This window comes from Cryptomeria japonica, chromosome 5, assembly GCF_030272615.1.
Source record: "Cryptomeria japonica chromosome 5, Sugi_1.0, whole genome shotgun sequence".
NCBI classification, from domain to species: Eukaryota; Viridiplantae; Streptophyta; class Pinopsida; order Cupressales; family Cupressaceae; genus Cryptomeria; species Cryptomeria japonica.
Genome location: NC_081409.1, coordinates 833,070,709 through 833,142,797, shown reverse-complemented (window position 1 = coordinate 833,142,797; position 72,089 = coordinate 833,070,709). Strand labels below are relative to the sequence as shown.

At 35.2% G+C, this 72,089-nt stretch overlaps 2 protein-coding genes across 2 annotated transcripts; both read left to right on the top strand.

Annotated features, from left to right (window-relative positions):
* The first annotated feature begins 26,376 nt into the window (after window positions 1-26,376).
* LOC131075493 (L-type lectin-domain containing receptor kinase IX.1-like) lies at window positions 26,377-64,008 on the top strand. Its single transcript, XM_059221064.1, has 4 exons — window positions 26,377-27,012; window positions 27,080-27,200; window positions 46,881-46,974; window positions 63,867-64,008. Exons 1-4 carry the CDS (start codon window positions 26,377-26,379, stop codon window positions 64,006-64,008), a joined length of 993 nt encoding a protein of 330 aa, XP_059077047.1.
* A 5,086-nt stretch (window positions 64,009-69,094) lies between these two features.
* LOC131075492 (L-type lectin-domain containing receptor kinase IX.1-like) lies at window positions 69,095-70,441 on the top strand. Its single transcript, XM_058012335.2, has one exon. It carries the CDS (start codon window positions 69,095-69,097, stop codon window positions 70,439-70,441), a length of 1,347 nt encoding a protein of 448 aa, XP_057868318.2.
* The last annotated feature ends 1,648 nt before the right edge of the window (window positions 70,442-72,089 follow it).

The following is a 72,089-nucleotide window of genomic DNA, read 5'->3' as shown; positions in this document are numbered from 1 at the left end:
GGTTCTTTCAAAGAGTCTACGCCGAGGAAGATCCCCTCTGAGAAACCTTTCTCTGAATCGGTCCTCAAATCTAATGGCACCCCATTTAGATTTGTGGAAGGCAGGGGTTTTACCTTTGAAGGCTATAATTTTAATATCAACTCTAATCATCTCACCACAGACTTATGTACTCACAGCTCCCCTGTTAAGATATCTCTCCCACCTCTTCCTCCATTGCAAACTATTAATCCACCTATAGTTGACTCATTACTTTGGGATCGAGACCTGGAAGAAGGTGAAATCAGTGAGGTGCTCCCTTAGAAAGAGCAGGCCAGATTGACTAATTTGCCATCATCTAGCTCTCTTATCCCACCAGAGAGGCTTATTCCTTCGAGGTCTTCCCCTTTAATGGAACTCACCTCCTCCTCTGAGCAATCAGAGAGGGATAGGCCTCCCCTGAATAGAGGAATGGCACCCATGCAGGGTCAACCAATCTCTCAAGTCTCAATATTGGAGACCTTTGAGGTGTCAGAGGTCCATCCTACATCTTTGATGGTTGTTTTAGATTCAATTGTAGAATCTAAGAGTGATCGAGTTGCTAGGGAAGTTAACATCATTGCCAAATTTGTAGGGGAAGAAGTAGTCAACGACCTTATGGATCAATTGGTTGATGAAATTTGTGATGATGAGGAACTAGAAAGACAAAGGGATCTCTATGTCAAAAATCTAATGGATGTTGCCAGAGTCGACTTAGAAATAGATGAACTTTTTATAGCATTAGACAACTTAGAAAATGATAACCCAAACACTCTAGGCATTCTAAGCTCTAAAAGAAGTAAAGATTCTCCTGACTGTGCTAAAATCAGTAAGAAAAGAGGTAGGAGATCCCTTGCTGAACTAAGATCAAAGTATGGAGAAACAAGGGGTTAGTCTAAAATATCTAATCTTTTTAATGCAAGGGAGGGGAAGTTCCTCCCCACAAAGCCATGAAAATCATAACATGGAATGTTAGGGGTCTTAATGCCCCTAAAATATAGCGCATCTTAAAGTGCCACATCTCTAATTCTAAACCAGATATAATGTTAATCCAAGAAACCAAAATGAACTCCTCTGAGATAGCCCTTTTTGAGAAAAAACTAGGCGTTAGACAGCTAAAGCACTCCCCTTCTATAGGGGCCTCAAGGGGCTTAGCCATCATTTGGGACTCTAGATTTATCTCATCTATACCTTTAGAGATTAAGAAAAATTGGATGGGAGGAGAAGTAGTAAGTTATAAAAATAACCTAAGATTCAAATTGATTAACGTTTACGGTCCTATCCAAAATAGGGATAAGGCTAGGGTGTGGGTGGAGCTGGATTCTTTCCTCAGAAGTTTCCCAAATGATGTATGCATCACTGGGGGAGATTTCAATGCTATCACTAAGGTAGCTGACAAAAGAGGAGGTAGCAACAAACTTCCTCCAACGGCTATAGATTTTAATCATTGGATCAATCGGAAATCCTTGTTGGAAATCCAAATGGCAGATAATGCCTTCACCTGGAACAACAGAAGGCTTGGTTTTTGTAACATTGCTGAGAAACTAGATAGGTTCTTTATCCATGGAGGGCTCTCGGAGCTTAACTTTACCCTGAATGCAGAACCCCTCCCTTTAGCAAGATCTGACCATTTCCCACTCCAACTAATCTTATTATTTGACCACTCCCCTAAAAAATGTCACTTCAAATTTGAGAGCGTGTGGTTTAGAGATGATAACTTTTTAAACTTAATTGAGAACTAGTGGAGTAGCTTTGTTTTCTCTGGTTCGAAGATGTTTATTATCACAAGCAAGTTAAAGCTTATCAAAGGGAAGCTCTTAGAATGGAACATGACTAATTTTGGAAATATTTTTGATAAAAAACTCCTAATAGAAAATGATCTTAAGAATGTTAACATTGAGGTTCTTGAGAAGGGGATGGATGAACATCTCTTCCTCAAAGAAAAGGCTCTACTCTCTGAATATGAAAAGACACTCTCAAATGAAGAGATCTTTTGGAAACAAAAATCGAGGGAGACTTGGTTGAGTGATGGGGACCGAAATACTAAGTTTTTCCACAATAGTACTAAGCAGAGGCGATGGGTCAATCGAATTTCTAAAATTAAGAATTGCCAGGGTTCCATCCTGTCTGAACCGAATGATGTTGCCTCCGAGGCAACAAGGTTTTTTGATAAAATCTTAAACAATATTGAAGGCTCCAACCTCAGTGGGCAACTCAATATTATAAAGAATCTTCCAAAACTCATTAACGATGACCACAACAAAATTTTGTCAAAGAAATTCTCTATGGAGGAGGTTGAATTTTTCCTTATGAAGATGAATCTTGACAAGGCCCCGAGCCCGGATGGCTTCCCCACTAGCTTTTTCCAAAAATGTTGGGGTTTTATGGGGACATAGATCATGGATGCCTTAGAAGGTATTAAGAACTTTGGTATTATTCTCAAAGAAATCAACAATACCTTCTTAGCTCTCATCCCCAAAAAAGAGAATACTGGAAGCTTTAATGACTTCATACCAATAGACCTTTGCAACACTTTGTACAAACTCTTAACCAAAACCCTAGCAGCTAGACTCTAGAATCTTCTCCCCATTATCATTAGTGAAGAACAAACCATCTTCATAGCAGATAGATCAATCTATGATGGGGTTATTATAGCCCAAGAGGCCATTCATTCGGTCCAGCTCAATAGGGCCCCAAGTATGCTAGTCAAATTAGACATAAGCAAAGCTTACGACAAAGTTGATTGACGCTTCCTATACAAATGCTTGGAGACCTTTGGATTTTCCAAATCCTGAATCAACCTAATCTTTGAATGTATATCCACCCCCAAATTCTCGGTCTTGGTTAATGGTTCCCCGAAAGGTTTCTTCAGCGGCTCAAGAGGGCTCAGGCAAGGAGATCCTATGTCCCCCTTCCTCTTCATCATCATGGCTGAAGCCCTAGGTAGATCCATCTCTAAGGCCAAAGAGGAAGGTGGGATCCAAGGAATCCCCATTACCAGCGACCTCCCTCCCTTTACCCACCAGCAATTTGTCGACAACACAATGCTTTTTGGGCAGGGAAGTGTAAGGGAAGCGAGAGCCTTCAAAGGCATCCTTAATTCCTAGATGCTAGCCTCGGGTCAAGAGGTGAATCTGGCCAAGTCTGCAGTTTTCATGTTCAACATAGACCCCTCCTTAGGAAAAGTGATCATCAATGTCCTGGAGATTAGTGAAGGAACTCTTCCTTGCAAATACCTAGGCATTCCCCTTGACAAGGGTAGAAGACCCTCAAAATTATGGGACAACTTGGTGGATTAAATCAAGTCTAGGATTAACACTTGGAAAGGAAAATGGCTCTCATTTGCAGGTAGAGAAACCTTGGTTAGATCGGTCTTGTCAGCTATGCCCATTTACCAGCTCTCTTGTCAACATTTATCTTCTTCTAAACTTGCAAAGCTCAACAAGCATCTCAGGACTTTCTTTTGGCAAGGTGCTAATGACAATCGTAAAATATCACTCATATCCTAGGACAAGATATGCAAACCTAAAGAAGAAGGAGGAGTTGGCATTAAAAACCTTTGTGATCAGGGCAAAGCCCTGGGTGCCAAGTTGGTCTGGAGGATGTTTAGAACCCCCCACCTCAAATGGGCTCACTTGCTGCACCACAAATACCTTAATGGAGGGAATCCTATTCAAATCTTCAGAGAAGCCAACCCTCCCAGAGGGTCCTGCCTTTGGAATTTTATGTTAGATTGCAAGAGGATTATCTCTGACAGACTTACTTGGAACATGGGGTCCGGGGATAAAGCTCTTTTCTGGTCGGATTCATGGGGTGGATATAAGGCTATAGATAATATCCATGACTTTGGTGCTACTCATATCCTTCTTGAATCTCATAGAGCTCCCCTGTTAAACAACTATATCTCTCCCTCAGAGGATGGGGTTGGTTGGTAGTGGATCAAGAAGGAAGATGAGGATATCTCGGTAAGGGATAAACAAAAACTAATGGAAATTCTTAAATCAAGGAACATTGCCTTAGGTTAGAATGAAGACAAGCTCATCTGGGATGGCTCCCTAAGAGGAGAATACAACTCCAAGGATGGGTACTCTCTCATCTCCAAATCATTTTTAAGACCTATGTCTGAGCTTCCCTTGAAACTTTGCTAGGATAAATACTGTCTGCCTAAGGTAGGTATCTTCTCCTGGCTTACAGTTTAGAACAAGCTCCTAACTGTGGACAAATTTAGAAGAATGGGGTATGAGGGCCCAAGTAGATGTCCTCTTTGCAAGGTAGACGAGGAAGACACCAATCATATCCTCCTTAACTACCCCTTTGCTCACAAATGTTGGATTTGGTTCACCAACAAACTTGAATGGTCTGCAGCCTTCTCCCACACCATCTTTGGAATGCTCAAGGCATGGCCTCTCCTTAGGTGTGGCTGTCTCTTTGAAGGTTTATGGACAACTCTTCCTTCTTCCATTATGTGGGAACTATGGAAGGAGAGCAATAGATGTCTCTTTAAGAATGAAAAACTAGAGGTTCCCAGAATCATTAACAAGATAGAGTCAGCTATCACTGAGCTCATGAAAAACTGATTGTCATTAGGCACATTGAAGAATGCCTCTGTCACTTATTGGGATGAAAAAATGATAAAACGTTGGGAAGGCTTATCCTTGCCTCCCTTTGTAGGAAATGGTCCTATTGCAAGTCTTCAATCAAGGGATGCATGCAGATGGAAGCCCCCAAGAGAAGGTTGGGTGAAGCTAAACTTTGATGGGGCATCCCATGGCAACCCAGGGCAAGCAGGGATAGGTTGTGTTGTTCATAATTGGGAAGGCAAGGAACTAGCAACCCTTGCCTCTCTGGGTGGCATCAACACCAACAATTGGGCGGAACTTATGTCCTTGGTGGAGGGTCTGCATTTATGTAGGAAACTTGGAGTTAAGAACTTGGAAATTGAAGGAGATTTGGCTATAATTGTCAATGCTCTGAGGAAAGGTAGTATTCCTAATTGGAGACTAAATACTTTGTTGTCAAAAGCTCTTGACTTATGCAGAGATTTTGATATGTTCACAGTCAATCATATTTATAGGGAGGGCAATAAAAGAGCGAATGAGTTGGCCAACTTGGGAGCCGATGTCATCAATCTCCTGTCGGTGCCACCTTAAGGCAACCCCCTCTTTTGTTTTCATGTCCTAAGTGGTCATTAGCATGTTTCTCCTTTCATCCCCTTATGTTTCTCTTGCCCAGACTCTGTTTTAACCCCCTTATTTATTCCTCTTCCTGCTCCCTGTATCTTCGTATAGATACTCAGACAAACAGTTGGTTTGAATATGCCCATATATCAGTTCTCCCAGACTTTAACTCAGGTAGTTAGGCTCAATCATGGTCAGATTGAGCCTAACTATGGTTGTTTCCTCACCGATACCTATCTGATATCCATTGGGTTTTTATGTCAAAGAAACCTCGGGCCTCGATGACCTCCTTTATTTTTCCACCAAAACACTTCTTCCATCGAAATCATCATGCCCTGTCGATGAATGGATCTATTGTCTCACCAAAGCCTTTCTTTATCCTCCCTTATCATCTTCCATTGATAAAGTCACATCAGTGAAACCATGCGTATCAGAGGCATGTCTTTTAGTTTCCTCAAAACCTATTTCCTCATCGATATCTTTTATCAATGTAGCTTCCTTTTGTCTGATTGACATTATTCTTTCAATGAGAACATTCCTTTCGATGAGTTATGTTGCATCGATGGTATTATCTCCTCGAAGACCTTTTCCCGTCGATGAAAACCATCTCCGCTTTCCTCGATATCTTTTGTCGATGGAATTACTGTCTTCGATGAGTCTTTTCTGAAGTTCATCGGTGCTTCCTTTCTTCAATGGCCCTTCTATATCAATGAGACATTGTTGGGTCTCATCGATATTATTTGAACCCGGATATCTTAATAGGATGCTTGGTTGTTTCCTCACCGATACCTATCTGATATCCATTAGGTTTTTATGTCGAAGAAACCTCGGGCTTTGGTGACCTCCTTTATTTTTCTACCAAAACACTTCTTCCATCGAAATCATCATGCCCTATTGGTGAATGGATTTATTGTCTCACTGAAGCCTTTCTTTATCCTCCCTTATCATCTTCCACCAATAAAGTCGCATTGGTGAAATCATGCGTATCAGAGGCATGCCTTTTAGCTTCATCGAAACCTATTTCCTCATCAATATCTTTTATCGATGTAGCTTCCTTTTGTCTAATCGACATTATTCTTTCGATGAGAAAATTCCTTTTGGTGAGTTATGTTGCACCGATGGTATTATCTCCTCGAAGACCTTTTCCTGTTGATGAAAACCATCTCTTCTTTCCTCAATATCTTTTGTTGATGGAATTACTGTCTTCTGTCACTATGGCTGTTTCCTCATCGATACCTATCTAATATCCATTGGGTTTTTATGTCGAAGAAACCTCAGGCTTCGATGACCTCCTTTATTTTTCCACCGAAACACTTCCTCCATCGAAATCATCATGCCCTATCGGTGAATGGATCTATTATCTCACCGAATCCTTTCTTTATCCTCCCTTATCATCTTCCACCGATAAAGTCGCATCAATGAAACCATGCGTATCGGTGGCATGCCTTTTAGCTTCCTCAAAACCTATTTCCTCATCAATATCTTTTATCGATGTAGCTTCCTTTTGTTTGATCGACATTATTCTTTCGATGAGAACATTCCTTTCGGTGAGTTATGTTGCACCGATGGTATTATCTCCTCGAAGACCTTTTCCCATCTATGAAAACCATCTCCGCTTTCCTTGATATCTTTTGTCGTTGGAATTTCTGTATTCGGTCACTATGGTTGTTCCCTCACCGATACCTATCTGATATCCATTGGGTTTTTATGTCGAAGAAACCTCGAGCTTCGGTGACCTCCTTTATTTTCCCACCAAAACACTTCTTCCATTGAAATCATCATGCCCTATTGCTGAATGGATCTATTGTCTCACCGAAGCCTTTCTTTATCCTCCCTTATAATCTTCCACCGATAAAGTCGCATCAGTGAAACCATGCATATCAGAGGCATGCCTTTTAGCTTCCTCAAAACCTATTTCCTCATCGATATCTTTTATCGATGTAGCTTCCTTTTGTCTGATCGACATTATTCTTTCGACAAGAACATTCCTTTCGGTGAGTTATGTTGCACCGATGGTATTATCTCCTTGAAGACCTTTTCCCGTCGATGAAAACCATCTCTGCTTTCCTCGATATCTTTTGTTGATGGAATTACTATCTTCGATGAGTCTTTTCTGAAGTTCATCGATGCTTCCTTTATTCGATGGCCCTTCTATATCGATGAGACATCATTGGGTCTCATCGATATTATTTGAACCCAGATATCTTAATAGGATGCTTGGCTATTTCCTCACCGATACCTATCTGATATCCATTGGGTTTTTATGTTGAAGAAACCTCAGGCTTCGGTGACCTCCTTTATTTTTCCACCAAAACACTTCTTCCATCAAAATCATCATGCCCCATCGGTGAATGGATCTATTGTCTCACCGAAGCCTTTCTTTATCCTCCCTTATCATCATCTACCGATAAAGTCACATCAGTGAAACCATGCGTATTGGAGGCATGCCCTTTAGCTTCCTCGAAACCTATTTCCTCATCGATGTAGCTTTCTTTTGTTTGATCGACATTATTCTTTCGATGAGATCATTCCTTTTGGTGAGTCCTTTTTATGTTGCACTGATGGTATTATCTCCTCGAAGACCTTTTCCCGTCGATGAAAACCATCTTTGCTTTCCTCGATATCTTTTGTCGATGGAATTACTATCTTCGATGAGTCTTTTCTGAAGTTCATTGGCGCTTCCTTTCTTCGATGGCCCTTCTATATCGATGAGACATCATTGGGTCTCATCGATATTATCTGAACCTGGATATCTTAATAGGATGCTATTACACCCACTTGTTGACCTGTGGGCTACCACGGTATTAATGAAAATGATGATTTATTTTAACAATAGGGGGCTTTTATAATTTAACTCCATAGATAATCATTCAAATTTGATGCTAAATAGGTGGCATCACTTATCTTCCTTTAAACTCCTAAATTTAGCTTTTTTAGTCTTGCCGCTCTGCTAGGATAAGCTTTAAGACTAGAAGGAGGCAATACCTTACATTAATGAGAATAGGTATATAAATGTGCTGGCATATCTCGCTCCAATATATATATGTGATCATGGATATATAGGTATTATTATTTATGTAGATATTGCCTTCTTTTAGGACTAACACTTACCTAGCTATCCTCATCTCTATTTTACCTTTTCGGTCCCCTATATTCTTGATGTTTTGTCTCTTGTTTTTTTCTTAAGAAGCTTCTAGGCTTTAATGTCTCTAGGTTGCTTTAACTTAGCTTCATAATTTTGTTAAGCTGTGTATATGTTGTGTGTCATCCTCTTCCCTGTGTATGATCAGCCCCAACCACCTTCAGGCTCTCTAGGCCCCCCATGGTCGCAATATATATATATATATGTATGTATGTATGTATGTGTATATATATATATATTTATATTTGTATTTATATTTCTATATATATTTATCATCATTCACATTATATATTAGGATTTTGTTCAGACTCACATCTATATATTCATATTCATATATAGTTTCCTATTTTCCTGCCTGTTCTCTTAGTTTTAAGTTAAATCAGTCTCAGATGCATGTCAATTTCCCTCTTTCTTCCTAGTAATCTCCAATAGCATATTATTAGATTAAGGGTCGACCTGATAAAATTTTATCTCACTTAAAGCTTTCCCATGACACTCAATTAGGGCCTGGAAGGCTCTTGAACCATATTCTTTAAGATGGTAGCTCCCCACGATCTCTTTGCGAGAATATTTATGGAATTTGCCTCCTTAATTTTTATTCAGTTTATTCTCTTCGATGGTTAACCACTCTCGCATTATGTTTCTGGAGATTTTTTGAGACTAATATTTTGAGTTGTGTATCCTAACAGGGTGACCATCCAGGCATGTATGATATATTGTATAAGTTGACCTGTTCGGTTTCCCTTTTCTTAACATTCTGGTGAGAGATTTTCTCAAGATTTTGTGTAGCATAAGGAGCAGAGCAAGCTTAACCCCGTGTTTCAGGAATAACAAGAAATGTCGCCCACAAATGATAGCATCACCCCAAGAGATGGGCAATCTGCTGCTCAACTTTACACAGAGTATTTCTACATACAATCTTCATTATTTTGGACATGTTCCCTTTCTGATCTTGTATCTCCATTTTGTATCATATTCTTAATTTTTTTTCCGATCCTTGAGGGATTTGGGCTAGACGGGAGGTTTTCTTCCCTCCATTCTTTCCTACCGATGCCCACACTGAATGGAGCTGTAAATGTAAATCTATCTATTTTTAAATTAAGAAAATTCTTTGGCCTCGGCCTTTTACCGATTTGCTTATATATGTATTTATATATATTTAAAAGTATATATATTTATATATGTGTACAAAATTGTGTATGTGTAGTTTAGTTTGGGTATATATATATATATATATATATATATATATATATATATATATATATATATATATATATATATATATATATATATATATATATATATTATAGGGGAAGGACATAAAGGTCTTTACGAGATCTTAACTACTTCATGGCATGCTCAATTAGCTCTTAACCTAGCTATGTTAGGGTCTTTAACTATTGTCATAGCTCACCATATGTATTCTATGCCTCCCTATCCATATCTAGCTACTGACTATGGTACCCAACTGTCTCTGTTCATGCACCATATGTGGATTGGTGGATTTCTCATAGTTGGCGTTGCTGCACATGCAGCTATTTTTATGGTAAGAGACTATGATCCGACTACTCAATACAACAATCTTTTAGACCATGTTCTGAGACATCGTGATGCAATCGTATCACACCTCAACTGGGCATGTATTTTCTTAGGTTTCCATAGTTTATATAGGTATATAAATATGTATATATAAGAGGTTTAAGTTGAATCCTATTTGGTTTTATTTATTTTTATTAATAATTTTTAATAAATGCTTAATTAATAATTAGACCTCCGGGGTCTATTTATTTGGCCAACATTAATTAAAGTCTATAGGGCAAATTTTATTAAGGATTAACTTAACCCTTTAGTCAAATTTGAGACATTATATTTATTGCTCAATTGATTATTAAATTTTAATAATCTAAAGGTTAGAATTAATTTAATTAATTCCTAGAGCAATTAAAAGATTATTTGAGATTAATAATATCTCTTGTCAATTTAGTTAGAGACTTTTGTTAAATTAATCTATTAATTAATGAAATAATAATGATTCTTTTGGAGAATCTATTTCCACATTTAATTTATTTTCGCATGCTTGATTAAGTTAATTAGATTAACTTTAGTAGAAAAGCTCTTTTAAATTTCCAGAATTTAAACATAGTTAAGACAAGACTTATTATTTCTTTTTTATTATAGCTTAATTAGTTTTATTAGGTTGTTTTAAAAAAATTAAATAAAAAATTTGTTGTTCCGTTTTTGCCCAAAAGTTTGGGCATGACACTGAGCTCCAGGTCTATCTTGGGAAGAGCCTCCACCTCTACCCTAGAACTCTCTCATATCAAAATAGTTTGGCCGCTTAGTGAGGATAAACTCACAATTTAGTTTCCTCAAAAAATATAATGTAACCTCAAAATTATTGCAAGGTGGTTGGTCAAAGACCATCCACCACCTATCCCAAAAAACATTTTTCATCTACAAATGGTTACACCAATGTATAGGAAACCTCTTTGAATTAAGAGGTAAGGTCTCACCCATTTTGGGATCAATAAAAAGAGCACATATTTGTGCTTTACTTATGTTTTTTTTCACTTCATTATATGACAACCCACTACCATAAAAAGCACGATATTGATCCCTATAGCTTTCCCATTTTGTAATTTGATTGGAAACTTCATTGGCACTACTATCCAATGATTCTAGGGCTGTGGCAAGGGATGCATGATGCTCATGCTCAAATGCCTTTAGTCTATTCACCATTTTAGTTATTTTGGTAGTATTTTGTGTTAATTGGTTTATCAAATCCTCCCATGTAGCTTGTGAATGGTCTACTAGAGGAGCTGGACGGTTTGTATTTTGAGGGTTTGGTTGTGGGTTCTCCTATGGGTTCTCTTATGGGTTTTGCTGTAAGTTTTCAAGAGGCGTGTCTTGTTGGGGAGCATTATTTTCTGAATATGATATACATTCATAACAAAAAATAAAAAAATAATAAAAAACGATGAATTTACATTCTAATTGCGAATATAATTTATCAAATGCATACAATAGATGAAAAAATTTGATCTCATACCTCTTTCCATTGTGCGTGTTTGATTTTTTAAAACCTCATTCGTGCATTGTGTTGCTTGAAATCCTTAAAGTGTTTTTTCTTGCGGCCGTAGGTGAAAATGACCTAATGGCTGTAGTCAACAAATTTTTATTGACAACAAAAAGTGTATGAGGTTTTTATTATACTAAATGTGTATGTGGTTTCAAAACCCTGCATGTGGTTTTGCTTCATTTAGGCTCAGAAAAATGAGCCAAAACGTGTACGGGGTTGTTTAAATTTCAAATAACCCATGCATGTTTTGTGTTTTTCCAACTTTTTTGGGGGGTGTGTCCACTTTTTTGCATACCATCTTGGTGCACACACCTTGTTCAGAGTAGAGAGCCAAGGCAATTTAAAGATAATTTGAGGGGTTTGGATATCCCATTTGCGTATCATTGGTGTCTCTTTATCTCTACATGGCAAGTTGAAATGCTCATGTGGTGGAATTTTATTGAGGCACATAGACCTTATTACATATCAGAGTCAAATTGCAAGCACCTTTGAATTTTTTTAGGCCACAGACTTATGCTTGTTCTTTTTCCTTTTTTTCTTGTCTTACTACTCACTATGTACATGCAATGTTTGGTGTAAGGCCAACAAAGGTGTAATAAACCAAAAAAGGCAATTTGAGATGTATTTATTCTTCTTTGTGAACAAGATGGCATGATAATCTATTTCTTTATAAAAGATATGTTTTTCTTTTGCTAGTCATAATTCTTACTTTTGCAAGTATGATTTGCCCTAAAATCAAAGTATATATCTCTCTCTTATGCCATCACATCTTATGCGAGTAGCATGGAAAATTGGCATTTCAAGCCCTATTTAATAGGACATCTACATAGGAGGCCAATCCAATTTCTATCCAGACATGGTGTGTCAATTTTGTTGATAGTTTCATAGAAGAAAAACATGCAAACTTGATCTATCCCCCATGGGCTTATTTCATTCTCAGACTGGCATGATCCAACATGAAGACAATTTCATTGGGTAAGCTATAATTTTCTCAAGCATGGGATACAAGGTCTAACCAATCACTTTTGTGATTTGTCCTTGTTGCTTGTGGTAAGTCAAGTGACCCTACATAGTGACACATGCCTTTATTCACATCATGCTATGAGAGATCGCCATTGATAGGTTTTGTCTTTGCATGTGACAATCTTAATTTGCCTTTTGTATTCTTTCCAAAGTAAAGATACTTTTCTTATTCCTATTTAGATTTAAAATGGTAACTTAAATTTGTAAGTGCTAAATTAGCTGCACAAAACAAATAAAGTGCTAAAACTCAAGGGGAGGATATTATGTGTGTTCTTATTTTCATATGTATGGGACATGATAATCATGAACTTATATAAAGTTCTACTTTTGGGGTTCATCATGGTTTTTGATATCGATTTTTATTTTTCTATTGTCAAAATAATATTAGAAAACTAGTTGTCATTAAAGGAAGGGATTGAGAATTATTACCTAGAGCAGGATCTATTGTTCTATCTCCTTAGACTTGTTCTTAAGCCAGGGGACTTTTAATAGAAGAAATCGTTAAAGATGATACTAAGGCCTCTATATCCCATATTTTATGGACACGTCCTATTGATAAGATTAGTCTACTTATCACATCTATAGCTGAAGAATTCTCATGTAGTTGCTGCTACACTAAGTTTAGAGTCGTTACTTCTTGAGATTCCAATAATTAATTGCAATAGAGATTCTTTTTTTGGTAGGATCCCTACCTACATGAGGTTTTAGAGATGCTTCTTCAAGAACATTCAAGAATTCTTTCTAGAAAAACATCACCTAGAATAGTTAAACAACATTTAGAGAATTCATATGTGGGACACCTTATTGTGTTGTGTCTAGTACATGCACTTCTATTTATTTTCTCTCTTTTGGAAGAATGCATTTTTCTCACAGGGTTTTCTTAGTTTCTTCATTTTATGAGAGTCTTTTGTATTTGGGTGCCCCATCAAGGCTAGCTATCGGTACTTGGTTTCTTTGTACCCACCTAAGCTACACTTAAGGAGGAGTGTTAGTGTTATCATATTATTATTCTAGATAGTTATTTAGCTAATCTTACTTAGATGTAGTTTCATTCTACATTATTGTCATTTGGAGTTGCATACCTATTTACTAGATCATAGTTGCTATTATAGTTAGTAATGCCCATCCCTCCTTGCACTATAAATTGTATTGGTTATTGTAAGTTTATGATGATAAGTTAATGGAATATTTATTTATCCTATTTTTTGTGTTATTGTTGCATTTGATATTTTCTCTAACTTTCAATTTTGAGCATGTGTGAGCCTTACTCATGTAGCTCACCTAGTACTATCATTCATCCAATCGATCTAGATTATGATATATAAACTTGTGGGCACTATTGAGTTGTTTTGTAATAGTTATAGTATCTAAGTTTTATTATGAATGTCTTGAATAAGACTATGAACTAAAAATTCAACTAATATAATTTATTGTAGTGTCTAAAATATTTATACTACCTTTAAATGGGTTGTAAAGATTTCATTATTGAACTAAGGAATTTTATTACTATACATGTAGAAATTGGTTTGTTAATGGACATATGTATTAGCTTTTCACACTATTATGAAATTAGATAGAATGCTAGCAATCTATTTGTATGTACCCTATTGCCTTTTTTTTTCTAGTTGTTCTACTTTATCTTCTCTTAAACAACACATTGTTACATTGTAACTTGTAGATAGAGGATGAAAGTGATAATGAACATTGAAGTAATATACAAAAAAGCTTATTGTAAACAAATAGAAGAAAATGGTATTATTTATCTTAAGAAAAACAAACACTAAAATACGGAAAAATAATGTAGGTGAAAGAGACTTTGTGGAGCCTACCATATTCAAAAAAGAAACCTACAATAAATATAGTCCAACGTGTTCTTCATGTCTCTACAAGATACTCTTGTAGATGAATGAAAAATATACATGTGTGCATGTTATAACCCTTTTTGTACAAACAATTATGTTGACCTTATGAAGATACTATATAGTTTTGTAATTATAGTTATATTCACCTACTTTATTAAGAAATGTGGAGGTTTGGTGATTAAGTAAAAAGGAAAACCTACACCTCTTTATTCCTAGCTCAAGTGTACAACCTCTTAAAATGGTCAAAACCTTTAAATTTACCCTCTTACAACACACTTTGACCTATAATGTTGTTGGGAGCTAAGAAGAGGAACATTTTGTGAGCAAAAAAGTTTGAAGGGTACACATTTAGAGAATGATAAGCTAATAAATTGAGAAAGCAAAAAAATAAATAGTTAGAGATAGTAGTTTTCTTAGGTCACCCTTAAATCCTATCAATATAAAACATACGATACAATTAGAGTCACTACCACTTTCACTTGCAACTTTCATAGTTCATTTTGAGAATGAAATGTTTTGTTGTAACTTTAAATTTAAAGAATATGAAAAGGAAACAAAAATGGAGAGGAGGCCTTCCTTGGTCTCAACTCTTTTTTGTAGCATGTAACTTGCATTTTAAATGAGAGTGAGGTTATGTAAACATTTAAGTCTAGATACAAAATAAATTAACCATAAATCAATCTTAACCTCTCCCTTATCAAGCATTGAAACCTACAAGAAATGAAAGGCGTTAATAACTTAGAAAAAATTTGGAAAGTGCTATAGATTTTAAGAGGATTAGAAGATAAATAAAAGAAGAAGAAGAAAAGTGATATTAACAAGTGTAATACCAATTGAAGCAATTTAACAAAATGTGTAGTAGCTAAAATTTAAAAGGAGGTACAACCATCCTTGGTTTTCATTTACTCAGGTAATACCCCTTCTAATAGAAAATTGGAACCCTGTAATAGAAAAAATAGTAAAAATTAGTGATGTGGGTGAAGGTATTCAATAGGGAGGATGTATTATTATCCCTTCTTCAACCATGCTACCTTGATGCTACATGAAGTTGGGAAAGCAAAACCAGTGATGGTAGTTTAGGGTACAAGAAAGATAAAAGAAGAATAAAAGTGAGGTATAGGGGTAAGTGCACTAATGTGATGAACAAAAAGGGGGTATAAGTGGCCACTTTTTTTCTAAAATCAGCTAAACTTGAACTTGGAGGAGAAATTTAAGACTTGTCCACTCAAAATTTGAATATACCCAAAGAACAAAAATTGTAGTACTCTGAATCTAGTTTCCAAACTGCTAAAGTTTTTTAAAATTGGATAAGATTGAGGGGGTCAAATATTTCACGCACACAAAAGTGTTCCTATTTTTTATAGCAAAACATAACATAGTGTTTGATGTGCACATAAAAAAAGTTATAGTTACATTTAGTATTTTGAAAAACCCTTTGGTAGAAATATAGTTAAGAGTATGCACTAGAAGTTGTGTATTTTCTTTTATGATATTTTGAAGTGGACGCATCTTGAAAATCAAGTACTTGTTTGTGCATGTCACATAACCTGCATCAAAATAACCAAAAATTCAATTTTTATTTTATTTTTAAGTGTAAAGAATATAAGTATAGAACAAAAATACATAATTTGTTTCAAATTTGGACAATTATTTCAAAAGTTATTAAAAAATTGGTGCATACATATGTCTTTGAGAACTCTAGAGACACTGGTAAAAGAAATTAAGAAATAATATGTTAATGTTGTTCAAATGTAAAAAAAAAAATATATGGTTAGAAATATCAAAAGATGGTTGAAATTATGCTGGCAATTTTACAAATACCCACTTGATAATGTGTAAGCCTGATGAAAATGAAGTTGAGAAACCATATTGGAAGAAGAAAACATGTAAAAAAGAGGGAAATAAGGCTCCCAAGCCTTAGCCTTGTCATCCAAGCCTAAGTGCAAGGCAAAATGTGTATGGTTTATTTAAATTAAAAACATGTTTGTGTTCTTTAAAATAAAAATATAATCAAGTTATGTTTAACAAGAAAAATGTGATCGCGTTATGGTTACATTAAGCTAGATAAGGAACATGGAATAAGACAACAATTCCTTTAGCATTCCCTTAGTTTTTTTTGTTAGGATATATACATAAAATATAACATTTAATAAGTTATATTTTCTTTTTGTCTTTTATCTTTCTTATACTTTAAGTTATATTTTATGTATATATTGTTAGGATGTTTGAGAATGGTTTCAGATCCCTAGGAGTCATAATGTAAATTCTAGATTTTAGGAGATCTTGTAATTTTTTAGATAGTCAAATTTTAGTTTCAATGGGATTATATCATCATTCTCTTGCTATCTTTCTATCTCACGATCTTTATCTCCCTTAAACTCTAGACCTTGGTGTCCTTATTTTTGGCTATGTCACAAAAACAAGACCACCCCTACAAATTTTGTCCAATTTTTAGCTTATGTGCTCTAAGCACACTTTTCAAGGTAGTCCCTTTTCCCCCTTGCATTTTATTTAGGACCCTTGATTCTTGATTCTTGATTTGAAGGTTCTGGTCTTTTTCTAGGCCTTTTAAGTTAGTTTTGTGTTTTGGTGTAAATTGGGGTTACAACCCCAAATTACACTTCTCTTCAAAAAAATTAGTCCAGTGCAAATTGGGTTTTGTAACCCTGATTTACACCATTTCATCACCAAGTCCCATTTCTGGTGTAAGTCAGGGTTATAACCCTGACCTACACCAAGTCCTCCCATTTTGGTGCAAGTCAAAATTATAAATTCAACTTACACCAAGTTCTTCCAATGGTGTAGATAGGGTCCGTAACCTCGACCTGCACTAAGTCATGCCCATTCTGATGTACATCAGGGTTGTAACCTTGACCTGCACCAAGTCGTGCCCATTCTAGTGTAGATCAAGGTTGTAACCCCGACCTACACCAAGTCTCCTTGAAATGGTGTTGGTCAGGGTCGTAACCCTGACCTACACTGAGGTCTCACCCGATAGTGCAGATCGAGGCCATATCCCCAATCCACATTGAGTCTTCCCTTAACGGTGCAAGTCGGGGTTATAATCCTGACCTACACCATTTTCCTTTTCTGTTTTGCCAAGAACTAAGAGTAGGTGTAAATTGGGGTTGTAACCCCGACCATAAATCTTTCTCAGGTGTAAATCTAGGTTATAATCTTGATTCGTACCAAAGTTAATTTCTTTGCTTTTTCATAAGTGCAAATTGGACTTGTAAGTCCGATATGCACCTATATGATTGTTGACCCTCCCCAAGTGCAAATTTAAAATTTATAAGTTCTAAATGCACTTCTTAAACTCCTTTTGGCCTTTTTTGTCCAACTTTGGGAATTATTCAAATCTATTTATGCAACTCCACTCCAAATGTCAGATTTAGCACATTGGGACCAAACGACTATGAAATACAGGCTACCTTGCAACAATATGAAGACTCCATTGGTGAAGAATGTTGGAAACAAGGCAAGGCTCTAGACACTCAGTCATTTTTATGCATCTCTAGGCTAGTGTCATTTTGTAATCTCAATTGACACCTTAAGTGTCATTTTGTACATTCAAGTTTTTGCATCCAAAAATTGCACATGTCCATAAGTCAAATCGAACTCTACCTTTGAATTGGTCACAAATTAGTTGTAACTTTCCTTGTTTCATGCTACACCTCTCCTCTATATATATGAGGTTTCTCATTGTAATTTATATATATTATCTTTAACCTATATGTTGAAACTCTGTCGAAGTGAAGTGGAAAAGTGAAACTTTGTGTTCCTCTTGTGATTTTACAAAATTGATGAAATAAGAAGAAAGCTCTTGGCATCCAGACTTTGTGTTGGATTCATTTGTGTTTATGGTGAGAGTGTTCTTATGTCATTTTCCTTATAAATTCTTATTTACTCAAGTAAATGTGTGCTGAGAGAATATCATTAAAGTGTAGAGGTTATTGTTAACTTGTGAACTTTGAGTCATATTTTAAATCTTATTAATAAAATTAGGAATTGGTAATTGTGATATAATCTTGAAGACTTTGAGCTTCATCTTGGTATTTACAAGATAAGAGTTAGTTGAGATAATAACTTGAAGACTTTGAGCTTCATATTGTTATTTCAAGAAAATATTATCAAAGTTGTATCGGGATATCAAGTTATTGTGCTTTACTTTGATTTTCTTAGTTAACACCTTGGGTTATAAAAGTCATTTGTAAAATATTGATAGGATTATAGAGATTTCAAGACTTTGAGCTTGAACACTATTTTCTCATTCCGGAGGAGCAATGGGGGACTTTGCACCTTCATGGAAACTTTGCTTCTTTACTTATTTGTATTTGATCATTCCTACATTTTGGGTTAATTTGTAACATTAAAAGTGTAAGAATTATTGCTACTCTGTATTGTAAATTCTTTCCTGAAGAAATATGAGAGAATAACATATATTCTAAAAAAGAGAATAGGATGATGTACCACCCTTGTTTAGTTTAGAAACCAGAAGTTGTATTTTAAATAGAGTAGTAAGTAAAAGGGGTAGCCTTCCCTTTGAAATTATGAGAGATTTATTCTCACACACTGTGGTTGAAACACAATTTTGTCAACCTCACCAGTTTGCAAAATTTTCAACCAACATACCTCTCTCTTTCTCCTCCCTCTCTCTTTCTCCTCCCTCTCTCTTTCTCTCTATCTCATTCTCTCCTCTCTCCATAAGATCTAGATCTTATAATTTCTCACACTTAGTCAAATTTTAGTAATCGCTAAGCTACTATTATCATTCTCTCTATATCTCTATTTCACTCTCTTTGTCTCCCTTGATCTCTAGACCTATCTCTCTTCCTATCACTCTCCCTCTCTCTCTCTCTCTCTCCCCCATCTTTCTATATCATTCTCTCCTCTCTCCCCAATCACTAAACCTATGTCTCTCACCCTTCTAATTTGTATCTCCTCTCTCTTCTCTACCTACCTCATGCACATTCTCTCCTCTCTATCTCACCTCTCTATCCCCCTCACCACTTATCTTTTTCCCTCTATTTATTTGGGTGATCCCGCAATAGTGGGTTACACTTTTTAGTACATCCTTTTTTTTTTTCTGAAATCATACATTTTTAAAAATATATACTGATTTAAGCTATAAGTGGTCCTATTTGAAGTAAATAATTGAGGAAAGTTATATCAAAGGCTCTTAATTCATTATTTTTGGGATAGAACCTCTCTACTCTTAAAGCATACGTACAATGGAGTCTCCTTCACACTTATCAAAATGGTAATAAAAAACCACTTTTACATTAGCTTTTGGGAGGTCAAATGAATTCATTTAGAATTTAAAAAAAAAAGTATTTAGTCCTTATTATAAGCTTTCCAAATAATATAATTTTAAATATATTTATGTTTTATTTCTTATGAATGTAGGTTTTTCATCAAATATTAACGATTGTGTTTCACACATGGAAAAATTGAAAAATAGAGAACTTCTTTTGTAAAAAATATCTTTTCCCTAGGTATTGATATCCTCATTTCAATACAAAAATAATAAGTTAATTCAAATGTATATAGAAAAAGTTATGCATTATAGAATACACATCTATCTAAATTACAATTACTTTGTCTTAAAAAATTAACTAAAAAATATATATGTAACAAAAAATGATGAAAAAATATCCATTCACTAGATATTTGTGTGACAATTCTATATTTCTAAAATTAGAATTTTCTTCTTGCTATAAAAAATGTTATGCGTTACCAAATAAATGTCACTTCTAAAAAATGTTGATTACTGTAAATATTAAGTTATTAAAAGTTACATAATAATATGAGCAATTAATTTATAATTATTTAAAAATATATATATTTAGAATCTATACGAAAAATCTCACAAACTAGTAGTTTACTTCATCTTCAAATTCTTAATGGTTCAACCACTATAGGTTTTAGAAAGTAAAGATTTGATGCAAAATGTTGATTCTAGTGTCAAAGTTGGCCAAAAGGTGTAACTCAGTATTATGGGATCACCCATCTCCATCTCCTCTCTCCCTCTTCCTAAATACCCCCCATCACTCCATTTACCTCTCTCTCTCTCTCATTGTCCCACTCTCCCATGCTTCCTCTATACTTATCTCACCCTCTCTCTCTCTCTCTCTCTCTCTCTCTCTCTCTCTCTCTCTCTCTCTCTCTCTCTATATATATATATATATATATATATATATATATATATATATATATACATATATATATATATGTATGTATGTATGTATATATATATATATATGTATGTATATATATATATATGTATGTATGTATATATATATATCCCTCTCTTACTCCCTCTCACTTTCCTTCTGTTTCTATTTCTCTTTATCTCACTCTCTCTATCTCCACCTCTCTCTACATCCCTATCTAACTCTTCTCTCCAAGAACTAGACATATCTTTCTACCTCTCTCTCACCATTCTCTCTCTCTCTCTCTCTCTCTCTCTCTCTCTCTCTCTCTCTCTCTCTCTTGTCTATCTCTCTCTATATACCTCCCTCTTAGTCCCTTTATTTCTTTACACAAATCTCCTTCCCTCCTCTCTCTCCCCTTCTATTTCTACTTATATCTATCTCCCCTTTCCCTCTATTTATACATAATCTCCCTCCTTTCCCACCAACCTTTATTTCTCTAAATAGATCTCCATCTCACCCTCTCTCTCTATTCATACATCCCTCCATCCTTCCATCCACCTCTCTACTTACCCATCTATCTATACTCTATTTCTTCCCTCTCCCTTTATGTATTCGTCTCCTCTCTCTCTCTATCCATCTGTTTTCCCTCCTACTCTCTTTATCTCCCCTCTCCCTCCCTCTTTCTACCTAACTCTCTTTCCACCCCTCTGTACTTTTATCTTCCCTAACTCTCTACCTCCTTCCCTCCATACTTCTCTCTCTCTCTCTCTCTCTCTCTCTCTCTCTCTCTCTCTACTTATCTATATCTACCAGAACTCTCTTTAAGTACCTCTCCTTCCCTCCCTCTCTTTGAATACCTCTCCTTCAATCCCTCACTCCAACTCTCTCCTTCACTTTTGTATATCTCACCAATCTCTATCTCTCTCCTTCCCTCTCCACCTCTCTCTATCTATTTCCCTTTCTCAACTTATCATTATCTCCCCTCTTACTCTCTTTCTTTCTCTGTCTTTGAATACCTCTCCTCTCCCTCACTCCAACTCTCCCCTCCACTTTTTTATATCCCACTTATCTCTATCTCTCTCCTTCCCTCTCCACCTCTCTCTATCTATTTACCCCCTCTCAACTTATCACTATCTCCTCTCTTCCTCTCTACTTATCTCACCTCTATCTCCCCTCTCCATCTCTCTACATACCTCTACATTCCTCCCTCCCTACCTCTATTTGTTTACATATATATATATATATATATCCCTCTCTATCATTCCCCCTCTCTCTCTCCTTCCTTCTCTATTTATTTTTATTTCACTCTCTTTGTCTCCCCCAAGATGTATACTTATCTCTCCCTATCACTCTCCTTTTCTCCCCTCTTTCTACGTCTCTCTATCTCACTCTCGTATCCACCCCAACATCTAGACATCTTTCTACCTCTCTTTCACCATTCTCTCTCTCTCTCTCTCTCTCTCTACATACCTCCCTTTCAGCCCATTTATTTTTCTACATAGACCTCCTTCCCTCCTCTCTCTCTCTCTCCTTCTATCTCTACTTATATCTATTTCCCCTTTACCTCTTTTTATACATACATTTCCCTCCTTTCCTACCTACCTCTATTTCTCTAAATAAATCTATCTCACCCTCTCTATCTATTCATACAACTCTCCCCTCCACTTTTGTATATCTCACTTGTCTCTATCTCTCTCCTCCCCTCTCCATCTCTCTCTATCTATTTCCCCCTCTCAACTCTTCTCTCTTCCTCTCTCTCTCTCTCTCTCTCTCTCTATATATATATATATATATATATATCCCCCTCCCTAGAAGACCTCTATTTCTATCTTTTCTTCTATATCCCAGAGATTCCCTTGCCACTTCTATCAATCTCACCTCTTGCCACTCTCTCCCTCCCTACCTATATCTCTACCTCTCTCTTTTTGTTTCTCTCTACTTATCTATGTCTAACTACCTCTCTTGCACTCCTCTTGTTCACTATTTATCTAAATACCTAGATAGAGAGAGAGAGGTGAGATAGACAAAAGAGGGGATATTTGAAGTAAGGGAAGATAGAGACAAGTAGTTAGAGAGAGAGAGGAGTTAAAAGTAGATAGGGATGAAAATAGAGGTAGGTAGAGAGAAGGAGAGGGGAGATAAAGAGTACGAGATAAAGAAAATAGAGAGGGAAGGAGGGAGGAAGGGAGAAAGAGGGAAAGAGGTAGAGATAAAGATTTATGTAGATGAATAGAGGTAGGGAGGGAGGGAGCAGGGTAGAGGTATGTTGAGAGAGGGAGAGGTATTTAGAGAAGTAGAGGTAGAGAGGGAGAAGGGATATATATATATATATATATATATATATATATATATATATATATATATATATATATATATATATATATATATATATATATATAGAGAGAGAGAGAGAGAGAGAGAGAGAGAGAGAGAGAGAGAGAGAGAGAGAGAGAGAGAGAGAGAGAGATGTTTAAATCTTGGAGGAGAGGAGAGAGAAGGGGAGAGGGGGACTGATAGGAAGAGTGTTAGGTCTAGAGATGGCAAGAAAGTAAACAATTGAAACCACAAAAGAAACCACACAATAACACCAAGGTTTTTACGTGGAAAATCCAAATAGGAAAAAACCACGTTGAGAACTATCTCACTATATGAATAGCTGAGTTACAATGTTTATGCGAGATGCTAAGGAGCTCACTAGCCTTGAGATGAATTGCAAAGATAAGGCACACAACCTTAGGACAAGGTACAAAAGGGACTTGCAAACACTAAATATCACTTCTTTAGGGAAAAATACAATACTCTAGATACAAAGACATGAATAAAATTGAATTGTAGAGAACCACATCTACTGAAATATTGATCACAATTCACAATTCAAAATAAATTTGAAACTGTCTTCGTTACTGATTTTTAATACTTCACAATCACTATATTGCTTCACATATACTTCGCATAGCACATTCAACTTATCTCCATCTCTTCACAATGATTCCATTCTTAATAAATCAACCACAACCTTAAGAACAACAATTAGGTTGGCCTCATTAGATGTAATGTGTAAATATAAAATAGTCAGCTAGAAACACACTCCAATGCGAATCCAAAAGGAAAAATGAGACATGTGAGGCTTTAGGCCAAGTTGGAACACCTTCCAATTCATCCTAAATTGTCACACATAGATCCAGATGCAACCGCATGAATCAATACATTATAGGCCAGGTGGAAAAGATAAAACTATCAAAGCACACCGCCATAAATTTAAACAATCTTCAATGTGGACCTTGAAGAGTACTTGTGATTCCCCAAGATAGTATCAACAAACACCATTAACATTGAATAACTAAACCACATCACCAAAATACTTGCAGGTATAGGAATTCAACACCTTTAAGATGGTTGATGTAGAATTTGACACTTGTAGGTATAAGAAATTTAAGGGGTTGACTATGAGGAAACTTTTGCTCATGTTGCAAAGATGAGAACGATTAGAATGTTGATAGCACTTGTTTCTCATCACAGTTGGGAAATTCACCAAATGGATGTAAAAAGTGTATTCCTAAATAGTGAATTGATAGAGGAGGTACATTTCACACAAGCACCTAGATTTGTTGAAAAAGGGAAGGAACACATGATGTGTCAATTAAAAAGGGCACTATACATTTTGAAACAAGCCCCACGAGCTTGGTACTAAAAAATTGATAAGTACTTTCTTCAAAGAGGATTCCAAAAATCTAATGTTGATCCAAATCCATACATTAAGAATTTTAACAACAAAGTACTATTTATTGTGCTATATGTTGATGATTTTCTCATTATGGGGATCAATCAATCACTAATACAAGAGATGAAAGAAGACATAAAGATCCATTTTGAGATTTCAGATCTTGGATTACTTCATTACTTTCTTGGGATTAAATGTGGCAAACACTTGAAAAAATATTTCTTTCTCAAACGAAGTATATCAAATAAATTCTCACATGATTCAACATGCAAGACTGTAAAACTTTATCAACACCAATGGAGACAAGCACTAAGTTGAGTGAACACCCAAATGGTAAATCAATTAATGAAACATTGTATAAGAGTTTGATAGGAAATTCGATTTACTTAACCACTACTCAGCCAAACATATCTTAAGCAGTTGAGATCTTATCTCGATTCATGGGTCACCCTAAACAAAGTCACCGGTTAGTTGCAAAGAATATTTTGAGATATCTTCAATGCAAAGAAAAATTTGAATTGGAGTATTTGAAAATTGAATATTTTAAGCTTAATGCTATGAGATTTCCACAATCCATGTTGTATTCTCTTAATTTTTTCTGGATTCAATTGTGTTTGAATTTTTTATCATCAACGTTTTGAATCACACTCTGTGATTCATCATTAGGATGTAGAAAGGAATTCCAAGGAGATGAAAAATGGACTTTTGGTTATTGTTTCAATCTTGGATTTTCTATTGTCTCATGGAGTTGTAAAAATGAATCTAATGTTGTTTGGCATCCATTGAAGCTGAGTACAAGACAATTTTTGCAACAACTTGTGAATCAATATGGCTTAGAAGACTTCTTGAGAATCTTCAATGTCCACAACTTGATCCAACGATTATATATTGTGATAATCAAAGTGTGTTGAAAAATTCTAAGAATCTAAGGCATCATTTATCTTTTTGCAAGGAATAAAGTGAATCGTTTTGAAAAAAATGATCAACTAAAACAAAGATAGAATAAAGTACCATTATTTTATAAACTACATGAATTTTTTTATAACTTTTACTATTTTATTATTCATATTTTAGGTAAGTCCTTCAATTTATAATGTTAAGTTGATTAAATTTTATTTTTCACATTTTTATTTTTATTTGAAGTGTTATTTTATCTGACATTTGGTTTTGTCTGTCAATAATGAGTAGAGAGAAAGATACAATCTAAAAAGTTTGAAAGTAAAAATTTAGAGTTTAGATCTTTGTATTACAAAATTGATCTAAATTGATTGTATACCTATAAATCTAAATTCAATTGATAAAATTATAGATTGAATTAATACTATAAAGATAAACAAAAATAAAATTAAACTAAAACAAAATTATTTAATAACTTTCATACAAATATATAACTTAGATACTAATCAATACATTGAAAACATATAAAGAAAGAGAGATGTGTGTGATGCACTCTTTTTACCATTACAAGTGCACTCTGGCTAGCCTTAAACAACACACACTAAACAACATATTAAGCCTAGAAGATGTTAGTCAATTTTGAGTGTTTAACAATTTTAATCCTAGAAATGTATTCTTAGTGTGACAACATATATTAAGCAACATATTAAGCCTAAAAAATATCAGTCAACTGAATATTCAATATTTTTAAGCACAAGCTTAACTATCTGATTTAAGTCGTCCCTTTGTTTTTTCCTTTGATCTTAATCTTCATTCAAATAGACTTGTTTGTTTGCCTTAAACCAATAAATAAAAGTAGTTCACAAAAATTCAATTCGATAAACCCTACTCTTTTGTACGTTTTCCTTTTATAATTTAAAATAAAATAAGCCCTTACATTAAAAAAGAAAGAAAAATCTAAACAAGCGATTAAATAATCGGCCGTCCATGTTCACCAGGAATTGAGCATCTGCCGGCACAGTCATAAAAATCTAATCTATCTTTGCGATAATTCATCCAAAGCTATCACAATAAATCTCTTACGTCGCCAATTATCTAATTTATTTTTAATTAAACAATTTTCTCACAGTTATGCGGCAGATTCGGGAGCTACAATGTTGAATTCACTCGCAGACAGGATATCCAGATTCCAATATATGCGGTTTAATCTTCGTTGGAGGCCTGCGTTATAAAAACACCAGGAAAAACCAGAACTAAAAGCAAAGGGGATTCTGAGGTAATCTCAGGGAAAAGACGAGGAGAGCGATGAAGAGATGGCTGCTCAATGTGCTGCTAAGTTTTGGTTATACTGACCTCAGCGCCGCCAAAAACAATTTCAACGACGATGAAAAGATTGGCGGCGGCGGCTTCGGATGTGTGTACAGAGGCACTTTGCCTGGCACAAATGAAGCTGAGGCTGTTAAAACAGTATCTGCGACCTCCAAGCAAGGGAAACATGAGTACGAATCAGAAGTGGTTATAAACAGTAAGCTTACACACCACAATCTTGTCAGATTTCTGGGCTGGTACCACCCAAAAGGTGATTTGCTTCTGGTCTACGAATTGCTCCCAAATGGAAATCTTGACAAATATCTATTTGGGAAGATGGAGGCTGCTCGGAGATACAGTATAGCCTGTGGCATAGCCTCTGCTCTGGTTTATCTTCGCGAGGACCGGCATGAGAGCGTTGTGCACAGAGACGTAAAGGCCAGCAATGTGATCATGCTGGATGTTGGGCTTGCCAGAGTTCTGAAACGAGAAAAGGGAGGGCATACTAGGGCGGTAGCAGGAACAATTGGGTACATTGTGGGGGGATCCGTAACAACGGGAAATGCCACTCGAGAGTCTGACATGTTTAACTTTGGTGCTCTCGCACTGGAAATTGCTTGTGGAAGGCGACCGGTAGACTGGAGCTTGATTGAAAACAAATTCCAGAGTGGTGAAATGGGCTTGGCACTTGTATGCACAGAACAGGATTCTTGATGCAGCAGATGAGAAACTGGGTGGGAATTTCATTGCTGAGGAAATGGAGCGGCTTATGAAAGTGGGATTGTTGCAGTGTTCTCATCCCGGTCCGAATGGCAGACTGCGTATAGAACAAGTGGTGGATATACTGAAATAGGGAGCTAATTTGCCGCATGTTCCTTTCATGTACCTGTGTATGATAAGCTTACTTCAAGTGATAGCATGTCGTCCCCAGGATTTCCTAGAAGGTCTTACTCCAGTTCAGAAAGCAGTTCACTATTACTTTCCTCCAATCCAACTGAAATTAACAATTAAATATTTTTATATATCTGAATTATATCAATTGAATAGGGAACGGCTTAGGTTTGATTTTTAAGCTTAAAAGTGTCAAACAGACATTGTCTAGGCTTAATATGTTGCTTAGTGTGTTATTTAAGGCTGGTGATTGAATAGCAAGCTTTGTTGTGTATTCAGATTAACCATGGTGTTTAATATTTATTTAGAGTTTTATTGGGTATATTTGACAAAAGGTTTTAGATTTAATGAAAGAAATTTTACATATCAGGTGTTCTTTAATGTTGTTCTTTCTTTTTCTCATAATCTAATTTTTCAAATGTTGGAACAGGAACAATTGACTATATCAAGAAATTCTAATTCTAAGATCTTTGAATAAGTAAATGATCTCATCTTTTATTCAAATTTTAAAAATTAATATTAATGGTTTTTCATGAAATAATCTAAGTGCTATAAGGATTGGTGGAATTGGAAGGGCTATTGGGTTGGCTCACTTTTTTTTCTCTTTAACTATGCAATTGCTATAAATAATCAAATTGAGGTACAAGTTATCTTAATAGTCATGGAGAAAGCTTGTGATCTAGGTTGGAAATGGAGAAAACTTGTGATCTAGGTTGGAAAAATGTTATTTGTGAGATGGCTTCAATGGGTTTGGTTTCTCTATTGAATAACAAGAGATTTTTGTAGTTCTCTTGCAAGGTGACACTTTATGTGGAACAAATTGTTTGCTTGTCAGAAAATTTTGATTCCATCTCTTTTATTCATGTTCCTCAACAGTGGAATGTTATCTCTGACTATGTGTCTAAATGGAACTTTGATGTTGATTGTAACTAGAATGTTACAAATCTTGAGCTTCCCTTTCATCATCTTATTCCTCACAACTCCTTTCGCTTCATCATCATGATTTGTTGTAATAGTTTGTTGTTATTTCTTAGTTGTCTTAATTTTGATATTTTGATTTTTTTAAAATCTTGGTGGAAGTAGATTTGTAATAAACCTCCTTGAATTTATACTTTGTGTGTTTTATTGATAACTATTACTCTTTGAAAATCTATATGTAACTTATTTAGATTCAAAAATTAATATATTGATCTCTTTTCCCCAAAAAAAGTGTAAATTTACAAGATCATATCGATTCTTATGTTCTTTGTATTTATATGGAAGTAGATAACAAAACTATTGATGGGTTCTACTTAACATGCACTTGATTCAACCATTATATTTCTTTTTAAAACATAAATGAGTTAAAATTAGATGCTAGTATTTTAAGTGGATTATAATATAATAAGATTATGAGTTCAAGTTTTAGTTTATCAAAATTATTTAGAGATTTTAATTAATCTTATTTATTTTTAAGATTATAAATCTTGGTGATTATTCCTTTATCTCTTCACTTCTAGATAATCTTAGTTTCTAGAGCCTTGCAAGTTTCATAGTTTTTGAGTTTTCTAATAACACGTCCCATTAACATGACTAGAAGGAAATCTAGAAATATGAAGATTAAAAGAGGAGGGTATTAAACATGTCCTTCCTTAATGTCTACCTCCATTATGCCAAGCATCCCTCACAGTTTCAAGAATTTGGCTTTTGTCATACTCTTAGTAAATATATCAATTGTTTGTTCTTCATCTAGGAAAAAATTATACATTCATATTTTTTTGCTTACTATAGAATCTTCAACGTAATGAATATTCAATGAATACTTTATTTTTCATGTAAAATTGAATTGTTTGCATTCCATATGATAGTTTATTTACCCAAAAATAAAATATTGGTAGTGAAAGGAAGCAATTACAGTAATATAAATATTTCCACATAACTCAAAGAGAGAAAAACACAAAAACAAGTACTCAAACTCAATCATACAAAATAATAGAAAAAACATATCGTCAAGATGACATAAGATATACCTTGGGAAAAACTTCTTGCTAGAAAAAAATAGCATTTGAAATAATCATCCTTAAATTTATTATTCATTACAATACTTGTAGTGTTTCTATGAATATTTTTGAAACATCAAAGTTACTCCAATGCATCCCTTATGTTCCCAAGCATAATGGGTAACCATATAACCATAGATCCCATGCCATGCTTCACATAAAAACTCTAAAAGAAATATCAATACAAATAATAGCTAACCCAACCACTAAACATAATATTTCTTTTATAGATTCAAGATCACATAAAACTACAAAGTGGTATTAGCTAAACCATTTGTCTTAAAATAAGGAGAGAACAGAAACATTTAGCCCAATATTTATTTTTTAATACTAAGTTTTTTTTATATTAAATATGTTTCTAATATGCATGCTATACATAAAATATCTACTAATGTTACAATAAAAAATTTACAAGTATACTCAAATTATAAATATTTAACATGGCTAAACACATCTCCAAAGTTGCAACACAGATTAGAATAGTTCATTTCTTTTGTAAGGTACACATTCCATATGTATCAATCAAACAATTACACCAACATAGTGATTCATGAAACCACATTAATCCCTAGCATCCTCTCATTCTCCATCAAGATACTTGTGATAACATTTAAGATGATCACCATCTCAAATAAAAATTCTCATCCTCCAACATATTGCCTATGAAAGAAAATTAATAAGCCAAAGTGAAGATACACCAATCCAAATAACACAAGTATGTGATAATAAAAGATCAAAACTACTACCAAGAAATAAATCCACATGAGTAGAAGTATAAACCTCAACAATTGCTAACACATTGAACCATCTACACCTCCAAAGGTATCAAAAGCATCAATAGAGATCATGTTGACAACATATCCATGTTAGCATTGATATTTATATTACATTATTATAGATATTATACATAAGTGGTTATCTAGTAGACGATTTACATGTAGTAGTTAACAATCACATTTCACCATTGTTAGAATTGATGTTATGGGAAATCAAGTATGTATGTTTACTTTTGATTTTATGACATAGTAGTGTGTGCTTGTATCAACATGTTGTAATCTATTTTAAGGAAATGCTTGATCTTGTAGGCGCATACCGATCTCATAGGTCTTTCTAGTATGCTCCAATTGCCCTTTATGTTATCAAGGCTCAGTTCAGTGATTTCCATGTGGGGATTCATGGTTAATAAGGTTCTAGGTATTTCTTCTATTAAGGTTTCTTAGCTATAGAATCTTAAGGAAATATATTTTGAAGGAATCAATTGATGATTAAACCTTGGATAAGTGGATGTGTTGCAGTTGGTTTAGTTTTTCAAAACACAACACATTTTGAAGGATGGTGAAGATGGAGTTTCATGGAGTTGGTCATGTGCAAATCATTTAATATGATATTAATCTCGAGCTCTTATTTGACAACATTATAAATTGATACATGGTGGTAGTGTTACACTATGTGGTTGTGTGCAACATAGTTTTGATATTGGGTGTTTATTTGAGGCTCCCTAGAAATATCGAGAAACTTGGGTTGTCCAAACTATGATGTGAATGTGCTTATGGTGTGTGGTTTTTTTTCAGTCCTTGATATTGGAAGGCACTACTTCATTATCCCCATATGCATGGAGGCTATGGATTTGATCTGATGGTCTTGAATCTTTTGGAATAGTCTATCTCTCTTGTATGCATGTACAAGATGGTGGTTGTGGAATTGACCTACAAATGGGCCTAGAGTTCTTGAACCTCTTCATTCTTATGGATGGTTGTACTTGTATGTCTCAACTTCATTGTGTTTGAATATGAGTTTTTTATAGATTTTTTATTCAAAATATATGGTGATGCTCATCTATGTTATTCCATTGTTATAGTCTAATCTTTTTTTAGTGTTTTTAGACTTATAGATCTTCTAAATGCTAAGTGGGTATGGATTTACATTTATTTTTGTGCATATAATGGTTTATAAGGCTTTAAACGATTAATCAAAACTTGTAGTTTTTGTAGTTCTATAGATGAGCTATTTTCTAGCTCGTGGTTCTTATGGGCTGATTCTAGACAAGATATTTGCAATTCTACACATATGCTTCATGTGTGTTTTTAAAGGTGTTTGACCTTCTCTATATGGAGATGTTGGTGTGTGATCAGTCACTTGACCTTTTGTAGTATTTTCTTGATGGGCTCTTGGACTATGGTGCTTGTATGTGGACATGTTTGGAAAATTAGATTTGTTCTTGATCTAGTGTTTGAGTCATGTTGTCTACATGATTATTCTCTTTGATATCTCAAATTTGCAAGTTACTCGTGCAATGATGAGTTTGTATGTTTCAATATTTTGGATCTATGAGTTATGTGATTTTTCAGTTTGTAGAGCCTATTGATTATGGTGGGATGACTCAATGGTGGCTTGTCTATATCCACACAATTGAATCAATATTGATGCAAACTTGTCAGTTAGCCTTGTCTGTGGTCACTTATCATTAGTATGTCATTTTGAGATGACAGGATGGATGATGGCTGAGTACATGGATAGTCACTTTTGGGGATATGTAGTATGTTTATCGTGATATCATGGATAACTTGGATACACTTTTTATGTGAGTTTCTTGAAAGTTCTTATTTATTTCCTCGGCTTGAAGATCTTGGTTCTAGTTGGTATTAAAATTATAGTTGCATGTTTGTGGACCTAGATAATCTTTTGATTAGGAGATGGTTTTTCATGATGCTTGGAGAGTTGAATATCATGGTTTAGTGGAATCTTTAGTAATAACTATGGATTCATCAATTGGAGATGCATGATCTTCATTAGTGTTGTAAATATTTTTGGAGGAGCTCTTAGATTCCATTTTTTCAAAATGGTTCTTTCACATTTTCATTCCCACTATTTGGAGATGGTTAGATTATGTTGTCATGTTTATGTTCCTAATTCATGATTGGATCTGTGACAATTATTTGGTTATGTCTCTTGGTATTAAGTGCATTGATCATGTGCTTGAGAGATTCATGAGAGTGCAGTGTTGCATTTTAAAATTAGCATGGGCTGATCAATTATTGGTGCTTGTGGATACTTGGAGATTGAGGTGAGGTGTTTGTTGAGACAATTACACTTTTAAGGTTTTAGCATAAAATTTTGAGGAGCTTTATCACCTAGACATGGACATGAGTTCATGATAGACCTAAGAGGAGATTGTTCTTGGAGATTCAAACTCATTCCCCACTCTTGGCCTTCTTGAAAGATATAATCATTTGAAAGGTATAGCCCATTGTATTTTCAAATGCACTATGTTTCATTTTTATCTTTTCATGCAGATGGATCTTGAGCTATAGTTAATAGTTTTGGAGGGTTCATTTGGGGAGTGTTCAACATTTTTATATCTCCTTATATATATGTTTTTCATTTTATGAGGATCATAGGAGATGATATTGGACTAATTTTTCATACGGGAAATAGATTTAGTTTGATCTTATTTGGTTTGAGAGGCTTACATCCATGTTGGTTACATGATCTATATGTTATGTTTGATCTTGGAGATTGAACTGATTGGGTGTTGTTGAAGAATGTATAATTTTGAGGTTGTTAAGGAGATCATACTTGACATAATTTCTATTTAGATGTGTATGTAGAAGAACGTGCTACATGCTCATGATTTGCACATTGTCTATTTGGATTCACATGACATTAATTTTTTAGGTCTTAGGTGGATCTATGGTGATCACTAATTTGTGGTCATGTGTTGTTACTTGTGCTTTATTATTTTTTGTTGATGACATGGAAGCTCCTTTATCTCTTTCCTTTGTTTGATATGGAAAAATTAGGACAGATTTGGAGACTTGATGAGAGAAATGTTTTTTGCAACAATTTTGTTTACAGGATTTGCATATCTTTATGGATGTTCCTTGGTACTATATGGTTACACTCTCTATGTGAATCTAATTAGTAGATTGGTATGTATTGATATTTTTTAGATTAGACAATAACTAAGTAGTAGAAGTTCCTAGATGTGTATTCTCTTCATTGATAGGTTTGACACAAGGAGCTTGTGATTACATTTCATGTGTTGGTTATGTTGTTGGCATGAGTTATACGTATGTTTCTAGATACCTTTGAGGTATGGATGACTGGATGGTTTAGCAATTTTTGTGGGTGCTTATTCAGTCATTTGGTTTTATCAGTTGAATGTGAGAAAGCAATTTTGGATTTTTTTATTCTAACTTGTGTTTTATATTGTTATTGGAGAAATCTTTGGCTTCGGAATTATGTTTTGGTTATGAGTTTTGAATTTGGTTATGCTTTTGTATAGCTCATAGGCATCATCAAGTTGTGGCAATATCTTGTAGCCTTTTATTATTGTGTAGACTTGAATTTCATCATCAAAATACTATCTGCAACATGTTAGATTCACAAAATACAAAAGAGCTACTACAAATCCAAACTCAATCAATGAAACTATATGAAATACATATAAAATAAAAACATTATTATTACCTTCATGATTTAAGTCTCATTGTGTCCTAACTCCACTATTCTTGGTTGCAGATAATTTGCTCTCAGACAAGCACTGGTAGCTTCCAAGATGGAATACGAAGAATGGACTGCTAGTTAACTGGTACTATGATATGCATATGTAGAATGATTTAATCTAAACATGACATTAAGCTATGAAAATGATTCTAAATTTTGTATTTGCTTAAAAAACTCAAACTCATGGATGCCAGATAAAAACTCCTAAAATGACTACAAGATTAGCTATCAGACTATCAGTTTCAAAATGTCTTAGGAGACCTCTTTTTATAGATTTTTGAGTGTAAAAGCTGATGTGGCAGAGATCAACAGTCTTGATCAAATCTTCTAGATTGGATGGCTATGAGCTGATGGACTTGAAAAGCACTTAGAGAGGGGGAGGTGAATCAGTGACACCAAAACACACACTACTTTAAACACTGACCGATAGATGAATATAACCAAGAAGTTAAATAAAATACATGCTATCCAAAATGAAATAACAACATCCACCATAACACAAGTGTTTATATGTGGAAAAGCCAAATAGGTAAAAACTACAATGAGATGGAACTCACAAGTTAACTATCTACAGTAATAGAAAACTAACCGATTAAGGTCTTACAAAGAGCTATGCTAGGAACGAATCTTGTTAGAGATTCCAAGCTTGATTAGAAGATTATACCCTGTTAAGAGTACTATCCTATTAGGAGTAACCTCGCTGGAGGATTGAGAATCCAAACTAATGGATCACCTTGTTAGAGGATTTGTACAATGAAGCTTGTTAGAGCTTACCCAGTTAAGGGATTTGAATCCATTGTAATGGTTAGAAAACAACAAGAATAGCTTGATTTGTTCCTGAGTAGCAAAAAACTTGCTTGATCAGATCCTTCTAAGTACATTCAACACTGCTCTGCATCTTAACACTTATCACCTTTCAACAAAATCTCTTTCACTCTTTTCACATAACAACTCTCTATCTGTTATCTTTTTTTTAAAAATGATTCTCTACGATGTCTTTAAATAGACATACAAACCTTATGTCGGTCATAGGAACACAATTCCCTAGGTGCAGTGAATCTAGACATCTTAAACATAACTCATCACAAAAATGACCACCAAACAAATGGTGTTGGTAACTCATCACAAAAACAAATACCAGTTAGAGCAGTTTAATACCGGTTGGAATAAAACTAGTGAATCGTTGTTATAGTGTCTTCCACTTGATCTTCTTCTTCATCTTCATCCTAATTCTAATGCCAACTTACTGTTACCATAGGTTGTGTCTTAGGCACATACCAGTTGACACAAAATATCGGTTAGAGATAGACCTTAAACATACCGGTTGGTAGTGTAAACCAATTGAAGTTACACCGGTAGTCAATTTTATCATATATGTGTGTGAGAGTGTTTCATCAATGACAACAAGTGATGAATACATTACAATCATCATCAAGCCAACAATCTCCCCCTTTGGCATTGATGGCAACACTTAGAAAATTTTGAGTAATACACAACATATCTACATATATATACTCATACTCCCTTTGAATGTAACACTCCCCCCTTAATGCTGTAATACCCCCCCTTAATGCATGCATAAATACAAAATTTTTAAAAACACACATACATATTATTACTCCCCCTTTGACAACAATGCCAAAATAATAAAGTAAAATATATATATATATATATATATATATATATATATATATATATATATATATATATATATATATATATATATATATATATATATATATATATATATATATATATATATATATATATATATATATATATATATATATATATATATATATATATATATATAGAAAATCTGTATCAAAGAGTTCATCATATATTACAATTTAAAACAAATTCATGCATTAGCTATTCTCATGAAAATATTATTAAAATTATGCTTCATTTGGGATAGAGAATTCTGCCATGATTCCAGTATTTGATTCGTATACTTTGAAGTAGACAGCAGCTGAGAATAGAATTCTTCCATTAAGTCAAGTGAGCATGTCGCAGGAGTAGCAAGAATAGCTTCTGCACTGGAGTAGGCTCTCTGAAGAATGTCAGTCTGGGAGGTGAGATGACTCTTGAGCTCTCTTAGAGATTGGAATCTCTTAGCTTTCTCATTATCATTCATGATTAGTTTGTCATGCAGTTCATCTATAGACCAGTTAAAGACATGAACTGAGTCCTGGAGCGGAACATATGCCTTGCATAACCTTTCTATTTCCTGGTTAGTTTCAACTTGATTCTTAGTAATATCATAATAAAAGAAAGTAATATTGGAGGTAGAGGCAAGATACTTTCCTCCAGATTCAATAGCTTTCTTCAACAGACTACCATTATGAGATAAAGCCATTTTGACATTTTCAATGTGTTTAGCCAGCTTATCTCCATATGCCTTCTTGTGGCTCTTCTCAATAAATATTTGAGCATCATCTTCAAGTGATTTGATTTGATCATATGCCTCTACAACTAATTGACCAAGTTTGCTGATAGGAGTGGGAAGATGTGTGACAGAGGTTTCTAGTAGTAATCCAAACAAAATTTCTACTGCATTCTGGATTGTTTCTACCTCAATTCTTTGTTCTTTCAACATCTTCTTATGTGCATGAGATTGCATAACACTGACAATCTTCATCATTTCAGATGCACTCAAGGTATTCATATCGATAGGACCTGAAATACTTAAAGAGTCTTCATCATCATCATCAAGCAGTTTTTGCTTTGCCGGTTCAGGGGGTATCCACTTAATGATGGCTCTTTTTGTATTTTCTTTTGTTTTATCTTCTTCTTGCTGAGTAGCAACTTCCTCAGTGGATTCCTTTCGAGTAATCTCAGTGACTGGTGGAGATTGGGGTTTCTCTATTTGTTCAGTTGCTAGTATATTGACCTCCTTTAGTTGAGTACCCAGTTGATCACCTGTTGTATCCTGTACTTCTATGATTGAAGGAGGATCCATATCTGGTGCAATAATATCTTCAGATAGGTCCACTGTATCCTGAATATCCTTATCTACAAGAATAACGGAGTCATCCTTCTTCTTGGTTCAATAGACTATATCAGCTGGAACAATTTCCTTTATATCCATTTCTGGTGGAGAAACATCATCTGTGGTTTCATCCTTATTGACAGAGTGAAGCTTCTCTACCCTTTATTTGATTACACAGGCTAGTTGGTGAGTATCTAACTCAATAACTACCCTTTTTCTATTAAGAAGCTTCAATCTCCTTATTTCAAAATCAAAATATACTTTGTATTCCTCAGTCAAAGCACTAATTCCTTATGATGATAACGCGGGAAAATATTGTACAAATACTTCATCAATAATCTTCTTCTCTAACTGAGTGGCTTCTTCCCATTTTTCTAACAAAGTATTACACAAAGAGACTGAAATATCTTTCTCTAAATCATGTGGACATCTACTATAGTGATTTAACAAAGTTATTACATGTTGGAGTATTGCCTTCTGCTCGTCTACAGTAAAAGAATCATAATGTTCTTTAACATTTTCAAACCTGTTTCTTCTCAATGACTTCATTGTTCTCTCAAATTTTGTGTCGGGTTTGTAGGTGGCAATATCTAGTGGTGTAGTTGCCTTTGGCACTACCTTTGCCTTCTTAGATGTTCTACGAGTTTCCTTCTCCTTCTTAGGTTCTTCATTAGACTTTGTTCCCTCAGACTTTGGTTGCAAAATTAGTTTCCCGGTCCCTCTCTTCTTTGGTACACTCTCCTTTTTCTCAATTATTTTAGGTGTTGGCTCCTTCTTGTTTAGGACACTCTGATTCACCCTTGTAGTTTTCTTCATAGGAGATTATTCCTCACTTTTCTTTTTCTTTCCTTTAGCTTTAGCTACAGGTGCAGTATTGGTTTCAGTAGGTGCAACTTGGATTGCTAGAATGTCCAATTTTGCCTATAGGCAATACAAACAGGGTATTAGCATAGCCAACCAGTAATTCATGATTGACCTCATAGCTCATATCTTCCATCTCTTCCTTTCTAGGTTCTCTTCCTTGCATTAAGCAAAAATTAGTTGTAACCAAGAAGATTATGTCTTTTTCAAAATGTCTTACCACATCTTCAGGTATTCTCATTCTCAATCTTAATTCCTTTTGAAATTCATTAAAGTATCTATTGGTGGCAAGTGAAAAGGTATTCTTTATAGCCTTAATGTTGTTCCTTATCGGAGCATTGACCGGTTGTTCTTTGGACCATTCAATGTCACCTATACCAGGTAGAAAATTCTGAAAGTAGAAAAATAACCCAACCAACAGCTGACCAAACTTGAACTTCTGAGTATTGTCCTTTTTGATGGACTTCAAATTTAGAAATAGATGGACTCTGATAGCTTCACAGATATCATAGTCTTAATTCCCAACAATCATACTATGTTTTGTATGAATTGTTGCAGATGGAACACTAATAAGTCTACTGGAGTAAAATAATCTGTAGCCTATCACCATTGCTGCAAGTTTCACTGCAGGATCTCTGATATTGTTAACAGAGAAAGCACACCCATAAGAGGTAGAACTGGTTAGCTTGAAGACAGTGTCTTTTGTAATTTTCCTCAACTCAGGAACTTTACCAGTTGAGCAATAACTTGTTATAGCCCTAATGGCTTCCTTGGTAATCATGTGAGTCCTTTCCAGATACATATTTTCTCCATGGACTTGACTCAGGATTATTCTTATGTGATCTTCCTCAAAATTTTCAAGAGGGTAGGCGGCATTATGAAATCCTTTTTCAAAAACCCTAGCATATTTAGCTTCAATCTTTTCTTCCTTATCACAGAGTGATTTTAGCTGAGTATAGATGTGAAGAGTTCCCAAATCTTCAATTTTGCAATCTATATAGCTGTACAAATCTCCTTCGATCATGACTCCACTTGGGACTTGTGACAATGCATTATAAGACATAATTTTCTCTGCCTTTGCAGCTTCCTCAAGCTCAACAGTGATCAATAATCTCTCTACAAACTTAGACGTAGATTCCATTCTAGATAAACAAGTATCGAGGTGGTCTTTTAAAAAAAAATACCTAATGTCTTGCACGATGCTCCATTTCCTAGTTGAACTGTTGAAATGCTCTCTCATTCGCTTCTCTACAGCTTCCAATTCAGCTTGATTTCTCTTAATCACAAAGCAATTTGCCAATTCACACCAAGACAATCTTACTCTGCTTCTGCAATTGCTTCAATTTCTTTTCGAAAGGGTTAGGGTAAAAATGATAAGGTAAAACTTGTTTTTATCCTTTTTATTGACCGTAATAAATGCTCATACTTTTAGGTTACAAACCCTAATTTTGCTGCTTAAGTGAAATACTGGTTGATTAACATGTCAGCACAAAGTTACCAAAATTCAAAATTCAAAAAGATTCTTTCTTGCTTATTCTACAAAAAGGGGTCCGAAATATGTTTTACTGTTACGCTCCCCTTAGCCATTTTGGACAGGCTTAAGTCACCGGTGTTGGACTCTTTTCACTGGGTGAAGGAGTGATTTCTTATATAGGCAATTCTTCACTTTTCTTCTTCCATGTCCAGTTCATATCTTCTCTTGTTTCCTCAACATCAATTTTCTTCTTGCCTTTCTAATCCTTAGTAGAGTTGACCGGTTTGCTGTTTCTGGTTTTGCAAAACTTTGCCAGGTGCCTCGGTTTGTTGCAGTGGTAACAGACCATACCGGATGATCTCCAGGGTCCTGCATTCCTCTTCCTATTCTTTTTCTATAGTTCGTAGCCACATGAACGATTCTATTGCAAAAGGTACACACAATATTTGTTACCTTTTCCATTTTGAATGGACTAAACCGGTTGTCATAGGATCTTTGCTAGTTCCTATTTACCCGCTTATCAAAATTCCTTGTTTGGTCATCATATGGTCTAGGATGCATGTGTGGTACAGGATTGTTTGCACCATATCTACACTCACTATGTCTATGCCCATACATTCCACAAGTGTAGCAATAACCTTCAAACTTTCTAGATACATACCTAACATTGGTATTATAATTTGCATTTATGCTAGGTTTGTTCCTACAAACATTTGTAGTATGACTAGGCTTATGACAGACAAAGAAGACAGGTTTAAAATCCTTCTTACCGGTAGTCTTATTAACTTTAGAAGCAGTTTTATTCTTTGGATTGTTGCTCTTTGTGCCAGAGGATTCACCTTTTTCAGTTGTATGGAAACCAAGTCCAGAGATATCACCCTTCATTCTCTGTGTTTGAATTTGTTCTTCCAGCATGGTAGAAATTTTAGCGAACTGTTCTAATTTTTCATTGGCTTCAGTAAGCTTATTGCCAAGATCCTCGTTGTGCTTAGACAGATTCTCTTTCAGAGATGATGCCAACTCAAGGTCTAGCTTTAAGTTCTCCTTTTCTTTTGTTTCAGCTATTAAGTCCTCATGCATGTTGTCTCTTTCCCGCTTGATTTTTAGAATCTCTTGGTCTCTTTCCTTGATAAGATCTTTAGCAGCTCTTCTGGATTCCAGCTCCTGACTCATGCGGATAGTGAGACCTTCCAGTTCTCTCCTTAGATTCAGTTTCTCACCCTGCAACTTTTCAACTTCTTCTAATAAAGCATCAATATTAGCTTCGTCTAAAGAACTATTGTTAGATATTTCTAACATTTTTTCAGATAGCTCTCTCCTCTTGACTTGAGAAGATTTTAGTTTGTCCCTAAGAGATTCAACTTCATTTCTACTAGCTTCTAACTCTCTAACTATCTCAAAGTAGCTTTTGTCTCCCATGGTAGTTTCAAGATTCCCTTCTAAGCAGTTAGTCTTGAAAGAAGTTAGGCTCTGATACCAATTGATGGACTTGAAAAGCACTGAGAGGGGGGGTGAATCAGTGACACCAAAACACACAATACTTTAAACACTGACCGATAGATGAATTTAAATAGACATACAAACCTTATGTTGGCCATAGGAACACAATTCCCTAGGTGTAGTGAATCTAGACATCTTAAACATAACTCATCACAAAAATAACCGCCAAACAAACAGTGCTGGTAACTCATCACAAAAATAGATACCGGTTAGAGAAATTTAATACTAGTTGGAATAAAACCAGTGAGTCATTGTTATAGTGTCTTCCACTTGATCTTCTTCTTCATCTTCATGTTGATTCTGATGTCGACTTAGTGTTACCACAAGTTGTCTCTTAGGCACATACCGGTTGACACAAAGTACTGGTTAGAGATACACCTTAAACATATCGGTTGGTAGTGTAAACCAATTGAAGTTACATCGGTAGTCAATGCTATCATATATGTGTGTGAGGGTGTTTCATCAATGACAACAAGTGATGAATACATTACAATCATCATCAAGCCAACATGAGCAAGAGGTTGAGGTGTGAGAGAGAAAGGGGGAAGATGTTCCTCCTACACCTGTAGGATGGAGAGAAAGGGGGAAGGACAAGACAAGTGTCACTCATCTCACCTTGACTGAGGATGAATACTCAGAGAATATAGGATAGTTGGAGAGGATGTAGGGATGAGAGGACAAGTGGACTCAACTTATTCCAAAGATGTAGGAAGGTTGGAGAGAATATATAAGAAAGTTGGATAAATATGTGTACATACACAATATTTCATTTATTTTGGAAGTTGGAGATAAGTGACTAATGAATAATTTATTTTTATTTTATTTTGTTGAATAAATTTAGCCACATGATGGATGAGTTGGAAAAGAGGAAGTGATGTGGAGACGGAAAGGTGAGTTGGAAATGAATTAAATAATTAAGAAACTATTTAATATTGTAGACTATAGGATAGAAGATAGAGGGATAATTAAATATTAGATATTTAATTAATTGATTAGAAGAAAAGGTTAAATGAATTAATAATTAAATTAATTAATATAAGAATACAGAATGAATTAAATAAATTAATCTTTTCAAATTAACTATTTAATAGAAGAATAAATATAAAATATTTATGTAATTTCTCATAACCAATTTTTATGTGTATACATTTTGCCCCTCTTTGAAATGTTGTTGAGACAACATTGTTTCAAAGATTAAATCAAGTCTTGATAATGCATCTAGCGAAGATTAAAATCCTGATTGTGTGCCCTAGATATTGATTTTTGGATATTGATTCAATGACGATGCCCCTTCAAGAGATCGTTTGTGCATTAAAGGCATGAATGATCTCTCTATAGAATAAGAATGTTATATGAAAGATATATGAGTGGATAGATTGCATATTGATCATATGAAATGGATTGATAAGATTGATTGGATTGAGATCTAGTCTGGTTTCAAGAAGGACACATCCCATATAAGACAAAAGATGATCAACACATCTGGTTTCAGGAAGGATACATCCTGTATAAGACATGATAGATGATCAAAACATTTGGTTTCAGGAAAGATACATCTTGTATAAGACCTAATAGATGATAGTTGAATGAATGATGAAGATATTAAAGTGAAGAATGATTCCATTAGATGATGATGTTGGTGCAGGTGATCCAGGTGTTAGACCCACAGGCTCAAGGCAGTCATGCCTGATGTACTTTTTGAGACTTGATTTCATCTTTGATATTGTATCATGGGACTGTGTACATTATTGATTATTTTTGTGATATCATTGTATACTTGGACTTTTTATTGTTTTATGATGATATGCAAACATGGACTCTATATGATGATGATGATTCATGATTTATTATGTAAGCCACTCTATATGATGATGGATTATATGCATTCATTACAAGGATGCATATTTGATGATCTTTTCTTTATTTTTATTCTTCTGTGATGATCTATATGCCTTGATTATACTGATCTACATGATGCTATGATCATGAAATGATAATGCATTTGATTTTTTATTTTGATGATCATGGATGGTATATGAAAATGATTCTATAATTCCTACTTAAATGATGCAAATGAAATTATCTATATGAGAATGCTTCTAATGATGACATATGAATGAATAATTTATATTCTCTTGATGAGTATGCATATGATGATGATAATGATGGAATGATCTATATGAAATGTATTTGATTTTTTAAAATTTTGATGATCATTATGGATGATACTAACTTAAATGATATGCTTGATTAAACTCATGTGATGAATTCCTATATGATGATGCAGATGCTTATGAAATGATATTGTGAAATGTTTATAGATGTGATAAATGATCATAATGAGATACCTATAATGTTATAATAAATTAATCTAAGTGCAAAAGATACAACTAAATAATCTTAATGGATAAAATGAACTAATGATTACTAGATACAAAATGATAATGATCTTAATGCAACTAACAATGATATAATGCAAATGATAAATGAAATGCACTTAATGCCAACTAATAAAATGCAAACGATTATGATTGAATGCAACTAAATGAAATGAATGATAATGATTAATAAAATGAATGAACCTAAAATGTGTTGGCTTGATCATAATTGTAATGTATTCGTCACTTATTGTCATTGATGAAACACTCTCACACACATATATGATTACATTGAATACTGGTATAACTTCAATTGGTTTTTACTACCAAATGGTATGTTTAAGATCTATCTCTAACCAGTACTTTGTCTCAACCGGTATGTGCCTAAGAGATAACCTGTGGTAACACTAGGTCGGCATCAAAGTGAAGATAAAGTTGAAGGTGAAGATCAAGTGGAAGATTCCTGGACAACGATTCACTAGTTTTATTCCAACCGGTATTGACTACTCTAATTGATATCTGATTTTGTGATGTGTTACCAACACCGTTTGTTTGATGGTCATTTTTGTGATGAGTTATGTTGACTTGTCTAGATACACTGCACCTAGGAAATTGTGTTCCTATGGCCGACATAAGGTCTGAATGTTTATTTAAAGACATCTAAGTGAAGCATTTTATGCATGAGAGATGAAAAAAGAGAAAACAAATATAGTAGAGGTAATCTATGCGAATACTTTTGCTGAAGAGAGATAACTATTTAGATGGAGAGCGGTGTTGAATGTACTTAGAATGATCTGATCAAGCAAGTTTGTGCTACTCGGGACAGATCAAATCTTTCTTGTTTTCTAATCATTACAATAGAACTAAATCCCCTAACCGGGTAATCTCTAACAAGCCTCATTGTACAAATCCTCTAACAAGGTGATCCATTAGTTTGGATTCTAAAATCCTCCAGCAAGGTTACTCTTAATAGGGTATAAGCTTCTAATCAAGCTTGGGATCTCTAACAAGATTCGCTCCTATCAGAGCTCTTTATAAGACCTTAACCGATCAGTTTTCTATTATTGCAGATAGTTAACTTGTGAGTTCCATCTCACCGTGGTTTTTACCTATTTGGGTTTTCCACGTATAAATACATGTTATGGTGGATTTTCTACTTTATGTGGATGTTGTTATTTCATTTTGGATAGCATGTATTTTGTTTAACTACTTGGTTAAGTTCATCTATTGGTTAGTGTTCAAAGTAGTGTTTGTTTTGGTGTCACCGATTCACCCCCCCTCTCAGTGCTTTTCAAGTCCATCAATTGGTATCAGAGCCTAACTTCTTTAAAGCCTAACCACTTAGAAGGGAATCTTGAAAGTACCATGGGGGACATAAGCTACTTCGAGATGGATAGAGAGCTAGAAGCTAGTAGAAATGAAGTTGAATCCCTTACGAGCAAACTGAAAGTTTCTCAAACCAAAAGGAGAGAGCTATCTGAAAAACTGTTACAAATATCTGACAATAGTTCTTCAGACGAAGCTAATATTGATGCTTTATCAGAAGAAGTTGAAAAGTTGCAGGGTGAGAAACTGAATTTAAGAAGAGAGTTAGAAGGTCTCACTATCCACATGAGTTAGAAACTAGAAGCTAGAAGAGCTATTGAAGATCTTATCAAGGTAAGAGATTAGAAAATCATAAAGATCAAACGGGAAAAAGATACTATGCATGAGGACTTAATAACTGAAACAGAAGAAAAGGAGAACTTAAAGCTAGATATTGAGTTGGCATTGTCTTTGCAAGAGAACATGTCTAAGCATAATGAAGATCTTGTCAAAAAGCTTTCTGAAGCCAATGAGAAATTAGAGAAGTTCGTCAAAAGTTCTACCATGCTAGAAGAACAAATTTAATCACAGAGAATGAAGGGTGATATCTCTGGACTTGGTTTTCATGCAACTAAAAAAGGTGAATCCTTTGGCACAAAGAGCAACAATCCAAAGATTAAAATTGCTTCTAAAGTCAATAAGACTACCGGTAAGAAGGCTTTCAAAACTGTTTGCTTTGTTTACCATAAGTCTGGTCATACTGCAAATGTTTGTAGAAACAAACCTAACAAGAATGCAAGTTAAAATATTAATGCTAGGTATGTGTCTAGAAAGTTTGAAGGACATTGCTACACTTGTGGAATGTATGGGCACAAACATATTGAGTGCAGATATGGATCAAACAATCCTGTACCACACATGCATCTTAGACAATATGGTGACCGGACAAGGAATTTTGATAACCAGGTAAACAGGAACTGGCAAAGATCCTATGGCAACCGGTTTAGTCTACTCAAAATGGAAAAGGGGACAAATGTTGTTTGTACCTTTTGTAATAACCTTGGCCATGTGGCTATGAACTGCAAAAAAAGAACATGAAGAGGAAATGCAAGACCCTGGAGATCATCTGGTATGGTCTGTTATCACTGCAACAAACTGAGGCACCTAGCAAAGTTTTGCAAATCAAGGAACAGTAAACCAGTCAACTCTTTCAAGGATCAGAAAGGCAAACAAAAAATTGATGTTGAGGAAACAAGAGAAGATATGAATCGGACTTGGAAAAAGAAAAGAGAAGAATTGCCTGTAGGGGAAATCATTCCTTCACCTAGTGAAGAGAATCCAACACCGGTAACTTAAGCCTGTCTAATACGGCTAAGGGGAGCGTAACGATAAAACATTTCTGAACCCCTTTTGTAAAATAAGTGGGAAAGATTTTTTGTGAATTTTGAATTTTGGTGATTTTTTGTTGACGTGTTATTAACCGCTATTTCACTTAAGTGATGAAATTAGGGTTTGTAACCTAAAAGTATGAGCATTTATTGCAGTTTTACCTTATCATTTTTTACCCTAACTCTTTCGGAAAAAGAAATTGAAGCGATTGTAGAGTAGAGCAAGATTGTCTTGGTGCGAATTGGAGAATTGCTTTGTGATTAAGAGAAATCAAGTTGAATCGGAAGCTACAAAGAATCGAATGGGAGTGCATTTGATCAACCCAACCGGGAAATAGAGCGATGTGCAAAATTCTAGGCATTTCTTTGTATACCACCTGGAAACTTGTTTATCCAGAATGGCATCTACTTCTAAGTTTGTAGGGAGGTTGATGATCACTGCTGAGCCTCAGGAAGATCTAAAGGCAGATGAACTTATGTCTTATAATGTATTATCACAAGTCCCGAGTGGTGTCGTGGTCAAAGGTGATTTTTCCAATTATATAGATTGCAAAATTAAAGATTTGGGAACTCTTCACATCTATACTCAGCTGAAATCACTCTATAATAAGGATGGAAAGATTGAAGCTAAATATGCTAGGGTTTTTGAAAAAGGGTTTCATAATGCCACCTACTTTCTTGAAGACTTTGAGGATGAACACATAAGAATAATTTTGAGTCGATTCCACAGTGAAAATATGTATTTGGAGAGGACTCACACAATAACCAAGGAGGCTATTAGGGCTGTAACGGGTTATTGCTCAATCGGTAAAGTTCCCGAGTTGAGGAGAATTTCAAAAGATACTATCTTCAAGTTAACCAGTTCTACATCTGATAGGTATGCTTTTTCTATTAACAATATTAGGGACCATGCAGTGAAACTTGCAGTAATGGTGATAGGCTACCGAGTGTTCTACTCCAGTAGAATTAACAGTGTTCCATCCACAACAATTCATACAGCACATGGAATGATAATTGATAATGCAGATTATGATATTTGTGAAGCTATCAGACTCCAGCTATTTCAAAATTTGAAATCCATTAAGAAGGACAATACTCAGAAGTTCAAATTTGGTCAACTGTTAGCTGGGTTATTTTTCTACTTTCAAAACTTTCTACCTGGTATAGGTGACATTGGATGGTCCAAAGAACAACTGGTCAATGAACAGATCAAGAACAACATTAAGGTTGTGAAGAACACCTTTTCAGCTACCGCGAATAGGTAATTTAATGAATTCCAAAAGAAGATGAGCTTGAGAATAAGGTTACCTGAAGATGTGGTAAAACACTTTGAAAAAAGACATAATCTTCATGATTACCACTGACTTTTGCTTGATGCAAGCAGTTGATCCAAGGGAGGAAGAGATGGAAGATATGAGCTATGCAGTCAATCATGACTTACTGGTTTGCTATGCTAATACTCTATTATCATCGCCCAAAGATGAAAAGAAGGCAAAATTGGACATCTTAGCAGTCCAAGTTGCACCAACGGAAACCGATACTGCACTTGTAGAAAAAGAAAAAGGAAAGCAAAAGAAATGTGATGAAAAAACTCTTGTGAAGAAGAATACAAGGGTGACTCGGAGTGTCCTAACCAAGAAGGAACCAGCACCTAAAAAATCTGAGAAGAAGGAGAGTGTACCAAAGAAAAGGAATAGAAAACTGATTTTGCAACTAGAGTATGAGGGTACAGATTATAAAGAGGAGCTTAAAAAGGAAAAGGCCACTAGCAGAGCATCTAAGAAGATAAAAGTAGTGCCAAAGGAAACTACACCTATAGACATTGCCACCTACAAACCTGACATAACATTTGAGAGAACAATGAAGTCATTGGGGAGAAACAGGTTTGATAATGTTAAAGAATATTACGATTCTTTTACTGAAGATGAGAGGAAGCAAGTACTTCAATAGGTAATAACTTTGTTGAGTCACTACAATAGATTTTTGCATGATTTGGAGAAAGATATTTCAGTCTCTTTGTATAATACTTTGTTAGAAAAATGGGAAGAAGCCATTTAGTTAGAAAAGAAGATTTTTAATGAAGTATTTGTATAGTATTTTCCCAATCTATCATCAAATGGAATTAGTGCCTTTAACTGAGGAATACAAAGCATATTTTGATTTTAAAGTAAGAAGACTGAAGCAGTAAGGATGATACCACAAAAGATGTTCCTCGACCGGAAATGGATGTAGAGGAAATTGTTCAAGCTGGCATTTTCTATCCAACCAAGAAGAAGGATAATTCCATTATTCTTGTTGATGAAGATATTCAAGATATAGTAGACCTATTTGGAGACATTACTACACTAGATATGGATCCTCCTCCAATCACAGAAGTACAGGTTACATCAGGTGTTCAACCGGGTAATCAACTAAAAGAGGTCAGTGAACCGACAACTGAACAACTGGAGAAACCCCAATCTCCACCGGTCATCGAGACTACTCAAAAGGAGCCTACTGAGGAAGTTATTACTTAGCAAACAAAAGATGCAATAGAGAAGAACACAAAAAGAGCCATCATTAAGAGTACACCCCCTGAACTGGAAAAGAAAGAACTACTTGATGATGATGATGAAGACTCTTTAAGTATTTCAGGACTGATTGACATGAATACCTTGAGTGCATCTGAAATGATGAAGATTGCTAATGTTATACAATCTTGTGCACACAAGAAGAGGTTGAAAGAGCAAAGAATTGAGGTAGAGACAATCCAGAATGCAGTAGATATTTTGTCTAGAATACTACCAGAAACCTATGTCGCACATCTTCCTACTCCTATCAGTAAACTTGGTCAATTAGTTGCAGATGCATCTGATCAAATCAAATTTCTTGAATATGTTGCTCAAATATCTACTGAGAAGAGCCACAAGAAGGAATATGGAGATAAATTGGCAAAGCACATTGAAAATAGAAAAATGACTTTAATGGTAGTCTGTTAAAGAAAGCTATTGAATCTGGAGGAAAGTATCTTACCTCTACCTCCAATATTACTTTCTTTTATTATGATATTTCTAAGAATCAAGTTGAGACTAAGCAGGAAATATAAAGGTTGTGCAAGGCATATGTCCCAATCCAAGACTCTATTCATGCCTTTAACTAGACTTTAGATGAATTGCATGACAAACTAAACAGGTATGATAATGAGAAATCTAAGAGATTCCAATCTCTAAGAGAGATCAAGAGTCATCTCACCTCATAGATTGACATTCTTCAGAGAGCCTACTCTAGTGCAGAAGCTATTCTTGCTACTCCTGAAACCTGGACGCTAGATTCAATGGAAGAATTCTATTCTCAACTGTTGTCTACCTCTGAGTATATGGATAACATACTGGAATCATGGAAGAATGCTCTATCCCCGATGTAGTAGAATTTCAATAATATTCTCATGAGAATATCCAATGCATGAACTTGTTTAAAATTGTAATATTGATGAACACTTTGATACAGATTTTCTATATATATTTATATATTTTACTTTATCATTTTGGCATTGTTGTCAAAAGGGGAGTAATAATATGTATGTGTGTTTTTGAAAATTTTGTATTTATGCATGCATTAAGGGGGAGTATTGCATTAAAAGGGGAATATGAGTAAATATGTAAATATGTTGTGTATGCACGCTTAGCGGTATTGTATTACTCAAAAAATTTCTAAGTTTTGCCATCAATGCCAAAGGGGGAGATTGTTGGCTTGATGATAATTGTAATGTATTCATCACTTATTGTCATTGATGAAACACTCTCACACACATATATGATTACATTGACTACCAGTATAACTTCAATTGGTTTTTACTACCAACCGATATGTTCAAAATCTATCTCTAGCCAGTACTTTGTGTCAACCGGTATGTGCCTAAGAGATAACCTGTGGTAACACTAAGTCGGCATCAAAGTGAAGATAAAGTTGAAGGTGAAGATCAAGTGGAAGATTCCTGGACAACAATTCACTAGTTTTATTCCAACCGGTATTGACTGCTCTAATCGGTATTTGATTCTGTGATGTGTTACCAGCACCGTTTGTTTGACGGTCATTTTTGTGATGAGTTATGTTGACTTGTCTAGATATACTACACCTAGGAAATTGTGTTCCTATGGCCGACATAAGGTTTGAATGTCTATTTAATGGCATCTAAGTGAAGCATTTTATGCGGGAGAGATGAAAAAGAGAAAAAAAATATAGTAGAGGTAATCTAAGCGAATACTTTTGCTAAAGAGTGATAAGTGTTTAGATGGAGAGCAGTGTTGAATGTGCTTAGAATGATCTGATCAAGCAAGTTTGTGCTACTCAGAATAGATCAAATCTTTCTTGTTGTTTTCTAATCATTACAACAGAACTAAATCCCCTAACCGGGTAACCTCTAACAAGCTTCATTGTACAAATCATCTAACAAGGTGATCCATTAGTTTGGATTCTAAAATCCTCCAGCAAGGTTACTCTTAACAGGGTAGTACTCTTAATAGGGTATAAGATTCTAATCAAGCTTGGGATCTCTAACAAGATTCGTTCCTAGCAGAGCTCTTTGTAAGACCTTAACCAGTCAGTTTTCTATTGCTGCAGATAGTTAACTTGTGAGTTCCATCTCGCCATGGTTTTTACTTATTTGGGTTTTCCACGTATAAACACTTGTGTTATGGTGGATGTTCTACTTTATGTGGATATTGTTATTTCATTTTGGATAGCATGTATTTTGTTTAATTGCTTGGTTAAGTTTATCTACCGGTTAGTGTTTAAAGTAGTGTTTGTTTTGTGTCACCGATTCACCCCCCCCCCCCTCTCAGTGCTTTTCAAGTCCATCAAAATGATCAAATGCAAATTGTTTTTGTTTATCCAAGTATACTCAATCTTTATTTATGACCATTGATCTCTGAAATGAAATGAAATGCTTATAATGCAACTTTACAAATGAATGCTTATAATGCAGATGAATAATAAGCTAATCTAAAATGATCTAACTAAAATGACACTTCCATTATTAATATGCTATCTTCTAACAGTGCTTGATTTCATCATTGAGCTTTAAAATATTGTAAGAAAATACAAGCAACTTGACATAATGATTCAAGTTGACCTGGGTATTTCTGACATAGATTTTGATATAGCAAGTTTATACAAGCAAATTGATACAATGAATCAAGCTGACCTGAGTATTTCTTGCAAAACAAACAAGGATTGTCTCCCTTCAAGCATGACTCGGAACGTCTTCCTTGATCTTTTGTCGATCATATCCATAGACGAGTACATACCTTAGTAAGAGATAAGCCACAAAAAAAAAACAAAGAAAATAATCATGCCAAATCATAGATACTCTAGTCATGGACATCCTTGAGTCACATAGAGTACATGATTAGCAAAAATCAAGATATAAACATTGAACCTTATATGTCATACACATGTTTCTCATGGTCAGTAATTGATATAATCATTTTGATAAATGATAATTGATAATCCTTTATTACTTGTTGGTTGTTACGTTGTTTTCTGAATTTCACGATCCATTTGTTGTGAATGCCTTGATCTTCGTTACCTTGTTGCTCCTTATCCGTTTCAAAACACTAGGTGTTTTGGCTTTTCTAAGTTTTATGAATATTTTTGGGTTTTCTAAGATTTAAAAGATCACCTTAGCAAAAGGATTTAGGATTTTTCCCCCAGTGGAAATAAATTTTATTATGTATGTACAAAGAATTATCCAAACCATGGTGGGATACAATGCAGACATGATTGATAAAATCCATGATAGTGACTATGCTAAGTATGTCAAAGATTGATAACTGTTGGTTAGCTGCATTTTTCTTGCTAATGGTGCAAAACAATGGATGAGAAAAATGAAATGGATAAGCTAGGATAGATGAAATTGATAGATGCGATAAGATGGATAGATATGCAAAGCAACCTCATAGATGGAAGAACCCACTTTTAGATAGCGCATGTTGACCGGGTTTTCACCACTTGTTTTTATTGTACTTTTTTATTTGTTTTTTATTTGGTTTTTATAGATTTTTTGAGAGATGAAACATGTCTTGCCATCAATTGATAAAGATAAGACTAACCATAACAAAATACAATAGTCATAATGATCTATGTCATTATTTTGTTTTGTTCGATGATTGATTAGAATGTTTGGTTTCAAAGAGTGAGTACCTCGTATAAGACCGATATGTCTGGTTTCAAGTGTACCTATCCCTGTATAAGACATGTTGATGTTGATATATTTCGAGTGATGAATTGATTAACAAGACATGTGATCAGTTTGATTGCAGACTTCGAGAGTTTTCTTGTTTGTTGATTTGATGGATGGGCCATGCACTCATGCTTTGATTTTCAATTTTGTTCTTTTGATTTTTTTGAGTTTTAGTTTTTTGAGACATTTTTTATTTTTTAGAGCTTTTTGGATTAGAAGAAAGATGTATTTGGTTGCCCCAATGTATAGAAAGACAAGGAATGGATGAATAGTTGAGTTGAAGATGAATGGGTGAAAGATGGAAGCATCTTATTATGGAACATGAAGAGACATGTCAGGATCTTTTTAAAATCATGCTTTTGTCCTTATTTTTTATCAAGATCAAGGATGGAAAAGGGGATATGGATGGAGATAGGATATGGATAGGAGAAACAAGATCAGAGATAGTGATATATTATGGAAGAAATGAATAGTTAAGATAGACAGTATAGATTATTATGAAGCAAGATCATAGATAGCACTGGATGAATTTGGATAGGGTAAGGGATACTGAAGGAAGGATAATGGGAGATGTGGTATGAAGAATAGAGTGGATGAAACTTTGACCCCAAGTATAGAGGTCTCCATTTGTAAAGAAGTGATATGTAATATTGTCAGAGTATTTAGAACCACCTGAATAAGTGTTCCTGAATTTTTCAAAGATAGAGACCCAACCTACACTTAGAACCTCCAAAAAATTCAACCGAACATATCTAGAAACTAGGAACTAGACTCAAAAGGGAAGAAGAATTTCAAATTGGATCAAGGTACTTAGTCTTTTATCACCCATTTGTGTGCAAGTGAGTTCATTTTGGCTTATATGATCATTGTAATCTTCAGAATCCAACGTGGCTAGCTACATGAATTACCTTGACTTCAAAAGCATCTTGGATAGAGCCTCACTTCCAGCAAGCGTCCATATCTCCAATGAGGTTATCATTGTAATATCACAAATATTTCTCCATTTCCAATAGGCGTCCATAGCCTCGATGGAGTTACTCGCATATTCCAATAGCCAAGCATTTTGATATTTCATTTTTTTTTCTTTTCTGGATATTTCTTTTCCTCATCATGCTTTAGATCTTTTGATATTGTCTTTTTATTTTTTTATTTTGATTGCATTGGCTTGTAAGTAATGAAACTTACATGGGTCTGATAATTACCGTGGCGTTGAAGCAAGATTTTACATTTGTCACTAACCATGTCTTCAACTAAGAGATCACAATGATTTAGAGCAATTGATTAAGTGTATGAGATATAGTAATCAAAAGACGTCTGTACCATGATACAATAAGTGGTTATTTTATGGATTGAGTGTGTATCCCAGCCAAAAGATAATGTTAAAGAGGAACAACCTCGTATTTTGAAGTGTATCATGAATAGATATCTAGGAAAAGGACTGAACATGAGATTTGAGCATGGGCAAGCATGTGACAAAATGACACAAATGTCGATTTCATAGATGATGAATTTATGCAAAGGATTGAATGAAAGGGATGGAAGGATATAAAAGACGTATTTGATAATAGATAGAATGTTTGAAGATTTGTGTGAGGATATATGGAAATGTATTCAAGATGAGTGTTGGTACACAACTCAAGAAGTGATGAAGAGATCGAAGAAAACTGAATTTTGGGACATAAGAACCCAAAATAGATAAAGAAATGATGGAAGAATATTTTTTGAAAAGATGTTTAGATAAATGTTTGAAAGAAGCTCAAAGATGTGTTCCTTTGTTGATCTTTCTTATGGATCATTTGAGGTGATGGAATGGTGGATGGAGGGAAGTAAGGACCCAAGATGGATGGATTTGGAATGAAAGGACCTAATATGGATTTGGAGGATGAAGAGTTTGACTTTGGAACAAAAGGATCTAAAATGGATTTGGAGGATGAAGAGTTTGACTTTGAATTTAAAACGAAAGGACCTAGAATGGATTTGGAGGATGAAGAGTTTGACTTTGGAATGAAAGGACCTAAAATGGATCTGGAGGATGAAGAGATTCCTTGATCTTGATCTTGACTTGGAGTAGGATCATTTGAGTTTGTGCTTTTATCTTGATTTTTAATTAGATTAGGGAAGTAGATGGAAGGGATATCATGCTCTTGCTTAGGAGGTGGATGTTGAAAGGGACTCTTCTCTTGAGATAAAAGGGGATGATCATGGATATAATACCAAAATCTTAAGGGATCATCATAAGATTCTTGTTTTAAGGATCTTGATCAAAGATAGGATTTTTTTTGTCTTCCATTTGTTTTTGTTTCTGTTGTTTTCTCAACTCTTTGTGTCTCACTCTAGTCAAAACTAGCATGTGATAAATCTAGAGCTTTTGATCTTTGAAAAATGACTCAATAAGTAATCAAAGGTGTAGGTAGATATGATAAATTGATTCTTCCACCCCTATTGATACTTTGTTCCAATGTGTTTCGTTGTTGCGTAGCCCGTGTATGAGGAGGTTCTTCATCAAACTCAGTTCAGTGACTGTTTAGATAGTTGTGATAACAATATAAGAATGTTTTAATATGTTTCAACAAGATTTTACGATCGACATACAAAAATATCCTCTTCTTCAAGATAGCCTTCCAACTTGGTTTTCTCTTCTTGAGACGATGTTGAAAAATCATATAAGCATATAATGATTTTCAAGTTGTTTGATTCCAATGTGAGTGCAATTATGATTTTGATATAACCTAGGTTCAAATAGGAATGATATATCCAAGATAATGAGCAAAGGTTGGTATGATCAAGTTTCAAGATAGAGGATTTGATGTATCTTGATGAGAAACTGACAGTAGTGATAATTTTGCACTTGAGATGGTTGAATCACTAACTTGTTGAGAATTGTATGCTTATGAAGCCTTTGGAAATATCCTATTAGATTGATAACCTGATTGTTTGGAGTAGTTTGAAGGTCTGTGATAGTTGAAGATAGTTCTACTCGAAAAAGGATATCTGAAACTGGTTTTGAAATTTTAGTTGGATATGTAGAAGTACCCTTTGTTGTAAATGTGCTAAAACACTTGCGCTAACCTATTGATCAAAGGCGCTAACCTATAGGACAAAAGTGTTGTTCTATTTTTTAAAAGTGTTACTCTGTGTACACAAAAGCAGGATCTTATGGAACAAAAATACTATTTTATGGGCAAAAGTGCTAACCTGGTGATCAAATGCACTAACTTATGGGACAAAACCATTGTGTTGTTTCTTAAAAACGTTGTCTTAATGTTCAAAAGCATTTTTTTGTGACTCCAAAGAGTTTTTCTACGAGGTAAATTTGTGATTTTGACTGTGTTACAGGTTATAGAGATTTTTTTAATTTTCTCAACAAGTTGACCGATTTTTGCTCATTTCAAGATGATAATTTTTCATGTTTTTGACCATATTTAGCATGTTTGTAGACACAAAAGACACAATGTTCAAAAAATAGAAATGCACAAGCAAGCACAAATCCTATGGTAGGCCGAGACAATAATTATTGAATCTCACATGGGGTTTCCCCTGAGGCTAAGCTATTCAGAGCAGATATTTAGATGCTTGACTCCAGTGGCTCCACCCTCCGCACTCACTTCTCTGGGGCAGCCAAGAACCAGTTTCCATGAAATCTCCCAATGGAAAACTGTATATCTCTACTAAGAACCATATGTGTGTGAGACACTTCAAAGGTCTAACCTCTTGTGCCAGTAATTAGAAGGATTTTGGCAACTAGTACAAATGGTTTTTAGTAAGGGCTTCTGGTCATGTGGCCATACATACAGCACTTTACACTTTGTAAATACATAAGGTTCCCATCCTATAGAGGTTACACTCCATAAGGTTTATGGGGAAACATAGTGTCGGTATGAACTAATCAGCACATCTTGTCATGACTTTCGTCACAAAAATGATTTATTTAGAGTGGATCGGAAGGACTCGGTATTAGCTCATTTCCACTTGGGTTGTTCCCCTCTCACTGGCCCCCTGAAGGTAGCTTAGAAAGGCGGGCCCTCTAAAGGTTACACATTAATAAATTAGGTCTGGTTTTTTTAGCACCGTATGAGGGTGACAACATACTCACCTACTACTTTATCAAGCATAGAATACACAAGTTTATTGTAAGCCTTCTATAATCTATGTGCAACTACTTTAAAGAAGTCACTCAAATGCAAGTTGCATACTATTTATTGTCCATCCTAGTTAAGCTAGTTGAGCAAGATATGATGTTTTACTTTCCAAAATACTCCTAATTAACTAGATGTGTGGAAATACAAGAAATTTGCTTTAAAATAACCCTGCACACACAAATGTGAGTAGTTTGCAAAATTGAAAGTCTTGGAAATTTGGACCTGCAAAGATTGTTAGCTTTTAGATTGCAAAAATTCAAATTTCAGCACTATTAGAACAAAAGCTCTAAAATAGCAAAAGCGCTAACACAAAAGGCAAAAGTGCTATCCTGGGATATAAAAGTGCTAACCTGCACGACGAAAGCGTTAACCTGTCACTTGATTGCATGAATTCATGTTCAAAAGCATTACTCTATTTAACACATGTGCTAACCTAAGTGATAAAAGCACTAACCTATCTAGAAAAAGCACTATCAAACTTTACAGATGCGTGAAACTGACCTACAAAGGCGATAAATTAATTTGTGCAAGAAAAAAGATAGGATATTAGAAATGTATTTGCGATGCCCAAGCCCCTCGGTGGGCGCCAAAATGTGTCGACATGAATTTTATCATCAAAATACTACCTACAACATGTTAACTTCACAAAATACAAAAGAAATGCTATAGGAAATCCAAAATCAACCAATGAAACTACATGAAATACATATAAAATAAAAAAATTATTATTACCTTCATGATTTAAGTCTCATTGTGTCTTAACTCCACTATTCTTGGTTGCAGATAATTTGCTCTCAGACAAGCACTGGTAGCTTCCAAGATGACATACGAAGAATGGACTGCTAGTTAACTGGTACTAAGATATGCATATGCAAATGATATTAAGATAAACATGATATTAAGCTATGAAAATGATTCTAAATTTTCTATTTGCTTTGAAAACTCAAACTCATGGATGCAAGATAAAAACTCCTAAAATGACTACAAGATTATCTATTAGACTATTAGTTTTAAAATGGCTTAGGAGACCTCTTTTTATAGATTTTTGAGTGCAAAAGCTGATGTGGCAGAGTTCAATGGTCCTGATTAAATCTTGTAGATTGGATGGCTATGATCAAGAAGTTGAGATGTGAGAGAGAGAGGGGGAAGATGTTCCTCCTACACCTATAGGATAGAGGAAAAGGGAGAAGGAGAAGACAAGTGTCACTCATCTCACCTTGACTGGGTTGAAGACTTGAGAGGATATAGGATAGTTGGAGAGGATGTAGGAATGAGAGGACAAGTGGACTCAACTTCCTCTAAAGATGTATGAAGGCTGGAGAGAATATAGAAGAAGGTTGGAGAAATATGTGTACGTACACAATATTCATTTATTTTGGAAGTTGGAGATAAGTGGCTAATGAATAATTTATTTTTATTTTATTTTGTTGAATTAATTTATCCATATGAGAGATGAGTTGGCAAATGAAAGATGAAGTGGAGATGGAAAGGTGAGTTGGAAAAGGGATTTAAATAATTAAGAAGTTATTTAATATTTGAGACTATAGGATAGAAGATAGGGGAATAATTAAATATTAGATATTTAATTAATTGATTAGAAGAAAAGGTTAAATGAATTAATTAATAATTAAATTAATTAATAGAAGGATATGGTATGAATTAAATAAATTAATCTTTTCAAAACAACTGTTTAATAGAAGAATAATTGTTAATATTTATTTAATTGCTCATAGCCAATTTTATGTGTATACAATTATCACTTGGATCTGATTCATGTTTTCCTTGGATTGGTGTATCTACACCCTAGCTTGTTGTTTTTCTTTCATAGGTGGAATGTTGGAGGATGATAGGAAGTGTTGCTTCATATGGTGGACATCTTGGATATTGTTGCAAGTTTATTTTTGGAGAATGAACATGTTTTAGCTTTATGTGGTTTCATGGATGTGATTTGATTTAATCAATTGGCTCCTAGCAGTTTAAATCTTGTTATTTTCCAATGACTCTTGATAGGTCTTCGACAAGTGGGAGAATGTTGGGATCAAGGTGTCTCAACCTTAGAGTCCTAATATTGAATTATTTAATTATTTGTTGCATTTATTTATTATATTCTAATTTTATAACTTTCTAATGTCATGGTATCTTTGTGTGACCTCTTGGTGAGGTGGCATCCTACATAGAAGTGAGTATATGACATGGGTTTCTATTTTCTAAGAATATGGCATCCACTTTCAAGAGTCAAGTTTGCAAGTTGCAAATTAAGTAGGAAGCATGCATAAATGAAGTTTCTATTTCATGTTAAGTATACAAGAAATGTGGACACCTTTGGAGATGCAATTATTTATCTGGCATATGTAGTTTCTTATGCAAGTTTGGTAATAATTCAAAATTGCATATTTTTGTATGAGTTGTCAATTGCAAAGCTACATTTTTGCATGTTTGATGTATTTAGCACCTTCTATATGGCATCTTCATGCTTAGGCATGGGTTTTAGAAATTTGACATTTAATGCATTATATGATCTATAGATGCAAGTTTTTGCTAGAAGGAGTTGAGGAGAGGAGATTTGTGTAGGATTTGAGAAATACAAATCCATAGAACCCAAAAGCAAACCTGCATGCAAGAAACCTGTCACAGAGAAAGAGAGAGAACGAATACAAGGGTTTTGGCTCTGACAAAGAGAAAAGATGTATTATCAGAGAAAAATGAATCAAGAATATGAATAATACAAGAGATCAATCCTTATAAAGGAGATCAACACCAAAAGGAATACCTAACCCTAAGGTGTGTGCATTTAATAATTAAATATTAATTATTAAATGACTAATATGTGCATAAAGGGAAATCTTAAGAGGAGAGCAAAGTTAATTAATTACTTTACTCTAACACCCCCCTCAAGATGAGCTACAATGCAGCTACAAACAATGCAGAAGAAAGCAAAGGAACTTCAATGCAATAAAGGGTCCCGGCAACAAGGCCTGATCAGGTACCCTAATACAAGAGAATCTCTATAAAGCGGAGTAAAGGAGAAAACCCAGAGGGAAAAAACTCCTCTCCAAAAAGAGATACTGAAACATGCTGAAAAGAAAACATGAAGGAAGGAAGGCCTCACTGAGACCCCCCAAGGACAACTTCCTTCACCCCAAGCATAGAGCGCAACTGAAGATAGCGCGGAGATGCCAAAGGTTTAGTGAAGATGTCTGCAACCTACTCCTCTGTAGGAATATACTCCAAGATGAGAGAACCACCTTGAATCAATTGTCTGATGAAGTGCATGTGGATTTCAATGTGCTTTATCTGCTGATGCTCCACTGGGTTGCGAGAAATATGAATGGCACTCTGATTGTCACACCAAAGAGTAGTGGGACAATCTGGAGGAAACCCAAACTCTGTCATCGACTGCCGAAGCCATAAAACCTCCTGACTGGCTAACACTGCTGCACGGTACTCAGCCTCTGTAGATGATAATGCAATAGCAGACTGCTTCTTGCAAGACCATGTAATATGACTAGAACCAAGGCAAAAAATGAAGCTAGAAGTAGACTTCCAATCATTGACATCACCAGCCCAATCGGAGTCAGTGAAGCCAATGATGTGAGGGGATCCTGAAGTGTAGTGAATGCCATAATGTGTGGTGCCCTGAATGTACCTCAAAATATGTTTGGCTGCTTGCCAATGGCTCTCATGAGGATCATGGGAGAATTGAGAGACAAGACCAACCGCAAAGGAAAGATCCAGACGAGAATGTGTCAGGTACAACAAACTGCCAACCAACTGCCTGTATAAAGTGGGGTCTACTGAAGGAGTAGAGCAAGTGGAAGACAAAACAACACCTGACTGAAATGGAGTGGGGGCAGACTTGCAATCAAGCATGCCAAATCATTGAAGCATATTAAGAGCATACTTCTCCTGAAATATGGAAATCCCATCCGAAGACTGAATAACCTGTAGACCCAGAAAGAAGTGCAAGAGACCAAGATTTGTCATCTCAAACTGCTCCATCAAAGCTCTCTGAACACTCTGAATCATGGAGGATGAGCTACCTGTAATGATAAGATCATCGACATATAGCACAAGAATCAAAAGATTACCCTCCTGACGCTAAAGATACATTGTGTGATCGGAATGATAGCGTGTGAAGTGAGAGGAACGCAAAAAAGAGTCCATCTTCTCATACCAAGCCCTTGGGGCTTGTTTGAGACCATACAATGAATGATGAAGTCTGCAAACCAAAGAAGTGTCCTGCATAAATCCCTGAGGCTGCTCCATATAGATCTCCTCATGTAGGTCTCCATGCAAGAAGGCACTCTTCATATCCATCTGAAACACTGTCCATCCCTGTGAAGCTGCAAGTGAAAGTACCAAGCGTATAGAATTCATCTTGGCGACAGGAGCAAAGGTCTCAGAGTATTCAATACCCTCTACCTGAGAAAAACCCTTCGCAACAAGACGGGCCTTATACTTATCAATTGAACCATCTGCAGCATACTTGGTACGATACACCCACTTGCATCGAACCAACTTTCTTCCCTTAGGAAGAGGACACAGATCCCAAGTATGATTCTTCATCAAAGAAGAATACTCCTCATCCATGGCCCTATCCCACTTAAGGTGTCCTGTCGCCTCTGAAAACTTTTGAGGATCATCTGAAAGGGCATGACTCAAAAGACTAGAACTAGATGTCTGAGCACGAGTGCGACGAGTATCTGAAGGATCACCTGCCAAAGAACCAGCTGCATCAACAGTATCACGGGCCCACTTCGACAAAGACGGAGCAACTGGTGGTGGTGGAGATGGTGGATCATGATCTACATCATCCTCAAGAGATAATTAATCCTCAAGAGATGAAGAGGAAGGAGTAGGCAATGAGGGAGAAGCTGGTGATGGAGAATCCATCTGAGGATAGCACTCATCAAACTGGACATCCCGCCGAAACAAGACCTCTCTAGAATCAGGATCAAATAACCTGTATGCCTTAACATCCTCATAGTAGCCAACAAATATGAGTGGTCGGCTCTTTCTCTCCATGGCGTTCCGCTGAGCATCAGGAATAAATGCCCAAGCCTCACTACCAAAAACTCAGAATATAGAAACATCAGGCTTGACATGGGTCCAAGCCTCCTCAGGAGTCATATGTCGCAATGCCTTATGAGGCATCCGATTCTGAATATAATTGGCACAATTGACTGCCTCAGCCCAAAATGAAGAACTCATAGCTCGAGACTGTATCATACAATTTTCCATCTCCCGTAAGGTTTTGTTCTTTCTCTCAGCAACACCATTCTGCTGAGGGGTGTAAGGAACTATAAACTGATGTTGTAAACCATGCTCAGTGCAAAAATCTCTGAAAGCCTGATTTACATACCCCCCCCCCATTATCTGTGTGTATCCTCTTGATAGAAAGTCCAGATTGCTTCTCCACAAATGTCTTAAAAATCCTGAATGAGTCAAAGACATCAGACTTGTACTTAAGAAAGTACACCCATGTACGTCTGGAGAAGTCATCAATAAAAGTGAGTACATAACGGGCCCCTGAAAAGGAAGGAGTTGGAAAGGAAATAAGATCACTGTGTACCAACTCTAGGGCAGCCCTAACACGAGAAGCTCGACCCTTAGGAAAAGGATCTCGATGATGTTTGCCAAGGACACAACCATGACATACACCATCCGTACAAGAAATCTGTGGAAGCCCAATCACAAGTGCCTGTGTACTCATCTGCTATAGATATCTGTAATTGACATGGCCAAAACGCTCATGCTAAAGCCTGCTCACTGAATCTGCATGTGCTATAAGAGAGGAACCAACAGTGTCTAAACTCTCAAAGCCATCAAAACTATATAAGTGAGATGCAGAATTCACACTCCCAGTAGCCACAACCAAGTTAGGATCATGAAGATCTCGAATAACCACATCATGAGGTGAGAACTCAACTGTCTTACCAGAGCCAGAGTGGCAAATCTGATAAATGGATAGAAGGTTTGTCGAAATGTCAGGAACCAAAAGCACATCCTGAAGACAACCACCATCCAATGAAACAGTACTAGAACCCTGAACGGAAAGTTGTGCTGAGTCACCAACTACAATATGTCTAGTGCCGGTAGGGGCAAGAGCGGTGACCAAATCCTCTATGTGTGTCATATGGTGAGAGGCACCAGAATCTAGAATCCAAGTGAATACGGAGGACAATGCTCGTGCAGAAAGAGCATGACCTTTCCCTGTGGGCTATGAAGGAGGCTATGGTGCACTGATATTATGCTGCTACATGGCTTCCTCCAAAGCCTCTAAACGTTTCCAACACCTGGAAACGGGATGTCCTTCCTTGCCACAAAAACTGCAAGGATCACCTGATTTCTTCTTAGTCTTGGAGGAAGACTCACCAGACTTTGAAGATTTGCCCTGTTTAGAATTGGACTATGGTTTTGATTCAAACTTAGGTGGTGGCTTGGAGGGATTCTCACTAGCCTTTGAATCTTTCTTAGGCTTCGGTTTCTGCTTCTGTTTTCCTTTGGAGGACTGGGCTACCAATGCTTGGTTCTATGAACCTGAAAGTGAATCCAACTGCTTAAGCTTAGCTTGCTCACGAGTCAGACGATCACAAAAGCCCTCAAAAGAAGGCATGACATGTCGAGCAACCAAGGCATCCATGGTGGAATAGAAGGTCGAAGAGAAGATCTGAAATGGACCCCGAAGCTTGGAGAGAATCAGGAAAATGCACTCTGTATCAGTCTTAGTCTTACCACAACCCTACAAGATAGATCGTTGTTGTTTGAACTTCATCAGAAAGTCCTCAATAGAAGGAAACGAATCAGGTACCAAGGAAGTTAACTCTGCCTCAAGCTGTAAAGCTCTGAACTCATTGACAGTACCAAAAAATCCTTCAAACTTGGTCCAAATGGCTCGAGGAGTGAGACAACCCTCAAGATGAAACTGGAGACTATCGGAAATGTGTAAAGCCATCAATCCCATAGCCTGATCCATATTGTTCCTGTGTTGCATAACCTCAAAAGGACGTGTCAACTGAGGTTGAATCTCATCCAAAATGGACCATAACCCTCTAGACTGGAGAAAAGTCATCATGCGACCCTTCCAAGTGTGGTAATTATGCGGTGTGAGAGAGTCAATAGGTTTGTCAGCCATCCTGTGAACTGTGCCTCAACTGCTCTGAATGTTTTAATTATTATTAAGTGGTCTTTCAGAACTAGACATAAGATGCAGAAGGGGTTTGATTATTTTGTATTGGTGTTTGTATAGTCTATTTTTCTGATGTAAATAACAGAAAGCAAGAGAAAAACACCCCCCCACAATGCAAAACACTAATCCCCAGTACAAACTGAAAGCCAGAAAATGATAGAAAGTAGTAACGGGTTGAGACAAAATTTGGAGCACCTAAAGAATTTATTGATGAAATAGACTGTAGATCTAGAAAGAGCACAGAACCACCTTTCTGACGCCTATTCGCTTTCAAAAAATGGAGCAAAAACGAGCAAGTTATGCCCCTCGGAGTGCAAAAGGCTCTTCAGACTTTGACTGCAAAAAAATACAATCAAAATAGAGAAATTTGAAAAAATTCTTGCACCATTAGAACGGGCTCGGAATCAGCTTTCCAACACCTATTCATTTTTGAAAAACGAAGATCGGACGCCCAAGTTATGCCCGATTTGGTAAAACAGCTCCAAAAAGACCCAAATGGCCCTGCTAGCCCTTAGGGGCTTAAAAAAAATGGCCCCTGGTCCGCTGGGCGACCAGGGGCTGGCGCAGGGGTGTGGTGACGCTGTGGTGGTGCGGTGGTGACGCAGGGGCGGTGGCGGCGGACTGGCAGCGCGTGGGCGGAGCGCGGGCTGGGCATGGGCTGCGCGTGGGCGGCTGGTGGCGCGCAGGCGGCGGGCGGCGCGTGGGCAGGTTACCGCCAAGCTGCGCACTGGTGGCGCGCAGCGGTAAAGCTGGCTGTGCCTTTTTTATTAAAAAAACTGCATTTTTTAATATTTTTTTAAAAAAAAATTTTTACTTTTCATGCCTCGAACTGCGTGCCCTGGGGTAGTACGGCCTTGGGGCAAAATGTTTTTGCCTTCTGGAGCAACTGTGTCCAAATCGGATGAATTTTATATGAAAATAGGGGTTTTTGGGCGCTACAAGCTCAACGGTGAGGTCCGTTTGGGATCAAAGTGCACCGAAAAAAAATATCCCCCTATTCCAAAATAAAAAACAGAAGACAAACACAGATCTGATGCAACTTGGATCTCAAAATCTTTCAAAAGTCTGAACAAGCTGCAGCAAATCCAGCTCTAATACCATGTAGGATTTGAGAAATACAAATCCACAGAACCCGAAAGCAAACCTGCATGCAAGAAACTTGTCACAGAGAAAGAGAGAGAACGAATACAAGGGTTTTGGCTCTGACAAAGAGAAAAGATGTATTATCAGAGAAAAATGAATCAATAATATGAATAATACAAGAGATCAATCCTTATAAAGGAGATCAACACCAAAAGGAAAACCTAACCCTAAGGTGTGTGCATTTAATAATTAAATATTAATTATTAAATGACTAATATGTGCATAAAGGGAAATCTTAAGAGGAGAGCAAAGTTAATTAATTACTTTACTCTAACAATTTGTTCATTTTACAGGGTCATGCTACCATATTTCCTTCAAAGAAGAGAAAGATGTAAATCTCCATGTAAAGACTTAGAACTCCCAAAAAATGCACTGTAACTTATTTTTGAATAATACATTGGCTCAATATGTTTTGGAGTGTGGTGTTTTTTACCTAAAAAGGTTTTCCCCACATTTATTGGTGTTCTTTATCTTTTGTCTTTTTTTCTTTCTTTCATGTTCTTAAAGTATTGAATCTATTTATCATAATGCTCCTGAAAATTTCGTATATCTATAAGTTGCATGATCTTTCCTTTAAGGTTTAATGTATGGGAAATCAACAATGTTTGTTTCCACCTTTATGACATAGTAGTATATACTTATATTAGCATGTTGAAATCTATTTTAAAGAAACACATGATATTGTAGGTGCATACAAATCTCTAAGGTCTTTCTATTATGCTCTCATTTCCCTTTAAAATATCAATGTTGATTCAACCTCTATTAATGTGAAAAATCAATTTCAGAAGGTCACCATTTTATTTAAAAGAGAAATGGTCAAATACAATACTTGATGTGGTAAAGGAACTTACTTTTATCTTTGGACATGATGAAGAGGTTGCCAATTCCTAACCTAGTCATTAGAAAAAAGGACATGGATATTTTTTTCCAAACACAAGTCTTAAAACCTTTAGAATATTCAAGGATTTCAATTCCATGGTTAAAAACTAAAGTGTTCACATTAAGGTACTCATGTTAGATAGAGGTGAAAAATAAAAATCAAATAAATTCTTTTGTTTTTACAAATATTGTGAAATTAAAAAAAAAAACTACAAGGTATACATTACAATAAAATGGTATTATAGAAAAGAATAATAGAATAACCATAGATATGGATGGATTGAAACATGTTGAAAGACAAGCAATTTTGCAATTAATATTAGGGAGAAGTAGTAGCATGTGTAGTATATATTCTAAATAAATGTTTGACAAAAAGTATCAAAGATAGGATTCCAAAAAATTATGAAATGGTAAGAATAGTAATGTATCTCCTTCCATAATTTTTGTATGTCTTGTATATGCTCATGAGCCTCTAAGGAAAAGAGAAGATAGTTGTATGATAGAAAAAATATATCTTTACTAGCTACTCTAAACGATAAAAATCTTACAAATATTTTTAAATCTTACTAATAAGGTAATCATTAGTAGAGATATTTAATTCAAAGAAGAAGAAGCATGAGATGGAAATACTAATAAATCAATCAAAATTAAAGGAACAATACCTCCAAAGGAAGAAAAAATAGAAGAATAAAGTGTGGACCACCAAGTTCACAAGTAGTAATTGTTACTTCAACAATAAATATTCAGAGGAACAACTTAGGAGAGTCTCGAATACCTATGAATTTTGTACATTAGAACCATCAAGCCATTTAAGAAATCCTACTTCAACTCAAAAGTAACTGACGAATAGAGTCCTATAATTTATTCACTAAGGGAATAGTATAGAGGTAAGACAACAAGAAGTTTGAAAGAGATTTATGATCAAGAAGAAAAAATTAGGTTCATGTTCAAATTTTTCTTTGTCTAATCCTCTATATTTTCAAGAAGCAATAAAGGAAGAATATTCAATCAAGGCTATGAATGAAGAGATGGATTCTATTGAAAGAAATAAAAAATGGGAGCTAATAGATCTTCCTAAAGGTAAAAAATGCATAAACTTAAAATGTCTATAAGACTAAATTCAGCGTACGAGGTGAAGTTGAAATATAAAAAATAAATTTGGTAGAAAAATGTTTTCCACAATAGCGTAGAGTTGAGTACAATGCAAAATTTGTATGGATTGTAAAGCTTGATATAGTTAGATTGATTTTATCCATAACAACACAAAATTATTAGATGGAAGTCAAATAAATATTTTAATAGTTTTCTAGAGAGAGGAGTTTATGTGGAACAACCAATAGGTTATGTACATTACATGGACATGAAGAAATTCTATGCAGATTAAAAAAAATCTCTTTTATTGTCTCAAACAAGCACCAAGAGCATGGCATATTCAAATTGACTCATACTTTATTAGAAATAGGTTCAATAGAAATGATCATGCATCATATACAAAAGCCAACAAAAAAATATTAGATTTTGAGTATATATTTATATGTTGATGATTTGATTTTTATGATACACACGCGCGCACATGTTCAAATAAAATATGAAGAAATTATTTACAATGGTTGACTTGGGATTAATGAAACATATTCTAGAAATTGAATTTATTCAATAAAATAATAGAATTTTCATTTGTCAATCTAAATTTTCCAAGGATGTATCAGGTTGATTCAAGATTTTGAATTGTAATCCACCATCAACTCCAATTTCAATATGAACCAAAATTAATGTAAAGAAGACAAGGGATTCAATATTGATCCAATAATATTCAAAATATTTATTGGATGTTTGATGTGCTTCACAACCACAATACCAAATATTATGTATCATGTTTGTTTAATTTCAATATTTATGTCATTAGAAGGCTCACATTTACAATTTGGGAAGAGAATATTAAGATATGTAACATGAACAATAGGATGTATAATAATATAAATTTGAAAACTAATGATCTTGATTTGATTGTTTATACTAAAAGTATTTTTTTAGGTAATGCAAATGATAGTAAGATTACTTTGAAAAATAATTCCTTTGGATCAATGGTTGTTTCGTGAGCATAAAAGAAAAATCTTATAGTGATAATTTTATTAGGAAAAGAAATGGAGCAACAACATCAACAACATGTCAAATAATTTGGATGCAAAGAGTATCAATTAATTAATTTTAAAAAATAGGACGATTCAAAACCAATATTTTGTGATAATAAACCAACAATTGCATTTCCAAAGGTAGTAGAAATTAAGGGGGATGCATGATAATAAAATATTGATTTCTCCCCAAATAAAATTAATGAATGCATATTTCATAGTTTTTAAAGGAGAAATAATATTAAATATTTTACATGAAACTATTTTTTATTTTTATTTTGTATATAGTATATGTGTCATTCTAGAAAAAATATTATAATTACAAAAACCTCTATTTATTAAGGTATTATGTAATGTTTATTCACAAGATGAATGAAATAATTTTTACTCAAGCAATCTGATTTTTTTTCTATCCTTATTGGGTGGTGCTTGACCAAAGACAATTCTAGAGTACTAGAATGGTTTTGGCACTTGTATAGCCAACACATGATTCTTGACATAGTAGAAAGTAATTTGGGTAGAAATTTCAATGATGGGGATGGAGTGGCTTATGAAAGCAGGATTGTTCTGTTTGCATCCCAATCAAATGTTGGATTATAGATGCAACAAGAAACTATTATATTGACAAGGAAAGACGAGTTGCCTCACGTTCTTCTAGAGTGTTTCCTATACTTGTGTATGATCAACATCCTTCATCTCATCGTCAACATGTATGATCAACATCCTTCATCTCATCGTCAACATTAACAATTGACGAAATTGTGTGCTTGTTGAAAGGAATTTAAAGATAAGGAATCTAAGAGTAATGTTTATAATTGTAACAATATTCTAGTAAAATGATTTCTTAGTAAAGTAGCAATGATTAAAATAAAATGCAAAATACATTATATAAAGTTAATTTATGTTAAAAATAAAAAAAATATTACTTACAAATATATACTACATCATTGATATGAGTTTCTTAAAAAATTATATAATATAATATTAAAATTATTTTCTAAATTTTATTATATATATTTTCTCATTAGACAATTCAAATCATACTCATTCCATTTCTTAATGACGATTCATTTGATCCTAACCTGAAATGAAGTTAATACTAAAGTACAACTCAAACTTCTAATTGCACCCTATTTAGACTTCAGAAATATGACTATTTCTACCTAATCTTTTTAATATATAACACTATTTTATAAATAATAATTTACACACATCCATTTTTAAAACAAAAATAGATTCTTAGTCCCACATTCATGAGAAGCTTCATAATCGCTGTTTTCGAATGTTTTTAGGTATTCTTGTATTCTGTATTAGGGTTTACTCAGTTCCGAGAATCTGCTCCTTGGGTAGGTATAGATCTGCGTTTGCAATCTCACTAAAATACTATGGAATAGAATATTTGCCTAGATAAGCGGCTTCACCAACTTGTCGTGATGGAGAAGAATATGTTTTGCTAATAATTGAGTCGAAAAATAAGAATTTAAAGAACTTTCAGACATTCCGCTCCTCTGGAATGAAACTAAACACTACTCGTGTAGTAGGTATTTGAAAGACCAAATCAAACATCAAGAGAAAACGCACTCAAAGTTGACATTGTATAACTATGGGCAAGAGGGTATTCAGAGAGATTGATTGAAGCAAATAGAGAAATAGGTAGAGAGTGAAAGATGGTGATAGTAATGGGAATTGTTTTGCTAGTATTTGAGAGTGTTTCTCCACAGAATTGCGGGTGGCCAACAGATTTGTGCTGCAGCAAATCGGGTTTCTGTGGAATTGGAACTGTTTACTGCGGAGATGGATGTCTAGAAGGGCCATGTTATTCCCCTCTCCTTTCTCCACCTCCCTCCACTTCCACTTTTACTCCAAGTGCCCAAAGCCTAATCCCATTTTCTTCTACCATTATACTGATTTCTGTCCTGGCCAGTTCGTTCGCCATATTTGGTTTCGTAATATTCATACTAACTAGGTGGGTCATCAATAATTGCAGAGGTGATGGCAAAAAGAGCGACGAGGAGCTGAACGAATCGCTTCGCCTGGCTGTTTTACCCGCTACTCCATTCGCATATGATGACCTCAGCGCTGCCACCCATAACTTCAGTGAGGATGAGAAGATTGGAGAGGGTGGCTTCGGGAGTGTATACAGAGGCACTTTACCTGGCACAAACGAGGCTGTGGCGGTGAAAAGAATATCTCCAACGGCCAGACAAGGTAAGAAAGAGTACATATCAGAAGTGATTATAAACAGTCAACTTACTCACCACAATCTTGTCAGATTTCTGGGATGGTGCCATCGAAATGATGATTTTCTTCTGGTCTATGAATTGCTCCCAAATGGAAGTCTTGACAAATACCTATTTGGGGAGGCAGAGGCTGTTTTGAATTGGGATCGAAGATACAGCATAGCCTGTGACGTAGCCTCGGCTCTGGTTTATCTTCACGAGGACCGGCATAACAGCGTTTTGCATAGAGACATCAAGGCGAGCAATGTGATGCTGGATTCGAAGTTCAAAGCGAAACTGGGGGATTTTGGGATTGCCAGAGTTGTGGAACGTGAAAGGGGAGGGCATACAACTGTGCTAGCAGGAACAATTGGGTACATAGCACCAGAGGCCGTAATGACGGGAAAGGCCACTCGAGAGTCCGACGTGTTCAGCTTTGGAGCACTCGCTCTGGAAATTGCATGTGGAAGAAGGCCGGCAGATCGGAGTTTGATTGAACACAATTCCAGAGTGGTGGAATGGGTTTGGCACTTGCATGGATGGAACAGAATTCTTGATGCAGCAGATGAGAAACTGGGTGGAAATTTCAATTGTGAGGAAATGGAACGGCTTATGAAAGTGGGATTGTTATGTTCTCACCCCGATCCCTGCGCCAGACCGCGGATGGAACAAGTGGTGGGTTTATTAAAAAGAGGAGCCGAGTTGCCTCATGTTCCTCTAGAATATCCTATAGCTGTCTATGGTCACTGTTCTGCTGCCGATATCACCTCGTCGTCAACATCCACCAGCTCAAGTAGCTCCCTGTGAATTCGCTCAAAATCTCCTTCCAATCCAGCTTACTGCAGGATATATGTATATATTGAAATTATGCCAGTGGGCTCGCAAGTCTTGCCGTGTGTTTCGTTTACTAATGGTGTTTGATTTTTACTGTTAAAAAGGTGACATTTTACTTTGTACATTTTAGTTGTAGATTTGCAAGATCTTTGTGATATTAGAGAATTGGGAGAATATAAACATAATTAAAATGTAAATTCTTAATAGAAGAGAGGATCAAATAGTTGAACATTATAATTTCATATTTCAAATCACTTTCAACTTTTTACAACTTTTTACAGCAGGTTACTTGACAAGTCCCCTAATTATAACTAAAGTTTCAAGGTCACGTCATCAAATATGATACCACATTAGCATACTTTTTGTCGAGAGCAGCGTACTTGACAAGTCCCTTGATTATAACTAAAGTTTCAAGGCCACATCATCAAATATGATACCACATTAGCATACTTTTTGTCGAGGTGTCCAAAAAGACTAAAAAAAAAGTGAGACACATGCTTGTCCACTAACTTAGGTTTTATTGGTGTGTTGATGTGGCATCACATATTTGTTGATTTTTTAGATCTAAGGAATACATTTCATTCAATTATGGGTAATCATCATCAACACTAACAACTTTAAAGTCACAACTATTGGTGTAATATTGTTAAAAATATTGGACATTAAATCAACAAGTGCTATAACAACGATTAGAACACACTCAACTACTCGGTCCTCTCCCCTAGTCATTTTGAAATGTGGTAGAATGGAATTTTTATAGTTTGTCAAGATTAATAAATGATTAAGATCGATTCAAAATTTATAAATTGTTAAAAGAGTTAACATTTGATAAGCCGGATGTAATCTTTTTGTTGTTTCAAATTGAAATTTTCACATTCAATCTTAATAAAACAACATAGTTTAGTACAAAGTAAATAATAACTCTTTCTTTTTACTCGATGTGTTGAAGAGACTTGATGATGAATGAATCACAAAGGAACAATGCTTGTTAAAGGTTTTATAATTGTGCTAGTATGTTAAGTAATTTTGATCTTGAGGAGAACTTCATGGTTAAGCATGATTGAGTTAAAGTAGAACTAGGATGGATGATCATAATGCTTCACTTGTATGAGTGTTAATAAATATTTGTGTAGCTCTATAAATCTTAAAGACGACAACAATGTTGAATGCTAGTGATGGCCAACATAAGGTGATAAAATACACTTATAATCAAATAATAACAACAATGGACTAAAGCATGAGAGTAGACAATTTTGCATTGTTCCTTGGGTTTTGTTAGGTGAATAAAGTATTCCCCTAAGGTCATTTGACAAGAAAAATGAAGAGAAACGTTAAGTAACATACAAGGTCCTCAACGATTGAATCCAATGTGTTACTAAGATCCCTAAGCTTCATCAATACAATCATGTCAACACTAGATAGATTGTCAAGACATCAAATAAGAAAACGTAAACATGTTCACACACTAGATAAAAATAGATTGTCAATGCATCAAATAAGAAAACATAAACATGTTTGAACATGCACCAAAAGGTATTAATATTTTTTTATCCCTATGAATCAATATTCTTAAATTTTAGATAAATAAGTATAGGATGAACACACACGATCTTAGATCCAC

Coding starts and splice junctions, on each gene's coding strand:
- LOC131075493 (XM_059221064.1), top strand. CDS start 26,377: ATGAAGAGATGGCTGCTCAATGTGCTGCTAAGTTTTGGTTATACTGAC. Junction 27,013..27,079: donor TTGCTTGTGGAAGGCGACCG/GTAGACTGGAGC, acceptor TTGTATGCACAG/AACAGGATTCTTGATGCAGC. Junction 27,201..46,880: donor CGGTCCGAATGGCAGACTGC/GTATAGAACAAG, acceptor TACCTGGTATAG/GTGACATTGGATGGTCCAAA.
- LOC131075492 (XM_058012335.2), top strand. CDS start 69,095: ATGGGAATTGTTTTGCTAGTATTTGAGAGTGTTTCTCCACAGAATTGC.